A 72089-nucleotide genomic window follows, 5' to 3' on the forward strand; every position below is an offset into this window, starting at 1 on the left:
TGGGGCAAAACGCCCATGTTAAAAACATCGCTTATGTATACGATTTCCAAAAGAAAGGAAATGACTGCCATCTGTGCGTATACAAGAGATTAATTTAAAAAAGAATAATAATAATAATACGTCAGAAATTAATCATTTCAGCATGGTTAAACTGTGCCTTGCCCAGTCCTACCCTGTTATTTCCATTATGTACCATTTTTTAAAAACTATTAACTATTTTGAAAGCACGTAATAAACAATACATTCAGTTGTATACAGTTGCAGGCAAAACAAACTACTGGGTAACAAGAAGCTAGTATTGCATATGCCAATAATAATTTAAAAATATGCAGCCTAAAAGCCAAGACATGAAGAAGAAGACCACGGTATCAAGCATCCAGTAAATGGCACTGCTGGCAAAGCAACACTGATAACGGGACCAGTTCATCTTTCCTTGCGATGAACAGTAGTTCTGAGTTAATCGTAAAATAAGTTATAGGAACTCTGGAAGCCACGCTCTCCAGTATTGCTTTTCTGGTCAACTGTGAATTGGACCATGTTTAATATAATGCTCTTGAATGAGGTGATCTTTTGGCACTGCATCACATTAAAACAATTCTAAACACGCACATTTAACCTCATCATACTGTACTTTGTGTAAAGATGTTTTAAACTGTGTGGAGTCAGCGGGTTAACGTATATATTCCAGCCAATCAGAATAGCTTAATAGGCAAGCGGCTGGAACTTGCGTTAAGAAACTGTATTTTCAAGAGTATGGTTTCCCTGGCTGAGACGGGGATATCCAGCCAATCACTGCTATCCTGACACCTCCCCAGAAAAAAAAAAATCTTACCGGCCCCTGGCAAAAGTAAATAAATATATAAATACTTATAATAATAATAATAATAATAATAATAATAATAATAATAATAATAATAATAATAATAATAATAATAATCCCCCCCATTATGTCACCCCTGTAGCATTGAACATGCAAAACTCTAAACATAATAATTTACATTTTTAATCGCGATTCATTTTTTTAAATCACTTGACAGCCCTACTAATCGTTTGCTAGCCTGGGATTCGAAGATTGTTTTAAACCTTCGAGGGTTCGTCAGATGGCATTCACGCACTGTATGTTTTTTTTTTTTTTTCTTCCTGTCACTCACATGCAAAATTTGATCTTTTGATTTGTATAATGCATATTACGTGAACGAAATTTGTTATTAAAATCCGCTAGGAGCGTATAGTATCCAAAGCAGTGGGCGGGTACCTCTAGTGGCTGTATTGCATCAGTAAAATATGTGCTGAGTACCTAGTGTACAAGACAGTGTAAGAGAAGTGCTGTGGTAAAATATTGTAGCGTTCTGTGCTATGGGGATGAGACAGACTCGGGAGAGACCAGATGAGGTTCCACGTACTTTTATTTTTTTAATTTCTTTAATAACACAACGAAACCCTGTTTGGGCCGGGGTTCACGCCAAAATAACAAATAGCTGTCTCTCTCTCTTTTACACCGCAGACTCACCGACAAGCACTCTCTCAGCCGGTACTCTGTCTCTCGTAATCGCTCTCCAGTCAGACATTCACACGCATTCTCCCGCTCGCGGCTTCCCCCCCCTCCTACTTATATCCTCTGGGGGAACCGCCCACTGCACACACACGCATGCACTCACGCAGACACACACCAACGGCGTGCCCCGTACCCTCACAATACATGGAACCTTAAACAGGACGTAACAAACAAGACAAACACAATGTCCAGGATGCTGCCATCGCCAGGGTCGTTACACAGCCCCCCCCTTAGTCCCTCATCCCCGAGGGAAGAACAAAGTCTCGAAAACGACCCGGGAGGCGATGCTGTCTTTGCGGGCGGGAGCCCTGCGTGGAGGACGGGCTCCTGTCAGCCACAGGGGACAGGGAAACTGAACCGTCGGGGGAGGAACCCTCAGCCCTGGGGGTGGGGGGACTGTTAGGGCGGGGTGGATCAGGAGGGGGCAGGAGAGGACTGTCAGAAGCTGCTGGGTCGGATGGTGCTGGGTGTTGTCCCAGGTAGGGGGCCAGCCGATCCCGGTGCAGCACTACCTTGCGTCCTCTGTGAGGTAGCTGCACCCGGTAGGCCACGTCCCCGATCCTCTCCAGGACATGGCAAGGACCAAGCCAGTGGCTGTCCAATTTGGGGCAACGGCCCCGCTGTCTCTTGGGGCTGAAGACCCACACGAGCTCCCCGGCGGTGAAGTGGCGCCCCCGTACTCGGAGGTCATAGTTCCGCTTCTGCCGTACCCCAGCAGCCTGCAACTGGTCCCTGGCGAAGCTGTGCGCTGATTCCAGTCGGTCCTGTAGTCTCCTGGCATACTCAGGGCCCGGGGGTACACTGGGGGCATCTGGGGGACGACCAAAAGCTAGCTCCGCAGGAGTGCGCAGCTCACGCCCCAGCATGAGCAGGGCAGGGGTGCAGGCGGTGGAATCCTGGACAGCAGAGCGGCAGGCCAACAGCACGACAGGCAGGTGGGTGTCCCAGTCCCGCTGGTGGGTGGCGGTGGTGACAGCCAGCTGTACGGCCAGCGTGCGGTTGAACCTCTCCACCAGTCCGTCGCTCTGAGGGTGCAGAGGGGTGGTCCGCGTCTTCTTGATGCCCAGGCGCCGGCACATCCCGGCAAAGACCCGGGACTCAAAGTTGCGCCCTTGGTCGGAATGCAACTCTTGAGGGACCCCGAACCGGCTGAAGAACCCCTCCAGCAGTGCTTCAGCGACCGTCTCTGCCTCCTGGTCTGGCAAAGCGTACGCCTCTGGCCACTTAGTGAAGTAATCGAGGGCCACCAGAACGAACCGGTTCCCCCTCTCGGAGCGTGGAAAAGGGCCTAGTACGTCCACGGCAACCCTCTCCATAGGCCCCCCGACCTGGTACTGCTGGAGTGGGGCGTGCGACCGGCCCTGGGGTCCTTTCCGGGCAGTGCAGATGTCACAGCGTCGGCAGTGGTCCTCCACGTCTCGCCTGCACTGCCCCCAGTAGAACGACTGGCGGAGCCGCCTCAGGGTCTTCGTCACTCCAAAATGACCAGTGCCTGGGGTCCCATGATGGGCCTCTAGCACCTCCTGGCGCATCGCCCCCGGGACAACCACCTGCCACCTCACCTCCCCCGTGGCGGGCACCTTCCACTGCCGCTGAAGGACTCTGTCACGCAAGGCCAACCCGCTCCACTGAGCCCACAGCCCCCGAGTGGCGGTGGAAAAAGGGGCCACCTCCTCCCAGGGAGGCCTTCGCTGCTCCTCTAGCCAATGTAGTATGGGGCGGAGGTCCGGGTCTCGGTCCTGATGGGCTCTCCAATCCACCCTCTCAGCCGATACTGCCACCCGGCATTGCTCTTCCCCCCGGCGGGACAGCTCTGCTTCCCTCTCCTCCTTTCTGCTGCAATGGGCGCATCCCTCCCGGGCACAGGGACGACGGGACAGCGCGTCCGCATTGGCGTGCTTCTCAGTCTGTCTGTCTCCCAGCTCCGCCATCTTGATCCCTCTTTCCTCTTTCGCCCAAGGGTTCTTGCTCCTCCCTCGCTCCATGTTCTCTCCTCCCCATGCAGCGCCCATTCTCGGGTAGCTCCTGACCCTCAGCTCAGCGACCAGCTCCTCCAGTCTGGCTCGCAGCTCGTCTTCTCTCATCTCTCTCGCGTCCGCCATCTTCTCCCTCTTGCTTCTGTTTCACCCCTCGTGACAGGCGCTGTACAAATCCCACTTCTGAAACACCAATGTAGCGTTCTGTGCTATGGGGATGAGACAGACTCGGGAGAGACCAGATGAGGTTCCACGTACTTTTATTTTTTTAATTTCTTTAATAACACAACGAAACCCTGTTTGGGCCGGGGTTCACGCCAAAATAACAAATAGCTGTCTCTCTCTCTTTTACACCGCAGACTCACCGACAAGCACTCTCTCAGCCGGTACTCTGTCTCTCGTAATCGCTCTCCAGTCAGACATTCACACGCATTCTCCCGCTCGCGGCTTCCCCCCCCTCCTACTTATATCCTCTGGGGGAACCGCCCACTGCACACACACGCATGCACTCACGCAGACACACACCAACGGCGTGCCCCGTACCCTCACAATACATGGAACCTTAAACAGGACGTAACAAACAAGACAAACACAATGTCCAGGATGCTGCCATCGCCAGGGTCGTTACAATATGTTTGAAACATACAAAATAAACGCTAACACTAATGCTTTTAATTCCGAAAACTGAGCACCGTCTGCCCCTCCCCCCTCCAGCTTGTGTTATCCAGAGGCAAACCTTTAATTTCTTCATTCGCCATCTTTACAGCAAAGCGTTGTAATATAGCGTAAACTGTATTGAAAGAAATATCTCCTCTGCTGTGTGGGATTTTTTTGTTAAATGCCCAGATGACCCCCCAAAAAGTTAAATGCAAACTGTGCAAGCGACTCGTGTCATGGCGGTATAACGAATCTCTGTGGTCACTTGACAAGCGTAAATTCATATTATTATTAGTATTATTAATATTTTTAGTAGTAGTAAAATGTGACTGATAAGCTGCTTGGAACGGTGACTGTTAAATAATGCATTGTTTTGCATATGTATTTTTATTTAAATTATAAAAACATGATTACTGTTCTATATAACATATTTTTAAACTACATGTGGATGTTTTATTCCATTTATATGGATTACCTTTAAAATAATAGGATTTTCAATCAAATATAAACAAGTAGCTACAGTGACGTCACCAGTAAATTATGCAAATGACCACCATCGAAGGTTGGAAACTTCCTTCTGTATTGTGTTCCAAACCTTCGAAGGTCAAAATGTACCCTTCGTTGCAGCCCTAATATTTTCTATTGTTATTTTCTGGAATTTATCAGAGTGTGACAGTGTTTAATCACACTGAAGCAGTCACCTAGTTGGGATCCTTTACCAAGTAAAATATTTAATGAATATAAGCCCATAAAACTATACTTATTTTGGTGCTTTGCAACATGTTGGAGATTGGAGATGTGTTTTGCAAATTAAAACACATGAAAATTGTAGTTGAAGACAAAATATTATTCTGTCTACTTATGCAAATGTGATATGTTTGCTTAAAACGTAAACAGTGTACAGTGCTTTTTAAAGTTTTAGAAACAGAAGCTATAGAGGTAACAATGTAACAATGTTTGATTTTTTTGTTTGTCTAAAAGAATACTGTTTTTCACCCCAATGTTCTCCCCAGTTTGAATGTCACTATATGTAACTCACATATTGACTCAAGAAGACTGGAGATCTGTGTCCAACCTCAGTTTCCACTGTCAAGCTGGTGGATGTTGTCAAGCTATACTGACCCCTGGAGGCGTGTATTCAGCTTGACTGGTCTCAGCATGGCATCACCTGCGCCTCACCAGCAGGGGACAATGTGGCACAGTGAGGCAAACCAAACCCGGCAACTTGGTTTGACTAGGATTTGAACCAGCTGCTCCCAATCTCATGAATCAAACTGCATATATTAAATATACAACAATGCTCAATACCCAAGATGTACACCCCAAAAACCACTAAATAAATGATAGTCAAGTACAATTACATTGGCTAATGTCTTCTTCAGAGCTTGTGACTGTGTTTGCCCAGTTACGTGCTCTGAAATGTAAATGGTTAAAAGGAGCTCCTTGTAGATGTCAGTTAGTGAACATGTACATAATATAATTGACACAACCCTGAAGCAGTTTAGATGTTTGTACTGTTGCCTTTTGGAAATATTTTAAACCATCTAATTCTAGAATGAGGGACCTGTTATTTCAGCTGGCGTGATGCAGCTGAAGGGTTACCCTTTAAGACCTTTCCAGTGTGCTTCCCAATCTGCACTTGATGTAATCATAGTATTCAATGTACTCACGATTTGCACTCTTCTAATCCTGTATGCATTTCAGCTATGCTATCTAATACCACATGATAAATAAACCCTCTGAAGAGACCTTTGCCAGACTATTCACTAGATTTCTCCTGGTTGCCTGCATGTAGTCTGCATGTCCTCTAAGTCTCTTGGTACCCAGATAGTTGTGGAGACCCACTTAGCCATTACAGTAGGCTATGTCCCTAGTGTTTCAACTGCTTTCAACACCCCTGTTCAGCTGTTTCCTCTTTCAAGCCAAGGCTGATGTCTTTTTCACTAGAAGACAAAGCAAACCCAGCAATCAGAATTAAATATTCTTATTACCACTGCTCATTGATAATAAGATTTCAGGTCTATCTGATAATACAGTCAGCACTCACATATCCGACCCTATAAAATTTTGACTTCAGCAACAGTTAAAAGAGTGTGACACATATCTGATTATTTCATTTTGGCCCATTCCAACCCTAGTCCGTTTCTTCAGGGAACACAAAAAAGATACAATGTCAAAAATACACAGCTGAAAGGACTGTCTTTTAAAATAAATAGTTGGTTTTGTTTGTATAGTAATATATTTTCAACAGAATAAGTATTTTAATTCAGAACAATATGATTCTGAAAATATCAACTGCCAAAAGAGATGACACGTAAACTGTAATACAGTGCCTACTTTTAAATCTAGTACATATTGTAGCAATATGTAAAATTCCCCATTAATGACCCAACAGCAAAATTAAATTAAAATGTTACCCATGCACAGAACTGCATAAAACATAAAAGGTAATGCAATTTAGCAAAACATTTATATAAAAAAGCAACAACACAGTTTCCAGAATTATAACAGTATCCAAAGTCAGTATTCAAAAATTTTAAAATATAGTGCTCGATAAGGCCCTAATATCACAGTTCACTTGCAAATGAAAATGCACAAAAGCAACTAAAGAGCATAGATTTAAAAAAAATACATCAAACTGTCTAAAACTGTTTAATGATTAACTGTTTTACATTACAGTAGCTGGTCTTGTTCACTTTGTTTTTGCTGCATTTTCGTTATGTGAAATTGGAGGAGGCTCTGTGTAACTGCACAATAAAGCAGACTGATTTGGCATGCGAAAAAAAAAACTCGAGCTGTGACAGATAATCAAATAAATTGTAACATCGAAAAGGTGGGCTTTGTATCAGAAAACTGGTGACAGAGTAGGAAATTGCGTGTGATGGGTAAGTGCATTAATTTGTTACATATATATAGTGGGAATTGATTTGTTTCTTAACACATGGACGGTAAAACGCGACAACACTGACTTGTAATCTCAGTGTCGTATATCCGAGTGCTGACTGTATAATTTTTAGACAGTTCAATTCTAATATTGTCTGATTTTCACGAAAAGGAAACAAAACTGTTTAATATAAAGTTGCTCACATTTTCAGGAATATTTTATTCTATGACCAGATATTTAAACAAATGAAAAACACCACGGTGCATTTAAAGTAAGGTGACCAGACGGCATGTTTTGGACGGGACAGTCCCACTTTTGGAACACTGGTCCCAGTATAGTGACACTTGATGTGACTAAAGGGAAGGTTGAACAACCAGTAGCATTAAAAAGCAGCTGTACAGCGCCGTGCAAATCTGGAGAATTACTGAACAATCAACGTTCATATTTGCAACCAATCACAGAGAATTGCGGGTGGGTTTATCCAATGACCGTTGCTAAAATGAACTGGTGGCTATCCTCGTCTGAAGAGGTTAGACTACTATAGTCTAACAATAACGGCTCATACAGGTAGCATAGTATTGTGTTGGAATTATCCTCTTCATCCCATGATATTTGTATATCTGCATGCAAACGATTTTACTTCATGTACAGCTATAGACGACACTTGCAGAAATCAACGCTGTCATATCACATCACCATGCCATGTTTACAATGCAGTGCACTGAAGCTTGTCTGGTTTGAACACTTTGTGCATCAACTATAACCATCACAACAATAGGAAACGTATGTTAATGAATAATACAAAATAATTTATGAACTAGTTATTTTCACATTTGTGAAATTCATGTTGTAAAAATATTTTTAAAGTTTCAGAACATTTTTCATTTTTCACATTTCTTTAAGAATACATTTTATGTTGTTTTTAGCAATAATGAAATACAACAGTTTCAGGTCTCCAGGTGCCCATTTCATTTCTTTAAAAAAAATATTTACATTGATAGTTGAGTACTCTATATGATACAAATAGTTTAAAACAATTACAAAAAAAGAATCACGTCTTCATTTCATTTTACCTTCTCTAAAAAATATCTAAATAAGCTGCCTTAAAGGCAGGATAAATCTCTTTTTAATTTGGTGACCCCTTTTTTTTATTTCTGAGTTAAATGTATTATAGAATAATTATATTTTATCCTGCAAAGTATAAGAATAAAATAGAGACAATGGAGTAGTCATATTTAAGATTAGTGCTATTTGTATACGTGTGATAGCTATATAAGGTATTTTACTTTATCACAGCTATTAGTTTAATAGAAGAAAAAGAACACATTGATAAAAACATGTTTTTCCTTCAGCAAATGAGGCAAATGTCAATTTGAACATTTCTCTGTGCATTTTACCTAGGCTAATGCTTATGCTTATATTAAGGAAGATTACATAGTATTCCCTTCGTAAGTAAAGAAATTATATTTAATTTTAAATGAATATGATTTAATCTTATTACACCTTGATCCATGTCTCAGCCTATACTAAACTCCAGCCAAGATCAGCAAAGAAATTAGCCTTCATAAAATGCATAGTTATCTAATTTAGATGGCCAGAAGACGCTTTCTCATGATCATAGATTGGTACTGAAAAATGGAATAAGGAGGAAATTTCATCATACAATTAACACGTTTTTAACAGGTTCCTTACTGTTTTAAGTGATGCCCGTCAGGTTACAGCATGTTAAAGGTGGGCATTGTAAATACAACTATTCAGAGAAACTTAAAGGGTTTGCCTGCGTGGATTACTATTTACCATACTTAATAACTACTTCAGAAGGAAATTCCTGTTTCTGCAAGCAGGGCAGCTTCTAAACAAAACTGAGAAAAGCTGATTAGTGGGCTTCATATAATGCACACAGTCAAAAGATATTTAACACATTTCATCACCTTTAATAGTAATAGTTTAATAGCTGAAAAAAAATCCAAGTATCTATTAATCACGGCACACTAATGATCCAAGCAGAAACTGTAATAGAAACAAAAACCATGTCATATTAAATAGTAAGAAATTAAATATTTTGAAAAGATATTGATTCTATGAAGTAAGCATTTAATAAATAGAAATATTGAGATATGTAATGTTTTCATACAGGAAGGGCCTGGTTTGCAGATTGGACACTGGATACTAGCATAGATAGAGATGGAAGATGGAAAGTGGAAATCAAAGAGAGAAGATGCTGTTTCTTAGGCAGAAAAGAGACTAGATTTGCAGCGTTAGTCAGCAATAAAATATAATCTCAGAATTTTGTATTATTGAATTGCTACTGTGTCATGTAATAACTATACTTGTTGTGTATTAATGCAATTACTTTTTGAAAGTAAAAGATTCCGCTCTGAATATCACCAAGTCTCTGCATTCACTTTCAATATGATGTTAGATCAAACATAAAAATAAAAACCCTAGAGCTTCCCTGTAGCTTGGAAGTTGGAAGCTATTCACAATATTTCCATAACATCCCAGTTTAAGGACTTAAAAATCTGGTCTTTAAGGTGATAATGCAATCATGGGGTTCTGGTGATATTGTTAAACCACTCAAGCTTCACTCATACAGAATTACAACTTTACGTGGCAGGAGTTGGCACAACATTGATACCTGTGGTGTAAACGAGGTAATACATGCAAAAGGAAATATTCCTGGTCTATAACAGCCTCGCTGTTTCGGACAATGGATACGATCTATAGCTGAAGACCATGTGGCACCTTACAAATTTTCTATGAAAGCAGTTTCATGTATACATACAATAATACACAATTACAGTACATTGATATAATTGTAGTTGCAGCTATAAATCCAGAATATGAAAACTATAACCAGAAATAGTTAAAACATGACAGGTTTTTTGTAAGGAAGTGCTACAAGCAAAATGTGAATTTTTAGCCGCACTGGTTGTGTGGATAGTTTGCAATATTTCTGCTTTGATACTGTGATAACCACATCACAACATATGTTATATATGATAGAATAATAATGTACAGTCCCAGGCTACAAAGTTAACCACTTGTCAATTTTGGACAATTTTGAAATTAAGTTATTATCCTGAAAATCCAACATTCACTGCTGGTTGCTTGCCTTTTATTTTTTTCCCCTCTGTGGTGGATTCAAATCTTGAAATCTATTTTAAAAATCTATTAAAAGTAACCAGGTTATAATAAACCATCTGGGTACTCAGCGAAAAAACAGTTCATTTCAGTTTTAACCATTTCTAGTCATAACTTTTATTTGCGGCTTATTTATTTATTTTTCAATTTTGAAAATATACATCAAGAGAAAACATTTGCTGTGCTCCATTGCAAAAGCCATGGATGCTGACAATGATGTGAATGTGAGTGGGTGTCAGTTACTTACTTTGGACTAGCCTGTTAGGTGTAGTTTGCACAATTTACTGTACAGTATATGTTTTTTAGGCTAGCTTTATAATTGGTGCCATCTTTCACATTTCATGCTAGCAGTTCCAACATTTTGTTGATAACTCTCTTGCTGAAAACAATATAAAAATAGAGCAGCATTGTCACTTGCTAATTGCCTGAAAACTATGGCCATCAATAGTTAAAACATGGATCACTGCTAACTTACCCATCTTGTCTATTAAATATGGGCCATTACTGACATTTCTAAAAGGGGTTAGAATCCACAAAAAAAAGTCAGAAAGTTAGACCATTTTAAAGGACAAGGAACCAATAATGTTGTTACCATTAAGATAAACTGAGCAGTTTTTAGGAATTAAATGCTTCTAGCAAATTGTGAATTGTTTCCCTTTAATTGGAAATGAATGCTTTTCAAAAAAGGTTTTAGCTACACTAAATGGACAGAAAATTGTATTTAGACAAATATTTTACTTTATGTATAGTACATCGTGTAATGTGTATATCTCTAAAATGTATTATAAACAAGGTGACTTTACTAGTTAATACAATCCTTAATTAATATTACTGACAATAACATATTTCCATGCACATGAATGGGTCAAGACTTCTGGAATAGAGATGCATTTCTTGAATTATATTACCAAACAACAGGATTCAGAAACAGACTGAGATTTTCTGCTTCATCACTTCTCGATTTTTTCCACAGAGGGGCAGCGTTTCCTCTTGCCTCAAATGATATATTTTATCACTTGCTTGGAAACAGCTGAAGTTAAAGCTGGATGTCACATACCAACAAAGTGATGGGCAGACACGAAGCTATAAAAGTGTAGACGCTTTACACATGTGCACTTGGACAAAAAAGTTAGCAGACAAACACGGCACTTTATTTGCATCATGGCTTCAGGGACAGAACAGAATAGCATCTTTCTGTCTTGATTTAAAACAATTACAGGATTACATACAGACCATTACATTGTGATTTATTCTGTAGAGTAAATAAGTAACGGGAAAAGGTAAAATGAGAATTAATGGGAGTCATCTGAACAGTACATCATCGATCCCACAGGAGCTCACTTTGGATCGAGCTCCCTGGGTAGCCACAACATTGGGCAGCTTTTTGATCTTTACAATTGTGGTAGATATTCTGGGCAATCTTTTGGTCATTTTTTCAGTTTACAAGAACAAGAAATTAAGGAATGCAGGTAAGAACACATTGAAAATAATTTCAAGTACGCATCAAAAATATCACTGCTGTTGTGTATGCATTAAAGCTTTACGTAAATATCGAATGACACTCATACTGTGTGTTACATATTTAAGTTTTACTAGATTTGGACAAAGAAAAGAGCGCTTTCTTGAGTTAAAAGTATTATTCGAAATAACTTGCTGTTAACCTTGTACAACGCACCTTTGAGGGTAATGTACTGTTTAATTTACGGAACTGCATATATAACATTGGGCACTTCAGTCTTCTATTCTGAAAGCAAATAAAAGAAACAAATAATAGCATTTTTTCTTGATCTATATCTCGATCTATTTTATTTATTTATTTATTTATTTATTTATTTATTTATTTTTACACTTTGTACCCCATGCAATGTTTTTTTTTTTAATTATTTCAAGATCGATACCGGTACCCTCATACAAATATTTTAAGAATTTACTGGTTTTCAATACCACTTTGAAAAATGCACAAAATGCAGTTCACTAGGCGAAAACAACAAAAGGCTGCGAAATGTCAAGATTCATTATGTAGGCTGCTCTCTAATAACACAGCGTGGTTTCCATGTCCGAGGTGGCACATCAATGTGCTCTCCACTTGCATAGCAGATAAGATTTACATGATATTGCACTTCGATCAAATGCTTATCTGATATTTCCCCTAATTGCACGAAAGAGAGCCTATGAATTCTGGTGATTGCGTTGGTTGAGGAGTTGACAGCGTGAACATTAATAACATAATTTGCAGTTAAGGCAACTTCAACTAGTTGAAGTTTTAAAAAAAGTTAGAAAATAAACAGTCAGAAGTCAATTGCAATTGTTGGATGTTGATCAAGCGTAATTTTCTGAATTCAAAAGAACAGGGAGAAAATTATTGACAAATGACAGAACAGCAAGGCAGAAAACGACACAGATTTGGGAAAGTGGGAGAAGTTAAGGCACTTATTGACACCATTATGCTTTATTCAGTCCTAAAGTAATACATATATACTGTTCGTACTCTGTTAATACTTTATGCAGTCCATGTATACAGTATATATATATATATATATATATATATATATATATATATATATATATATATATATATATATATATATTCAAATATATCTCTAAACCGCTTAAAAATATCTAAAATACATTTAGAGATATATGGATTTCCAGATATCTTTAAATTGAGCTTTAACTGAGATGTCCAAAACTGCATTTTTAGATATCACAATAGGAAATTAAGATAGCTTCCAAATGGTTTATTTACATATATTTCAAATTAATTTAAAGATATCTGACTGCAAACGATTTACAGATATCTCTAACTATTTCAAGATATGCAATTTGAGATACATCTGAATGATCATTTGGCTTGCAATAGTCCTGAAGTAATAAATATATACTGTTTGTATATAATGTGCTTTATGTAGTCCTGAAGTAATAAGAATATACTGTTAGTTTGTTATAAATATAGTTAGAACTAACATCCATATATCTTCGTGTATTTGCATACTCCATATTATTGCTTGGCGTTTGTCCACCCCCGATTCCACACAATTAGTGCACTGTATTTTATACAGTATACAAAACTAAAGTGCAGAGGGTGAGATATATATTCAGTAACCATGAAGATTAAATGTATTATTCTCCTTTCTGTTGATATTGTACTGTTCCATAATATTTTGTTAACTTATTAAACATTTGATTTGTGTATTATGTTTTCAAAAAAAAAAAAAAAGTTTCTGAACCATTTAAAATGTCTTTGTAATGTGTGAATGCTTTCCTAGGATTCATCTTATTATTAATGTATTCAGTTAAATTGGTTCAAAAATCATGATCATATCGTTTTGGCCTTTCTTTTAAATTTGACAAATACACCCTAAACTTAGAGTATCCTTTTATTCCACTGGGGATTAGTAGTGCTGAGTTGTTACAAAATACCCCAAGCTATTTTTGGCAGGGCTAAAGTGGAGCTGGTTTAACATGTACAGTGCAGTGTTTAATTTTGTATATGACACATACTGTCCTGTTTTTCCATTAAAATATTTAAATTTGTATTTTTTATTGTATAGTTTAGGCATAGTTAAAATCACGGAAAAAATATTAACTTTTTCTGCAGTTCAACTACTAAAAATATAAATAAAAAAATATTTGAAATGTACAGTATGCATTTATTAAAGCATCAATATCCAACAGGCATACCCTGCTAGACACATGTTTTATTGTGTATTAAAGGCAAGAGCTGGTCAGTTTACACTCCCAAACAAGTATTGTGTCATTGGGCCAAGCCAATTAGTGGTCAGAATGTTTTTATTTGTACAGACCCCCCTTTTGCGTTTAAATTCGGTTCAAGTCAGGGCTTTCTGACAGCTATGATTGTCATTAGTTTCTTGAAGCAAGTCACTTTCAGAGCATGCAGTGTGAGAATATTAGAATACAAACTTCTGGGTAATATCTGTCTCAAGAAGTCAACACAGGGTTTATCTGGACATATTTTTTTTCTTTGATTCAATGACTCCATGAAGCAGTTAAAATAACTGTATATAAGCTAATCATAATTTAAAAGTTAAACATCAGGTGTAATTATTGGAGATCGTAACAATTCATTGCTTTCTTTTTATTGTCATCTGACTAAAATAGTCATATAATTTTGTACGGTACAGTATAGTAGCAAAACCGGGAACATTTTACAATTTTAATGTTTCCGACCAGGGGGCCGTTTCCCAAAAGCTACTTGAACCAAACCAGCATGAACATTTTGAAACTGCAGTGTTTCTCGAACATCATCTAACTCGAGTAGGTTTCACTCTATGTGATATCGGATGCAGATCCAATGTAGCAAAATATTGCTGGATGAAGTGATATTTTGCCTCGGAGGTGTTTTTACGCTATTTTATCTTGACTGTGTTAACTCATAGGAATACATGGGTAGCCATATGCAGGGAAAAGTGCCATCCAGGACCGCGTGGTACCGCTCCTGTCATGTGTGTCCAGGCCTTAAGTGTTCTCGGGGAATATTAGAAAAAAAAATGGAATTTTGAAAATAATAATACCTCAAGAACATCTCAGTTAACACATTCATTATTGTAAATTATTGAACAGTCAATGTTCATATTTGCAACCAATCACAGAGAATTGCGGGTGAGTTTATCCATTTTGCTAAAATGAACTGGCGGCTATCCTCGTCTGAATCATCACTCTCGCTGCCTGAAGAGGTTAGACTAAGGTAGTCTAACATTATCAGCTCATACAGGTACTATTATATTGTGCTGGAATTTTTCTCTTCATCCATGATATTTGTATATCTGCATGAAAAAGACTTTGCTTCATGTGTAGCTATGGGCGACAATTGCCGTAATCAGCGCTGTCATGTCACATCGCCGTGCCATGTTGATACAACACAGTCCACTGAAGCTTGTCCTGGTTTGAACACTTTGTGCATTAAGATAGCCCTTCACAACAATAGGGGCTGTAAAATGTGACACAAGTATTCAGAAACATATTTTCTATTGAAATAAGTCTATATTGACTTTTACCCTCTAAGAAACGGATGTTTGTGAATAATACAACATTATTTGTCAACTAGTTATTTTTACATTTGTGAAACTCATGTTGTAAAATATTTTAAAAGTTTCAGAACATGTTTTTATTTCTTTAAATATATATATTTATGTTGTTTTAAGCAATAATGAAATACAACAGTTTCAGGTCTCCATGTGCCCATTTAATTTATTTAAAAATTGTATTTACATTGATAGTTAAGTAGGCCTACTGTATATGATATAAATAGTTTCAAACAGTAGAAAAAGAATCCTGTCCTCATTTAATTTAAAAAAAAATATCTAAATAGGCTGCCTTAGAGGCAGGATACAGCTTTATTTAATTTGGTGACCCCTTATTTGTATTTATGTGTTAAATGTATTATAGAAGAAGTATATTTTATCCTGCAAAGTTTAAGACAATGGACTACTCATATTTAAGATTAATGCTATCAGTTGCACAAGCGTGACAGCTATATAAGGTATTGTATAATTATTTTACTTTATCACTGCTAATAGTTTAATAGAAGTAAAACAACACATTGATAAAAAAAAAACAACAAAAAAAAACAACAGCAAAAGAGGCAAATGTCAAGGCTCGAATTACTGGGGAGCTGGGGGTGGGGTCGATCCCTTTAAGTTTCTCCAAATAGTTTTATTTCCAAAGTTCCTTTTTAACATGTTTTAAGCCGACAGGTATCACTTAAAACAGAAAGGAACTTTTTAATTGTATGATGACATTTCCTGCCATGTCTATGCAGTTTTCCAGTACCAATCAGTTATATGTTTTTCAGTACCAATCAGTGATAATTGATTGGTACTGAAAACTTATCTGCACATTTTACATAGGCTAATACTTATATTAAGGAATATTAATATTTAATTTGATCACAAAAGGAATACAATTTCATCTTGTTACAGCTTCAGCCATGTCTCAGCCTATGCTGTTAACTCAAAAAAATAAACTCCAGCCAAGATCAGCAAAGAAAAATAAAATCTGTAGTTATCCAATTCAGATTATCAGAAGACGCTTTCTCATAATCATTGATTGGTACCGAAAAACATAAATGAAAATAATGGAATATGCAGGCAATTTCATCATGTAAGTAACACATTTTTAACAGGTTCCTTGCCGCTGTGTTACTACAGTATAATGACACTTGATGTAACTAAAGGGAAGGTGGAACGACCAGTAGCATTAAAAAGCGGTTCTACAACGTCGTGCAAATCTGGAGAATTACTGAACAGTCAATGTTCATATTTGCAACCAATCACAGTGAAATGCAGGCTAAAACGAACTGGCGGCTATCCTTGTCTTAAATTTAGCCCCATAAGAAAACCACACTAGGAACTTGTTCAGCTGATAATACTAGTTTACGAGGAGCTGTGGAGTTAAGAGATTAAACAAATGGCTATTACCTGTTTGTAAGAACACATTTGAACTGAGATTTCACCAGTTGTAACTTTCAGTTTGCTATGCTGACAGGAGCATGCCAAGCATCAAGGGGCTGCTATGCTAGTACGTTGTGGAATTAAAAAATGTACGCATGTTTTTCTTCACTTTTTTTACATGTTCACTGCCTTGAATTTAAGGCACAGTACGTGATATCCAGCAAAAATCTGCCAGAAAAATGGTAGGGTGTAATTTGGATGATTTTGGAATGTAGCTGGCTAATCCTATATTTTTGAAGGCAAGGTCTGAACTAATTTACTTTAGCTTTATTTTCTTAATATGTAGGACAGAAATATGTTTTCAGAGTCACTTTCAAACTTCAATCTAAAGGACAGCTTTGTTTTGTGTTTTTTTTTTTTTTTAATGGGCTGTTTTACTGATTACTTTAATCATCACCGTGTGTTTGATTGGGTTGGAGAAGGGAAGACAGTAAGCCTGTGCCACCACATTATGGAGTAAACAATCAGGCTTGTGCTGTGGACCTGGTTTGCTGTCTCATGCACATTATTTAGGTTCTAATAAAGTGGGATACTCATAAGCCGGGTTTCCATGCAGCTTAGAAAGTCGTAACTCTCTCTCTTCACAGTCATTGTTTATGTAGCATGCAACACCACGCACATTCCACGTTCTATAGGAAGTGTGCGTCTAAAACACTGTATGACTTTAAAGGGTGGGTAAATCACCTTCTTGTGCTTAAAAGCTGTACAATTAACCAAAACCGTTTATTTTTTTTTACGTTATTCAACATTTCAAATTATTGCCATTTGACTACAAATAAAAAAGTGCCCTTTGCAATAAATACATAAATAAATAACAATAAATACATAAATAAATAAGTTTTCCCATAGTTATACATAATTATGTATGCAATTTACACAGGCTAATATTTGTGCACATCTATATATATATATATATATACTGTATATATATATACTAACTAAACTTACATTTTATTATTATTATTATTATTATTATTATTATTATTATTATTATTATTATTATTATTATTATTATTATCATAATTGATTTCTTAGCAGACGCCCTTATCCAGGGCGACTTACAATTGGTACAAGATATCACATTATTTTTTTTACATACAATTAACCATTTATACAGTTGGGTTTTTACTGGAGCAATCTAGGTAAAGTACCTTGCTCACAGGTACAGCAGCAGTGTCCCCCACCTGGGATTGAACCCACGACCCTCTGGTCAAGAGTCCAGAGCCCAAACCTACATTTTGTCATCTTACATAATCATTATAATGCATTGACAATACAGCTGATGCTCTTGACTTGTTGATTTGTTTATATAGAAACCTCTTATAAAAGGGTACAGGGTTAAAGGGTACACAAATGGCAAATTAAATGGATAGTTAAAAAAATTAAATAAAACAGAAGCTAATACACGTAATAATAAACAGCACTTCTGAGTCCTGAAGGAAAAATTATTGGGATCCTTCCAAAAACAGTTTAGTCTTGTGGGAATTGAGATGCTAAAATGGCAAGAACCTTGACAGGCCAATTTGGCTGTTGGGAATATAAACTAAAAACATAAATGTCATAATCAGTTCACATGCTCCTTAGTCCTTATCTGTAATGTTCAGAAAAAAACAACAACAAAAAAAAAAAAAACATAATTGCAATTAGAAAATGGATCAGGGATTTCCTTTAACCTGATTGGTCAATATGAGGTCCTGAATCTGGTAAAGGACCTCACATGTTATCTTTCAAACTGTTTATTTGCTGTTCCAAATCAATCCACTGGAAAACATGTACAGTGCATACAGTATTTTAGAAATTAAAAAACTGGATGCAGACTGATTACTTTCAACAATGTTATTCAGCATGTTATAATAACACAGGTAAGGTGCTCTCTTCTCTAACAAAGCCAGGAGGCTTGGAATAAACTTCATGAACACGCTGTGAACCAGTTATTGATCAGCACAATCAGCATTAAGACATGTAGGCTACTAGATATTTTTAATTATAAACTTTTTTTGTATTTGTTTATTTCACTAATACATTTTAGGACCTAATGGTAACTTAAATACTGAAATGTGCACAAATACATGGACCTGCACTCAAATCATAGTTAAAAAATAAAGATCAGGATTTTTATTTTTTTACATGTTCAGAAACCCTATTCGCAAGTAGTTTTTTTTTTTTTTTTAGTATTGAGGTATTATTTAGGCTATTAGAAATACCCATGATGCAATACAGTCCACCGCTAGGATAATGAAGCCCAGTGCTTAATTTGTACATAGAGAGGTGCTGGGGCGCAAGCAGTGACAATACTGTTCTTAAAAACCACCCAAAATAATAACAAGTTTATTTGAAAGGGTACACTGTAGTGATACAAAAGCAACCGCAGGACAACAAAAATGAAATAAAAATATGACAGTAATTTCAGAGACTTCACGTTTATAGACCCATACACCTTTACATGGGCATGCTTGCTAGTCTTTGCCTGTGTTGAGAGACACGTCTCCTGTTACAGCCGGCAGTACAAGCAGCCGCAGAGCAACACCATCGCTTCCACGGCACTTGGCTGCCTACCAAAAATGGTACATGAACATCCCTGGCATCGGACTATCTCTATCGATAGTGCATGTCTTTATGCCTGACTGAAAAGTCTAAATTCTCAGACAGCATGCACCTGCCTACAGGTACCGTCAAGCCCTGGCATAAATTAAGCACTGATAAAGCCTAAAGGCTACGCACCACACAAGGAATTCTGAGCAAACCGCTTTACTCATTGAATATTGAGGGAAATGTTTGTATTTATTAGCAACAAAAAATCACGAACAAACTAACTTTAAATGTGTTTTTGTTTGTTTAACACAGCCATTTTCTAACAGCAGTAGAACCCTCAGAAGAGGGCTTTACCATCTGGTAAGGGCCTTTTCATTAAATTAAATGCCCTCGCTGTCATCTTGGGCATTTAAAGGCATGAGGCGAGCCTCACTTGATAGCAAAGCTCTCTTCGCGTTCTAGTGCTTAATGACTCATTATGTCACACGTTGGTAATATTATCACTTTAAAGAGTATTAGGGTTCCAAAAAATATAGTGTTACATCATGCCCCACATGTTGCTACAACTAACATAAATAACATACCTGTTGTTTTTCTTTTCATTGTTAACATCCTGGCGACCTGGTATGTTCTAACCGTGTACTTTTAATATATTTACATTAAGTACTTTTACATTTTTCATTTACTGCACATTACATTTTATTTACTAAAATGTTACTGTTAAAACTTATTCTATGAATGAACTATATAGTACCTGCATTTCAATTGACTTACTAATAGTGTACTTTTAATATACTTACATTAAGTACGTTGACTACTATTTTTTAAATATTTGATTATACTTAAATCATTCTTTACCTTGTTTTATTTTAAAATAATTTCAGTATATAAGTTTCTAATGTGAAACCAACTCATTTTTTTCTAAAGGAATTACATAAAGCTGTACTAAAAGTATCTTATTTAAGTTTCATTTGTAATAAATAATTTATTAGAACAAAATAGATAAAAGGGTAAACATTTTTTTTTTTACTGTAAAACCACAAAATGGTAAGAATTGTATTTTTGCACTTCTTAAAGTAATCTAGTCCTCTTGAGAATGCTGGGATTACTCGTGGTTTACTGAAACAAAACAACTTTAAATGGTTTAGTCTTCTAATTCTAATTACTTTTTTCTTAATTTCTTTCAAAATAGTAGTTTTATAACTCTTCAAGATTACGTAATAAAACCAACCCATATCATGAGAAAACCCATAATTTTACTTTGCAATGTTTGTGACAAAATATTAGTTATACAGATTTGCTCACTAAAATACAAAACATTAATGTCTTAATTTAACAAAATAACAATATTTAAATATATTTTTTAAAGTATATTTATATTTTTTTAAATTATATGTTTAAAAATTATGATTGAGTGAAAAAGATTGGTAACATACTGTAAATCATGTGGCTGAAATTATTTTGTATTTTAAATGAACACTGAATGATATAAGAACTAGCTATGTTGCTATTTGTAGCTGATCTTTAGATTCTCACTTTTATTTAATTTCAAATGTGGTATTTTAACTTGTACAGAAATACATTTGACAGTCATAACATGCTTCATATGTGAAACAGATACAAATCAGTGACATACAGCATATGACAGCAACTAAGTCATTTTTTTAAAAGCTATTAATTACTATTTGCTAATTTGTTAAAATACATCTTTTTACAAAAAAAAATAATTGTATCTATTTTTAATGTTTCCAAAAGTTAAAAACATACTCATCTAACAGTTCAGCTCAACACTTGCAAATGAGCTGCAAAAAATGTTATACAGCTGTTCACAAAACTAAATACACTACGGCACATTACATTACAAAAACAAACACATCGGTTATAAGCAATAAATGGATAATGCAGCAGGCCATAATTATAAAAAATAAAATAAAATAAAGTAGTTGTGTAATACTGGTAGTTACCCAAGTTGCTTCAGTTATTCTGTTAATACACATTATTTTCCATGACTTTATTGGAGCTGGATATTTAATTTGCATTTTTTTTCAGCATGCATGGGAACCCTGACAAATTAATCCCTTTCAAATGGATTTGGAAGTGGAATTACACAAGTATTATCACTTTAATTTGTATGCATTTAGTCTTAAACGATTCTGGATATACTGCAATTATGTTTTCTGATTCTGTGACTTCATGACCAAATGTGGTAGATATATTTAACTGTGAATCTCTGCACATTTGCCTTCTTGATTTCCGAAGTTCCTGTACTAACACACAACACATTCTCCAACAGTCACATTCTCTGCTGAATTATCATGCATACAGGGAGGGTTGAAAGCTACAAGGCCTTTCATTTTGCAAATCATTCCATCATTTAACTCCAGAATCAAGTTGTTTTTTTTGTTGATCCTCTGGTAGGAGCTAGAATGAAACAGCATGCCATTCACAATGAAGTGATTGTAATACCAATAACTGTTTAACTTTACACTCAGTGATTGCTCTACTGCAAGTTTATGCAGGACAGAGATATCATGTTGTGCTGCAGAATGACCAAAGACTTACATTTTCATTTAAACATTCAGAATTTGCAGTTGTTCTGTAGTTCACAGTAGAACTGTTGCATTTTTTAGCCTTCTGTAGTAAACTTCTCTACATTAAGAATCACTTAATAATCTGCACTGGTACATGCATAGTACCACTGAAGTACTTCAAAAGCGTTCCGTTAAATGATTCAAATGAAAATGTTGAGGTTGCCCAAGGAGGGCCCCAGTTTCTAACATTTGACGGAATGTGTGTTAACAAGTGAACATTAAATGTCAAATGTTCAGTTCCATACACTCTCTGGAATTCAGTCACAAACTTTTTTAGTGCTAATTCTGCAAAGTCCACACAGTTTTACATTTTCTTGAAGAAGAACATAGATATAATAAACTAAAAGGAAAAGATGATTCCATATTTTTTTTTTTTGGCAAAACACCATCTAACACAGGCAATGCATAAAACAAAAGGAAAGCTCTCATTCAGAGGCCTTCCAGAATTTTCGATCCAGTAATGATCGTGTTGTTCTAGTCACCTCTACAGGGGGTTGAATCTCTGCCAACTTCTTGTTAATCAGTTCAGTTTTAGTTCCTGTGTACCACTTATTTTCATTACCTCAAAAATTAAACCATAAACCAGCTAATTGTCTAGTTACACCTAGACAGACACTGTGCTGATACTCTGGTACAAAGCCATTAATCATCTTGAACTTGTCAAGCTTCATTAATGGAGATGGACCCTTAACCCCAAACACTGCCTCTTTTGGTTTAGCTGACATTGAATGGTTATAATGCTCTTCCTCTGTTCTATGGGCAGGCTCTGGTCTGCTATAAGGATATAGACCTCCTTCTTTGTCATAACAAAAATCACAGCCGTACACGCCATTAAACTGTTTTGTATTTCTGAGAAGAGACTGGGCAACAGAATCAGAACTACAAAGCAGCAAATACACTTTTTAAAGATGTTCCCTACTTTGTGTGTCTTTCCACTTGATGCCATTTGTTTCCAGTGACAAAGCCTCAGTCACAAAGGGAGACAGAAGTGTAAACATATTTGTTTTTTTTGGTCCAAACCATAAACATGTCACAAAAATGAACCTCTTGTGCTCATATGGCTCTAGCTCAATCACCTGACACTGTATTGGCCAAATCTGGTATTTTGAACTTCTGAAAAATGGAATTCCATCACAGTTCCAGAGCAAGGTCAGATCACCCTCCTCCAACTCTCCACTTTGAACTAACTTCTGGTACTCTTCTCCATATTGTATATCACTAAGTACACCCTCCACTCTCACTTTTTTGGACAGATTGAAATTGTGATACTCCAGAAGCTCTTTAATCTGAGAAGATAAACTCAACACAAGATAAAAACAGCCACTATTCAAATTTAAATTCAGATCTACCTGCACTACATTGTGTTGGACAATATTTCTTGGTTCCCAAGTATTTTGAATAAAATGAACAGTAAAAATGTGGTTCATAATGTCCAAACTCTCCATAGGCTTTTTGAAAAATATACTTTGTTGTCGGAGCTAATCCTGGGAAATGCTTGTTGAACAATTTAAGTAGATGTTCGAGATCTTTTCCAGTCAGATTGTGTCTGTGAATGTATGACATCAGCAGAAGCAGACTCTGTTCTTTTGTAAGAGGTGCTCCAGGGTAGAGAAGCTCATCACCATCATTTTGTTTATTTTTAACATTTGGTTCCTCCTATAAAAAGAAAGACAGTAACAACATGACTGTTATTAGTCCGTTTACATTACAACTGTAAACGGTACCACTTAAATTAGGAATTTTCCCTTCTGTAGCATTATTGGATATAATTAAATCATTTATATGATTTTTTTATAACTCTTGCCACAGAAACATGTTTTATTATTATTATTATTATTATTATTATTATTATTATTATTATTTATCATGGATCCTACAAAATGTTAGTGTGCAGCCCTGAAATTGAGGGTTTCTGTCAGCTAAGCAAATGGGATATGTTGCCACAATATTCTTTAGACATCAACGTCACTCATAATCTCTAAGTCATATTGTGGTGGACACAATTTATATTTTTACTTTTAGTCTTGAAAAAAGTCTCTTCCTCAGAGAGGATTTTTTTATTGAAGAAAAATACCAATTGGGGGGAAAAAAAAGGACCAGAACTATAGACACTGGTTTCTAGGTAGATAGCTGCTGTACTATACATTTGAACGTACATTTGAGAAATTATTGAGGGGAAAAAAAAAGCAATGGTAAAACACACCTCCTTTTCTCTCAGATTACACCTGTATTTACTTTTCCTTGGAACTGGACAGTCGTCCTCGATATATGTCTTGTAGTTCCCTTTTCCCTTTGAAATCTTAAAAAAATATCATATTGTTAAATTAAATTATGCCTTTTGTTTAAAAAGGTTATTAAAGACTGTGCAATTTCATGTAAAAACAACAGATTGATTATCTGTATTTACCATTTTAAATAAATGTTTATTTAGAACAACAGTTCAACATACCTCTTCAAATCTTTCCCTCTAAATTCAGAAGAAAACTTGCTGATGTTATTTGGCATATGCTGCCTTAACTCAATTAAGTTTAAACTTGGTTTATCTTATGTTGCATAAAACTAACAGCAGTTGCAGAGCAATCGAAAATGGAAGCCTATAACATCATACCTCATGGCAGATGCAACAAAGGTTCCTGTGAGTGTTAAGTCTCAGTTGGTAGACAAGTGTGTAGATGTGTGCTGTATGGACCTTCGACCTTTTGATATTGTGTCAGGGGAGGAAAACATATAAAGGGTTGTCTTGCTCGATGAGGTGCGATGTGGTCTCCAAGACTGTGCACAGCATCCTTCGAGGGTGGAATAGGTAGCGGATGCAAACCTGAATCCCTCGAGGATGGAATAGGTAGTGGATGCAAACCTGAAAATGAAAGGACAAGAAGAGCAGTTAACCTGGCTATTGGAGAGCTGCTTGCGGTGGAAGCAGAGAGCCTGCCTCAGGGAATCTGAAAAAGGTGGAAAATAGAACAGTTAGTTAGGACATTGAACACTAAGCACATAGCAGGCTAAGTCCTGAGCAGATGGAACTGAGCCTCTGTTTTCGAGGTAAAGAATAGGGCATGAGGGCACAAGGATGAGAATGATGAGAACCCCCCTTATCAGAAGCGGCATAGCCTGACCCGAGGTCAGGGCAGTGAGATCACTTGCCCCCCAAAAGAAGGACCCCTGGCTCCATAGATGTTCCCCAAAACTGTGTGACAAACAAGAAAAAAGACCACGTGTCAATGCATAGGAAAAAACAAGAGACAACAATAAAAAGGGGGTTAGATAGATGTATTGATTATGTGTATGTAAAGCTATACCTATATCTCTCGCTCAGTGGAGAGGAAAAAAACCCTCATGGGAGGAAACCTCTGGTCCCAGCGAAGAGATAGCCCCCACTCCGGGCAAGCTAGCAATACTTTGTTGAGCTGTGGAAATATCAGAAATAGAACAGCAAATGTACAAGTCAACTGCTGAAGAAGACTAGCGCCCCAGACTCTTAATGAGATGTTGGTTGAATCTCGCCTTGGCTGCCGATGTTTCTGCCCCAATCCTGAAGGAGTGAGGGGTATATAACTGGGGTGGGAGGCCTGCCTTGGAGATCAGGGAGGCCAGGTGTGAAGAGAACCAATGTCTCGATACAACTGAATGGGAACAGCAGGTCTGATGGGAGGAGGGGTTTCCTTCATGCGGGGTATCTAGACATGGAGCTTTAAGAGCAGAGAGGAGAGTTCATCTTTGACAGCTGAATGAACTGGCTTTGGAAGCGCATAGCAGGAGGATGAAGTGGGATCCGGGAACCAGTGAGAGATCACAGGAATGGATGCCGATGGAGGGTAAACTGCCGACTGATAAAATTGTGAACTCTGCACAGCTGAGGAATCTGAAGAAAGCGGTTAAACACATTGTCTCCATGTGCAGGTCGCTGAAAGGTGAAGCAGCCATTTTGAAGGATTTGTATTAAAGTGAATAAAACTCCAGAGCGTGTACTGGTTTCTCCTCCGAGAGGGGGACACTGAGTGCAGAGAATAGTGATTGCTTCTACTGGGGGATCAGAGGAAGGGGAGATCAGGAGAAAGTCGTCAAGCAGGTGAAGCAAAAATGGAACACGGCAGGAGTTGAGTAGTAACGAGCAGAAGGCTTCAGAAAGGGAGTTGAGTGGCAAAATAGAAGTTTCCATTCCAGCATCGGATATATCAGCTTTAGCCAACCAGGACCCATGACCTGCTGCTTTGATTGGTCTGATGGCGTCTGCAATCTTTATGTACTGCAAGGAAAACTGGTCATGAGGTATGAGTGAATTTATTCCTCAAAAGCAGGGAAGGGGGGGGGCTATGAATGGACCTGCCACGAACCCTTTATGTGTCTCAGATTGAATGAGAGTGCTGACTGATTGAGGGTCCGAGGTTGCTGAGTGTATGTTATTGCAAATATGCGATGATACTGGGATTCTTGACAGGCCGGTAGAAAATCCGTGCTGCAGACCGTTTCTGAGGTAGGTTGTGAAAAGCTGGTCTGGGTGATGTTCTATGCCATGTGTTTCATAATTTAGGGTAAGCAAGTTCAACTACATTTCATATAACGTTCTTCGCTGGTGAAGTGAACGTTTAATCAATGCATTTTTAAATGTTAAAAATAGTATTCTTTCAAAAATTGAGATTTTCAGAGAATTGGATATTATTATTACACGGCATTGGTTCTAATTCGTGGAAATTGTGAAATCCGCGCTCACCATGAAAATACAGCCTTAGTGATACAACAGCACAAATAACCAATGTCAGTGAAGTCAAAATTAAAGATAGATTGTCAGGCAAACTGGCTGAAGATTTACCCATAACTGGAGTGTAATAACGATAGTGGTCAAATGAGTCGTTCAGTCTGCAGTGTGTCTGTGCAACTGTAGTTTGCTAACCGCTGTAACCTGTACAACCTGTACAAACAGCGCGGCTTTGAAAAGAAAAAGAAACTCGAAATAGAAACTTTGTCAGTTCTTGGAATTTACAGTTGAAAAGGATTTACAGGTTTTTTTTTTTATGGTGCATTGCTAGACACTCGATTCAGGAAAAAAAGGTATGCTGTTTTAAAGCATACACATTCTAACCCCTTTCGTGAAAGCACACGTTTTACTAGTTAAAAAGCAGAACTACGTAAGGTAGTGAGAATGTATTACATAAAAATAAATGAAAACAGAGATCGATCCAATTCTGTCTATCGTGTTTCGTTCACTTTTTTTTTTGTTTAATTTTTTTTTTGGTTTAAGGATTTGAGCAAAACTAATAATTATCTACTGTGTGTTCATTTTTAGCGTTGATGTTTTGGGGGGTATAACACCGAATTACAAAACAGCACTGGTCATTGAAATGTCTATATAAATTAGCAATGTATATTCACTGAATGTCAGAATGTGTATTGCACCGTTGCATTTTAAAAGTATTGCAATTTTAAGCATAGTATCAGATCTTCTTCTATAATATATGATCATAGAATATGTGATTATGTGTAATGTGGTATATGTTATATATATATATATTTTTTTTTACTAAGTGTAAATTAAAAAAGGAAATTTAAATATAGGTCTACATTATTTGAAGGATATTCACGTGTATATGAAATAGCAGACAGCGAAGCATCAAAAACAAATTAAATTGCAGCTGCTAAAGAAATGGCCTGAAACCCCTCTGCTGTATCATATTTTTTTGTGAAATGCCTAAATGATCCAAACACAGTGGAATGCAAACTGTACAAGTCGCTCTTAACATATGAAGGCACAACCAGTTTCTCCAGTACTTGATGTAAGCTCACATTATTATTATTATTATTATTATTATTATTATTATTATTATTATTATTATTATTATTATTATTATTATTATTATTGTCAGGGATGATGCACAGTAAAAAGAATGGCAACAATAATACATTATGATAATGAGTCATTTTCTCACAGGACGACATTTGACAGAATTCAACTGAATTGTGACAGAATGGGCCAACTGACGCTGAGCAAGTTTGAATGGGTTGTATATCAGATGTCTTGGTGTTGACAGACACCGGCAGCAATGACAGGCGGGCATATAGACAACTTTTGCCATAAGTTTTTTTTTAATTTGAGAGGCGTTGCATAAGTGGCTTGGGCACTGCGTCAATTGCCACCTGTGCCGTCGGTTATTTCGCGCCCTGTATAATTTATAAATGCAATATACAGGTTGATATACATACTTCTAGTCTGGTAAGTCACTGACATTTTAGTAGTGAGCTGAGCTCTCCATTTTGATCAAGCAATAAATCCATAGCTTCCTGTCCTTAAGATCCTAGCATCAAAGTGCGCTGATGAAAAAAATAGACTTTCTTTCAAAATTCATTGATTTGAGGAATCATACATCTTTTAAGGACACATTTTTCATGAAGGTCATGTTACATTGAATAACCATTTGCCTTGGCTTATGCCCCAGGCCTTATCACCACCCCAGGTGTGGTATATATCATGGGAACCGCACGGCCTGTTGTGGTTTATACCTTATATATATATATATATATATATATATATATATATATATATATATATATATATATATAAACATGACTTGGAAAAATAACAACCTCTGATTGGTTAGTTAGCATGCAATGACCATACGTATATAGATCGTATACCATGGCTTGCATACTAATGAGCCGCTTCACACTGAATAAATCACTACGCACCACTATACTCTACATTCCATGACCAACTGCCATTTTATTTGTTATTAGTTACAAAACCACTGCCAAAAATGAGTGACATTCCACCTATTTCCTTTAATGTATTTTGGGATGAAACTCTGAGTGAAGACAGCAGTCCACCTAAAAAAATAAAATAACTGCACCAGCAACTGTCAAGAGTAGACACATAACAGAAGATGAGGAACAGCTAAATGAAACAGAAGGAAACAAAGATTTAAAAAAACAGCATGGGCTGTTAATGTACTTAAAGACTGGCTTAAAGAAAACAACATGGACATTAATTTTAAGGAAATAAGTCAAAAAAATCTCAACAACATTAAAGTTCAACCGGCAACCAGCATTCAGTATTCAGTTTTATAATGCTGAGAGCTGGACAAAATAGGTATTTTAACATTTTAATTTAAACAGGTTTTAACATCTCTGCTGACAGCGAGTTTAAAACCAGCAATAATGTATTCCTATCAGTCATTAAAACTTTTAGCAAAACACGTAAAGACAAGGACAGACACCACCCCCTGAATTACCGGCCTGGATCTGAAGCATTTGCGGGCAACTGAGGCACTGTTCCCTGACACAGCGGTCCAATTGGTGCGTAAAGTCTGGTTCGATCTTAAACTTAATCTGGCACGACTTAGACACGAGGGTGTCTGACAACTAGTAAAAACATCTTTTGAGATCAAAAAGGATGAAAATGGACTTGAATATGTGTGCCTCGCATATAACAAGGACACAAACTCACCTCAAGATCTGGCTTCAGCATCCATTGCAGCTGCTCCCCTGCCTTCCTCAGTGTTATTTGAAACTCCGACCCAGACCATCCACATCATTAGCTTGTGCTCAGTCATCTAGTTTCGAGATGTCACTTTCGATGCAGAAATTCACAATAAACGGAAGTGTGCAATTTATTTTTAATGTGAACAATAAATTAAATTAAATTTAATTTAATTTAGGACTATATTACACTGAGAATGTATACACAATAAAAGTTTCTGGTTTTGTCTTAATTTAAAATGTGTTTTAATTATTTTAATTATTTTTCATCCCCCAAATGACAGGTTATAAGTGGAATAAACCACTTCGGGCTGCATGCTTCTGATGATATATACCACTTATGGGGTATTGTAAAGGCCCTTTGCTTACGCCTCTGGCCTGGTATATATCATGGGAACTGCACGGCCCGTCATGGTTTATACCATATATATATAGAGAGAGAGAGAGAGAAAGAGAGAGAGATTGTGTTGATCAGTATTTGCTGCTGCTGTCACTTAATAAAGGTGTAACTGTAACAAACTGCAACAAAAACATTTAAGATGTAAAAGGAATGCTTTCCCACAACAGTATGGATCCTTACACTAGACAGGTTCACCCTGGAACATCACCCCCTTCCTCCAAAAATGGTTTGCCACTGATGGATCAGTGTGACTGCAATTAAAATACTGAGGCATTTGACAAACTCTCAGCATCACAATGCTTGAGGTTTTATTCTTCTGACAGGCTGGTTATTTCAGTATTCAATTAAACAAAACCAGAAAACTTAAATATCCTCATAAAAACTAGACTTCCCAAACATGAGTACCACAGAGCATTCTACCACTTAGTTCTCATTCTAATTGTATTCAGAATTGTAATTATAATTTAAGGAATATCAACATTGTGAAATTAATATGTTGCTATGGTGGTTTCAGATCCCTCAACTGAGTAAATTATTTCAGGGGAATGTTTAAGGAATTGTGATTCTTAATCTGGTGCTCTGAGTGATTTTGTTTTTAGTTGGGGTCTTTTCAGGACAAGCAGATGATTATTTATGATCTCTTTGCAGTTGACTGCTAAATATTGCAGAGCGTATTAGATTTTTTCAACTCATGAGATATTCATTACAAATTCCTTTTAAAATGAAAATATAATGAAAAAGAAAGCCCTCTCCTTGAAGCCTGACTGCTATGTAAAATGGTTTTGAAAAAAACTTTAAGGAACAACAGTTATAACGTTAATGGATTTCAGCTTTGTTCTGGTTGGCTTGATTTACATGCAAAAATAAAAATAAGTCTCACTTTTTTGCCAGGCTATTTTGGTAATACATTTTTGTCAATTTCTGTTTTCTTTTTAGGGAGAGAAATTCTCCTTTAAAATTAAAATTACCTCATTAATATTAAAATATGGGAGGGGATATTTAAATGTTTCTGTCAACATTTTAGATTTATATTCTGGTAATTTGGTATTTTCACTGTAGATTATTTGTGATAGATTTAGGGATCAATTTATTGAATACAAGCATAACCATTTCCCTACCATTTATTGTTGGCCTTAGTATTACAATTTTTACCCAATGAACGTAATTTTGTCTCTTGCAGTATTCTTGGGATTTTTGATCCATTGAGCTGCAAAATGTTGGGAGAGATTGATGCATTTGGCAGTCGAGATTTTCCACTGGAAAATGATCACATGCTGCAATGTTGCTAGACCCCAGCAAACATGCTCAATTTTCCACACCATGGTGGCAATCAGTGTTTCTCCAATGGGAATGAACTTTAAAGGAACACTTTACACCATCTGAGTTTCCATGATACTGTATTTGTTATTTGTTTATAATCTCAGTCATTATTTGTTTTGGTTTAAACAGTAATTTCCTGTGATGAGACCCATATAAAAATAAGAACAGCTATGTGATGGGGGGGGGGGGGGGGTTATTTACACGTCAAAAGCCCACCTGATGCTCCCAACAATGTGACTTTTTTTTCATAAGCGATCTCTTCGTTAAGATCCATTGCAACCGTTCTCCACCCCGATTTCATATCCTGCAGTTTGGCTGAATTTGGTACTTCAACCTGTGGCTTTTCAGGCAGTATCACACTGGAAGAAGAGATATTTAGAGATTTTAATAAAAAGAAATCCAAGGAAATTAATTATCTTTAAAATTTATACAATTCTATTTAATTTCCGATATTGTTTGACAAATGAAAATTATTTAAAAAAATCAAAGTTGCCTTTGTCTTTCATTGCCAGTATGGTGGTGTGGCAAAGTGGCTTGCAGTGTGCAGGTGTAGAGGTGATGCAGTGCTCAACAACGACAACAAACAGTGTTCACAGTCCAAACAGTTTCTTTCATTTGTTATCACAGTTTGGCACTGTTAAATAATAATGCTGGCAACTACACAGCAATGTGTAATTGCACAGCCAAACAATACAGGGTTTCAGTCTCAAAATAATAATACACAAAGGCAATGTACAGGCACGGCTCCACATCCTTTCACGGTGCTCCCGTGCTGGTGGTGAATACACAGTTAAGTCTGACTGGTGCAGTGTTTGTAGTCTGGGTTGGATGCTGTCTTAACAGCGATAGCTCCCGGTTTGCTTAGCCGTCCAATAATTACAAATAAACAGTTAATAACAAACACAAATACAAAACACTCACAGTTACTTTCAGTTTTGTCCGTCCTTTACAGGTCTTTCCATAACCATAACAAAGGAACAGATCGCTTGGCTACATCCTCTGAAATACTCTTAGTCACACCCCCTTTGGTGGCGACTCCAATCACATATCCTCCAATCCGTGACTGACACATCGCCTACCGCATTAAGGAGATGACTTCTGGTATTGTAGCTCTGCCCCCTTTCTGGATGACTGACTTCTAACTGACCCTGGAATGAACTGTCAAACCATCCAGTCCGGGGCACACTGTTCCTGTTATACAGTGCCCTAGGTTTCATTCGCTCTCTGTCACAGGTGGCGATAAGTTTTTTTAAGATGTTGACCCAGGTACAGGAAAAAAAGTTTTAATTGAGAAAAAATAATATATTAAAAATACAAAACACACCTAGATTTGGCAATATTTGACCATTCTTTACAAAACTGTTCAAGCTCTGTCAAGTTCCTTGGGGAGCGTTGATGGACAGCAATCTTCAAGTCATGCCACAAATTTTCAATTGGATTCGGGGCTCTGACTGGGCCACTCAAGGACATTTACCTTTTTGTTCCTTAGCCACTCCAGTGTAGCTTTGGCTGTGTGCTTAGGTCGTTGTCACGCTGAAAGGTGAACTTCCATCCCAGTTTCAGCTTTCTTGCAGAGTGCAGCAGGTTTTCCTCAAGGACTTCTCTGCACTTTGCTCCATTCATTTTCCCTTCTATCCCTTCTAACACCAAGTCTTATTTTATTTTATTTTTGTACAAATTTAGAAATAGGTTAATGTATAATAACTAGCACAAAATGAACCACATTTGTTAACAGGTAATTAGCCCGTTTTTAACAATTAGCAAACTAAAAAAAGAACCAATTAAAATAAAGTGTGACCCGGAAGTGAAAAAATAAATGCTGCTCTCTTGACTTCTAATGAAGATTGGGTGCCTGTCTTAAGTTTTGGAATTGCCTATGCACTACCTGGTTCTCTTCTCTGGTAACACACATGCTCCCCATGGCCCCACTTCTTTCCTCAGCCAGACAGTGACTCTCAGAAGCCAAAATATATTCAGTTCTCATTAGGCTTCACAGCTATGACTTACATGGTCTACCATGTAACTGTATACATTTTTTCATTTTTGAAAAAAATCTGTATTTCCACCCATTTGACTACAGTCAGCACTCGAGATATCCGTTGCCCAGATATACGACAGTCAAGGTTTTATTAAGAATAAAATCAATCCCCATTATATATACTGTATATATATGTAACAAATTAATGCACTTACCCGTCACACAGGATTTCCGACAGTTTTCTGATACAAAGACCATCTCTTCGCATGCCAAATCAGTCTGTTTTTATTGTGCAGTTACACAGCGCTTCCTCCAATTTCACATGACGAAATTCCAGCAAAAACAAAGCGAACGAGACAAGCTACGGTAATGTAAAAGTTAATCATTAAACAGTTTTAGATACTCTGATGCATGTTTTTAAATCTGTGATCTTTAGTTGCTTTTGTGCATTTTCATTTGCAAGTGAACTATGACATTAGGCCTTATCGAGCACTATATTCTGCAATTTTGAATACTGACTTTGGATGCTGTTTTAATTCTGGGAACTGTTGTTTTTTTAATCTTTTGCTAAATTGCATTACCTTTTAAGTTTTACGCAGTTCTGTGCATGGGTAACATTTTAATTTAATTTTGCTGCTGGGTCGTTAATGAGGAATTTTCCATACTGCTACAATACGTACCGAATTTAAAAGTATGTACTCTATTAAAGTCCATGTTACAGAACCACTCTGCAGCGTCCCCCACAATATTTTCAGAATCATAGCGATCTGAATTAAGATACTGTTGAAAATATAGTACTATACCAACAAAACCAAGTACACTACATCTAAATGGAAGCCTACTTATTTTAAAACACAGTCCTTTCAGCTATGTATTTTTGACATTGTATCTTTTTTGTGTTCCCTGAAAAAATGGACAAGGGATGGAACAGTCCAAAATGAAATAATCAGATATGTGTCACACTCGTCTAACCGTTTAAAGTCCAAATTTTATAGGGTTGGATATGTGAGTGCTGACTGTATATCAATATGTTCTTTAATGTTAAATTGTGTTAACATTTTTCATTTCAATTGCAAACTAGTGCTTTTGTATGCTCCAGGCTGTCACATCTGTTAAATAGTTTGCAGAACTTATGGGATAGAGAGCTCAACCTAGAAATCCATGTGTAAAGCCCAGCATATGTGAAGAAATCATTTTCAAGAATGCAGAGCTATGCAAAGTTTCAGACAGGAAATACACCTGAAAATAGCATTTCAGCTTGGTAAATGTAAACCTACCTTTCAAACTGGCTGGCTTTTAAGTTTACAGTACCTCCTCCTGCCAAACCCATTCTTGGTCTTGCCATGGAGGGCTAGCACTTAACTTGCCTAATACCACTTGTGACAGGGTAGCCATGTGGTGACGTCAGGCCAGATGCAGGAACAACAACAAAGAGACACTGCAGGTACGGTGCAATGGCGCTTGCACGGTTTTATTTTTAAATAACAAAAATAAATAAAATATTCAAAGAAAAACACTTGCTCACAGAGCAAAATAAAGGTTTTAAATAAAACAAAATAACAATAACAAAATAACACAAAATACTGTGATCAGGCTGGATAGTACTTATTCTTTTTTTTATTTTTACACGCCTCTCTCGCTCTCGCTCGCTCCTCCGAACACCCACCCTCAACTGAGAGCGCTGCAGGTTTATATATCGTGGCCGAGGGGTTTAACTAGCTAGTAATTATTCTGTTACCCCTCGCCACAATCTGCACAAGTTTATTAATTACGTGTGACTGCCGACTAGTTTAACAACACACTATCCGACAGCCACACATTACCACAAGGTTTTTAATGTGGATGGGGCTTCCCATTAACGCTGCAAAACAATACAAAATATACACCTCCGGCGTCACATTTATAAATAATAATAATAATAATAATAATAATAATAATAATAATAATAATAATAATAATAATAATAATAATAACACAACGAATACAAAATAATAAATTGCACAGGGGTGGAGGGGTACCCCCGTTTTAAAATAAACAAATACAAAAAAAACACATTTTATGGCAGGGTTTCATGTACAGGGCTTCTGGCCCTGTTACACCCCTACTTTAAACTACTGTGATGCATTCACTGTGAAGGACATCCCGTGACTTTTGAAAAACAACAGGTGTGTACCCTTTTAGTATTTGCACACAACTTAATTAAAACCAGTCAAGGTCACTCTGCACAAACTGACAGACTGGTGGTGTTAATTGATTTATTGGTCTGGTGTTAATTGATTTATTGATCATCTATCAGCCCTGGCCACGTGCTATAAAAGGAGCTGGAAAGCCAGTGCCTTTGTTCTCTTCAAGGGCTGTGAATTGGTTGTGAATTCACACGGCTGAATGTTTAACCAGGGTGAGCTACGCGTTATCACCGTGTGGACCAGGATAATTGCAACTTTAGAAACAGAATCAGTTTAGGGTATTTTAAGTCCCACCTAGTTACTCGAGCATGTGTCAGGGAGAAGGTTCCTGCAGCACAACCTCCCTTTCAGTGGGAGCAGTGCTAAGCCACTTTTTGTCACTTTTATTTTTAGCAGGTTTACACACTGTGTTTTGTTTTGCCTTTTTGTGTTTTCTGTTACACTTGATGTATGTCTGCCCGTGCTCTACCCTCGCTGGTACTGTCACGTGATTGTTTTGTTGGTGAGTGGCGAGTCAACGTCAACCTCCGTGTCTCTCCCCTGTCTCTCACAACAGATTTCCACACCCCTATTACAATTACTGCAATTAGATTGGTGGGAAAAAAAGTAATAGCTAAAAAATGATAGAGGATACAGCAAAAATGTGCTCAATCAAATCATAAACATATGTAAAGTGTGATGTAATGTGTTGCACACTGAGAGCAAGAATGGTATGACTTACAAAAATCATAGTTTTGTCATATCAATCAGGTTTTCATAGCAAAACATCAGTTGTTTGGCGAGTCACTGGCCAGTGACCAAGGAAACGGCCAATATTTGGAGAATATTAAATCTAACCTACTTCAAATGGGAATTAGATTCATATTCCCTATTCAATGTTTTTTATTTAGTGACACCTGGTGGTCAAATTTTATCTATTGTGTTACCATATATGAGAGCTTCACATGTGACACATACCTGGTCATTGAAAATCTAACTATTAGTGCCCTTTCAGCCCACCAATCTAATGTTGTCTAAAAGTTGAAACAAAGAGAAAACGTCACCTGGACATATGGTAAGAATGGTATTGACCTTTGGGTCATTAATTGGTGTAAAGACAACAACAGATTGGAAGCATCTAAAGTTTATGGAAATATGTCTGTTACTGGCAGATGCTCGGAGTGTATTTTTTCTTAATCTGGCAAATCTCAAATTGAGACCCTGGGATAAAATCCCCAGGCTCTGTGACAGACATTGCCTGATGCCCAAGCATGGCTTTACAGGGTTATTATTAGTTCATTCTTTCAGAACACATTTCTGCAAAGAGTAAACAGTCCTACACAATGTGGACATTATTGCTGAATATTAATAAAAAGGACATCCAGAGGATACAAGGGCATAGCTATTCCTTCAGTAACAAATATAATAATTAGGAAAGTGTATCTGACATTCACAATAATATGACTAAGGAGGAATAGTCTAATGTTGATAATAATGTTTTGTGCTGTAAGGAGAGCCTTAGATGTTTATATATATATATATAGCCTTAGATGTTTATATATATTTCAATTATATTTAAAGAAAACCATAAATAGTATGTGAAGACTGTTTTTGTGCATATTATTGTGCATTTCAGTGTTTTCTTTTATGTTTTAGTAAACTCTACCAGGTGGGTGAGTGCTAATTATTTGTAGATTTCTCTTACAAATACTGTTAGGACAGTTCTGAAATTACCACACGTAGGACCAGGGGAGTACAAGTTATTTGCTGTTTGTTTTTATGTGTTGGAAATAAATAAATAAAATAAAATAAAAAGGTAAATTGAATAGTACAGTTCTTTAATTAAATTAAAGTTTATTTTCTTTTTGTTTACAGGAAACCTATTTGTTGTTAGTCTGGCTGTAGCAGACCTTGTGGTGGCAATCTATCCTTATCCTTTAGTGCTTACGTCAATTTTTCACAATAGCTGGAATCTCGGATATATGCACTGCCAAATCAGTGGATTTCTAATGGGACTCAGCGTGATTGGATCTATCTTTAACATAACAGGTATTGCAATAAACCGCTACTGCTACATCTGTCACAGTCTAAAGTATGATAAGCTATATAGTGACAAAAACTCACTCTGCTATGTTATTCTGATTTGGGTTCTGACAGTCATTGCCATTGTGCCCAACTTATTTGTGGGATCGCTGCAGTATGACCCCAGAGTGTACTCTTGCACATTTGTGCAGTCAGTCAACTCAGCCTATACTATTGCTGTGGTTTTCTTTCACTTCTTACTCCCCATAATGATTGTCACCTACTGCTATCTGAGAATATGGATTTTGGTTATCCAAGTGAGAAGACGGGTGAAGCCTGACACCAGACCCAAGCTGACTCCCCATGACGTTAGGAATTTTGTCACCATGTTTGTGGTGTTTGTCCTTTTTGCAGTTTGCTGGGCACCGCTAAATTTCATAGGCCTTGCAGTTGCAGTAAATCCAGAGACTGTGATACCCAGAATTCCAGAGTGGCTTTTCGTTGCCAGTTATTTCATGGCCTATTTCAACAGCTGCCTTAATGCTATTGTCTATGGACTGTTGAACCAGAATTTCAGAAGAGAGTACAAAAGAATAATTGTCTCTGTTTGCACGGCAAGGATTTTCTTTCCTGATAGCTCCAATGATGCAGCTGAAAGAATCAAAAGTAAGCCATCTCCTTTAATGACCAACAACAATCAAGTGAAGGTGGATTCAGTCTGAACAATAGCGAAAGGGATCATTGTGAAGAAAATGCCAAAAGTCCATAAAAGCTTTCAGTACAAAAAACGTCTATCAACTATTTTAAATAACGTTTTTCCATCTGCAAAGTTGAAAAGACCGAGTTTGCTTTTCTACATTAGCGTTATTATGCAAGTACAGTACATTATCATGATGATGTTTGTCATGATTTTTGCAGTGATATCCTTATTTGACCTTTGTAAAGTATGTATGAAACACAGAGTTACATTTTTTTGTAATACAAAACTTTCAGACCTAAACCATTGTATCCTGTTTTAATCGAGTGTTCATGGTCTGAATACATGAATGTTATGTCACAGCTGTACCCTTTTTGGGGTCAATTGTAGAGAGATAAACCCCTTAAGGCCAAATCTGAAAATCCAGTACTATCTGTTGTATGATAGTAAATGCCCCAACTGAGATACAATAGAAATGATGACAACCACCATCATGGACCAGAGTTTTCCACGTTTAATTTTTGTCAACAATAATAATAATAATTCAAAATAAACAAAAATAAACAATGCAGGACTATGGGGAATACTTAGGAATGCTAACTTTATGAATATTTGATTCCATGAAATTGTTGACAACCTCTGGTTATGCTTATATATCCACACTTGCTGATTGTATATTAACTTTGCATACCTGTATTATTTTGAATAGGAGAGCAGACATAAAGCATTCTATTTTAGGTATCCGCATACATCATATCATATTATTTCATAATACTATATCTCTCACTTATTAAATATACTAGGTGTTAAATATTCACAACTATACCAGTGATTGTGTTAACTTTTTATTATTTTTAAAAGACCCAAAAATTTAAGTGCAATAACTGTGCTATATTTAAACTACCCAATTTCCTAAAATGAGACCCACCAAACATGATGTCTCAGGGATGCTAAATTGTGTCCACATCAGCATATATCAACACACATACCTGACCCATGCATTGTTTTATCATGTGGAATATGGTTGATTAAATATAATTCTTTAATTTATTGTAAAACTATAATTTACGGTAGACGTTCTAAAACATATTGTATTCTTTATGTTTTAAGAAAGCAAATGTGTACATGCTTTGTTGTTATGGAATGTTAGCATTATTATTATTATTATTATTATTATTATTATTATTATTATTATTATTATTATTATTATTATTATTATTATTATTTATTTCTTAGCAGACACCCTTATCCAGGGTGACTTACAATTGTTACAAGATATCACATTATTTTTTACATACAATTACATTATTTTTTTTACATACAATTACCCATTTATACAGTTGGGTTTTTACTGGAGCAATCTAGGTAAAGTACCTTGCTCTAGGGTACAGCAGCAGTGTCCCCCACCTGGGATTGAACCCATGTTAAAGGTATGCATATATTTCACTACAAAAGCTCTCTATTACACGTTGCAGGTTACCACAAAAATAATACCAAAAACTGCATAATAATATGAGGGTGACTTTCTTGAATACATTTTTTTATTATTATTTTATATATTTCAACGATAAATAAATATAACAGTGAAATACAAGAACAACAACGAACAAAGGAGGACAAACAGTATTTCTCAAACTAAGGATACTTTATGTTTTTTTTTTTTTAAATCTAAAATTAAACATTTTTAAGCCTATAAGGGAGGGAAAAGGGAGAACATTAATAATAATAATAATAATAATAATAATAATAATAATAATAATAATAATAATAATAATAATAATAAAATATGCTACCCAACAAACAAACTGTTGTAACAGAAGTTATATGCGGAAAAAGAAACAGCAACGGATTGACTGGTTTAATAAAGATTTGGGTAGGTAAACGCATTAGAGACCCTGAATCCAACCTAATGTGTATTAAATTATACCAACAGTAGCGCATCCTTATACTACAGTAAGTGAATGAATCAGCCTTGTTACAAACACGAGGGCATCCCTTTTCAGTATACTGCTGTAATATGATTATTTTCTCTTTTCTCGTTTGAATTTGTGAAAAAAAAAAAGATAAATGTATTAGCATGCACAGTTTAAAGCTAAGATCAGAACAAGAAAGGAGAGGTGCAGCTATGGCCAAAAGTTTTGCATCAACTAGAATTTTAGGATTGAGACATCATTTAAAAAAAAAACAACAACTAGGTGTGAGATAGCGGGTTGTGTGAGACAGCAGGGAGGGGGTTAAAACCTCCCTGCGAGAGAAACATGTGTGGAATGCACCTTTTTGTTTGATTGTATTGCTTTATTGTTTCATTTAATTTGCTAATTGATTTGTTTAATTGTTTAGTTTAATTGTTTTATTGCTTAATTATTCCCTGCACCTGGAGATCATTATTAAAGTAGAACCAGGTGCAGGGTATAAAAGAGGAGCAGTCAGAATGCTCAGGGCTGCTGAGTAGAAGGAGGCAGAAGAGGTGCTCTGTCTCCGAGTAGCCAGGAAAAAATAAATAAATAAAAAAAAATAAAAAAAATAAAAAATAAAAAAATAAAAGGAAGTAGTAAGTGCGGTGTCAGACCTGTGTTTTTGTAAGGACGGGAAAACAGCTCAGCTGTCCCGTGTTAAACAGTGTGTTCCTGAAAGTTGAGTTAGTGCTCCAAGAGGAGTTAGGTGTTTATTTTGTATTTGTTTGATTTTGTGTTTATTAAAAAATTAGCGCAAACGCGCTTTAAAAATCCACTTCTGTTGTGCCGGGTCGTATTTTAAAGGGGCACGAACCTGTGAGTGCTACAGATCTTTTACATAGGCTATGTTATAATTAAAAACACATAAGCAGTCTGGGAAGATTTCTTCCATCACATGTTTTCTTTTTATACTCGTTTCCTTTGAATTAATGCATCTTAATTCGCATGAACTAACAGATCAAATTTCCTAAATAAGAGTCCACAGTATTTTTTAAATCTAAAGCCAGCTCTAGGGGGCACTTCTAAAATCTAAAAATACCATCTTTCACTGAACGCTGTAAATTGTGTGGGAACAGGATATGTGATATGGGAATCCATTCTTTCTCAAACTCACTATACCCGTGCTTGTGTGTGGCATAGGCTAACTCAATAAAAAGTTTGGCACTGCACCCACTTATCAGTCAGAATGACCAATATTTACCTAACCTTAATCACACTTTGATGCAACAGGCCCTCTACCCCACATTCATGTATCTTATCCCAGTTTTGGGGGGGATTTCTCTATTTTGCTCTTTCAGTGTGATATTAAAGAAATCAAAACACACCTATTTATTAATGTGTTTATTTCACAGTAAGAAAAGCGGCCTGCCTTGTTCCATGTCTCACTTAACAATTTTGATTCTGTGTTCTTAATCTGTTCTGATTTGCATTGTGTTCGTATATATTGATTAATACATTTGTATTTCAGTAATTGTTTTATTATTATTTGCTACAGTACTTATTTTGTTATATTTTCTGATTGTATTTATAACTGGAAACTATAAATAAACACAGTTAAAAAAAAAAAAGAATCATAATCATTATATATATATATATAATCTTCTCTTTTACATTTGTATTCTTGATCGATGTACAAAGATGCAATAAGATACTCCTGTTGAGATTTATTAATCAAATTGCTGGGGCATTCTCACTATAATCATACAGAACACAGTATTACCTGTTTTTAAAACCTTCTCCCCCATATGCTATTTATTGTATGTTAAGATCAGTAAAACCACTGTATCACACTAACAGTCAATGAAAAACAAATTATACTAATGTGCAATATGACCCTTTGAAGAATAAATGACCTATGTCAGCATGCATTTGCATTATTTATATTCCTTATATAACTTGGGTTTTCTTTAGAGCCTTGTATTCAAATAATTAAGTGCAGCTTTTGGGATAAAATATGCATTAGTATATTTTTCTTTCGCTCTTTTCACTTCGCCCACGAGCACCAACCATATAGCAAATTAGTGGACAATGACACAGTGATAACCCACAAAACCATTGCTTACTGGTTTAAAACCATTAATGATCAAATGTTGTGTGATCACCATCCATTTGATAACTATTTCTAGATCCAAAGTTATCTGACCAATTAAATGCATTTTATTGTTATGTTGTACATATTATATTTTCATCATATTGATAGCTCTAATTTAGATTTTTTTAAAACTCTAAAAATTAGCTTATTATATGCATTTGGTGCACAGGTGTAATAGATGATGTCCTACTAAGATACATAATGTTCTTTGGCATGATATATTAAGGTTTTAGCTAAGGAAGTGATTTTACAATAATAATACAAATAAAACACTGTCATAAATTAACAAAGTTAATCTATTTTATGTAAACCATAATACTTATATATGCAGAAGCACAAACCTATTATTTGTCCCTTTAATTGTCAAAGACAGGCTAGCTCTATCTTGCAACCATTGACAAGAGGCCAGTAAAAATAAAATAAATAAAAAAAAACATCATAGTAACCTCTTTAAAAACATAAAGCACTATTTTATAGATATTTGGGAAAAGGGATTACATTGAAAAGTTATTACACTGAATTGTATTATGTATTATGATATTGCGTTTATTAATTTGTACTGTTTCAGTTCCTATGTTATATACTTTAATTGTAGCAGATCCATGTTTTTGGTAGTATGGGTGACATTAGTGCTTATGCAGAGTGGGTCTTTGTCGACTGAGGTAATATCGAAGTGTACCCTGTTTTAGAGAAAGCTACCATTTGGTACCTTGGCATGTTACAAATATACCCAGGTTTCAAGTCTCGTTTTGTGCTGCGACTTTTGTCTGTCCTACATAAGGAAGCTGTCATGCCATAGCAAGAGAGAATGTGCACACAGAAATTGTGTAATATATTTGTTTTTACTTTTGATCCCTGCATATTGCTATTTGGAACTGAAAGAAATTTTGCAGTCACAAAAGAACTGTATCCCTTTTGAATCCATTCACTTATTTTATTATAAATATATCAAGAATAAACACATGTATTTCTCTTAACATTGCAGTGAGGTTACATGAGCAATTAGTTGTTTTAATGTGTAAAATTTATCTTAATTGTATGTAGTTAATTGTTAACGGGAAATACAATGACATTATACAATGACATTAGAAATGCGTGTAGCAAAGGAGAAGCCATACTAATGGGGGATTTCAACTTCCCCTGTATAAAATGGGAGAACCCGGTGTGGAGCACGACGGACGAAATTGAAATGGTGGAAATGACAAATAACTGCTTCCTAACGCAATTTGTCAAGGCACCGACTAGAGGGGAGGCATGCCTTGATTTAGTCTTTTCAAATAACAAAGACAGAATAACTAAAAAAGAGGTCAGAGAGCCATTGGCAAACTCTGACCACAACATGGTCTCATTTGAAGTGATTTTTAAACCACCAAAAGTAATGACTAAAGCTAAGGTTTACAATTTTAGAAAAGTAAACTATGAAGGTATGAAACAGAGACTAACAGAAGTAGATTGGAGTAAAATAGAGAAAACATCCACAGAAAAAGGATGGCTGTTTTTTAAAAATGTAGTACTAGAGGCGCAAAACAATTACATCCCAAATCTAAATCTAAAACAAAATGGCCAAAATGGTTTAATAGATCAATTAAAAAAAATATTCAGCGAAAAAAGGCACTTTACAGAGCGTTTAAAAGGGACCAAAAACAAAGTACACAGAAAGAGTACTTGGAACTGCAAACACAAGTCAAAAAGGAAGTTAGAAAGGCCAAGAGAGAGATAGAAATCAATATTGCTAAGGGGGCTAAAAACAATTCCAAAATGCTTTTCCAATATTATAACAGCAAGAGAACATTCAAAAAGGAGGTTAAATGTCTAAGAGACACAAATTGCAAAATCATAGACGAAGAAAAAAAAATAGCAAATATATTAAATGATTACTTTTCACAGGTTTTTACAAAGGAGGACACGGACAACATGCCCCACATGTCGACCTGTTCCTATCCAATTTTAAATAACTTTAGCATAACACAGGCAGAAGTGTTAAAGGGACTAGGAGCTCTTAAAATAAACAAATCCCCTGGGCCGGATGAGATCCTCCCAATAGTACTCAAAGAAATGAAAGACGTTATTTACAAACCGCTAACCAAGATCATGCAACAGTCTCTTGACACAGGGGTTGTACCGACAGACTGGAAAATTGCAAACGTAATACCCATCCACAAAAAGGGAGACAAAACCGAACCAGGTAACTACAGACCAATAAGCCTGACTTCAATTATATGTAAACTTATGGAAACTATAATAAGATCTAAAATGGAAAATTACCTATATGGTAACAATATCCTGGGAGACAGTCAGCATGGTTTTAGGAAAGGGAGATTGTGTCTAACTAACCTGCTTGACTTTTTTGAGGATGCAACATTGACAATGGATAATTGCAAAGCATACGACATGGTTTATTTAGATTCCCAGAAAGTCCTGCATAAAAGATTAATTCTCAAACTGAACGCAGTAGGCATTCAAGGAAATGCATGCACATGGATTAGGGAGTGGTTAACATGTAGAAAACAGAAAGTACTGATTAGAGGAGAAACCTCAACATGGAGCGAGGTAACCAGTGGTGTACCACAGGGATCAGTATTAGGTCCTCTGCCATTCCTAATCTACATTAATGATTTAGATTCTGGTATAGTAAGCAAACTTGTTAAATTTGCAGACGACACAAAAATAGTAGGAGTGGCAAACACTGTTGCAGCTGCAAAGGTCATTCAAAATGATCTAGACAACATTCAGAACTGGGCAGACACATGGCAAATGACATTTAATAGAGAAAAGTGTGAAGTATTGCATGCAGGCAATAAAAATGTGCATTATAAATATCACATGGGAGATACTGAAATTGAAGAAGGGAATCTATGAAAAAGACCTAGGAGTTTATGTTGACTCAGAAATGTCTTCATCTAGACAATGTGGGGAAGCTATAAAAAAGGCCAATAAGATGCTCGGATATATTGTGAGAAGTGTTGAATTTAAATCAAGGGAAGTAATGTTAAAAGTTTACAATGCATTAGTAAGACCTCACTTAGAATATTGTGTTCCGTTCTGGTCACCTCGTTACAAAAAGGATATTGCTGCTCTAGAAAGAGTGCAAAGAAGAGCAACCAGAATTATCCCGGGTTTAAAAGGCATGTCATATGCAGACAGGCTAAAAGAATTGAATCTATTGAGTCTTGAACAAAGAAGAAAAAAAGGTATAGACAATGTCGACCCAGGGGACTATTTTGACCTGAAAAAAAGAAACAAGGACCAGGGGTCACAAATGGAGATTAGATAAAGGGGCGTTCAGAACAGAAAATAGGAGGCACTTTTTTACACAGAGAATTGTGAGGGTCTGGAACAGTAATGTTGTTGAAGGTGACACCCTGGGATCCTTCGAGAAGCTGCTTGATGAGATTCTGGGATCAATAAGCTACTAACAACCAAACGAGCAAGATGGGCTGAATGGCCTCCTCTCGTTTGTAAACTTTCTTATGTTCTTATGTTCTTAAATGAATGGTGTAGCGGAGAGTATGTTGGGATGCAGAGTATTAATGCTTAACGACAGGTCTACACCTGATATAACTCCCAATTTTCCTGTTTTAAAAATCTCCATGGGGTATAATTATACTCACCGTAGATGTACTTGCCATAGCCTCCACATTTACAGAGGCAGTTTCCTGCCCCGCTACACATCAGGGTATCGCAGGCTACCCACACGCTCTGTTTCCTGTTGGGGGCGTCATCCCAGCAGGTGAATACCTCATGTAGACCCAAGGTACCGTCTGGTATCTTTTCTACTGTGACGTATTCTGCCTTAATTTCACTCCCATTTTTCAACATATCGGCCAGCGCAAATGTCGGAATGCTCATGAGATAATCAAAAAATTCGCCCTGAGGTACAGTTTGATTGCGGAGGCCATGTTGTGATCTGTAATAAGAATGACATATGTGACCGGAAATTAGCGGTTTGCAGCAATGTCCCGTCCCCCATCAAGGAGGCTGTCTGAGAAAAGAAAATTGGGGTTGGGGAGTTGGAGGGGTGAAGTTGCAACTTGGATTGGTTCCCTTCAAGTTTATATTGGGGAGTAAAGATCGATAGAGGCAAGCCCCATTGATCCGTTCTCAGAATCTCAGCTAAGGATGATAATAATGCACCTTATCCGAATCAAAAATAACTACAATACTTCTTAAACTGAAACACCACGCAGTATATATGCAAAAGTGAAGCAGGTGGAGTCACAATATCACTTGACTTCTCAAGAACTGGGAACAAGAGAATGGCAAAACCACACAGGCCTGCAACCAAGATGGCAGCCAGTTAAATTGACCAATAGAGACTGTTGTAAGATTATTTCTCAATTTTTGAGCAACATAACTCAGAACCATTCAGAGTAATCACAGTGATATAAGGGGTAAATTTCATATATATATATATATATATATATATATAATATATATATATATATTACAGGTTTCTCTCTGGCCTTGTTCAGGATTTATTTGTCATTTTTGTTTTGTAATTCATGCCTAAAAATATATCAATGCATTCAGCTCAGTTAGATAGCACAAAATAAATTATGTGAAAATGGGCACTGTGGCTTTAAACATATCCCTTTCATTTGATCCCTTTATTTTAAATTATCAGATGAATTAAAACAAACTCATTAGACATATAAGATAATGCAAAAGCATTTTTTAAATTGTTTTTAGAATAAAATTCCTCAAAATTCAAATTAACTTTGCACATATTCAAGGACCTTTAATCATGCAAGAATGATTTTTTATCCTATAATAAATGCATGCTTTATAACCCACATTCTTACAGCATATACTGTAAGGCAAAAAGAAAGCTGTTGGGGGGAAAGGTCATATCCTTTAGCTGTGGCTGGCTGGGGATAATTCAGTATAAACAGATCAGAAATTAATTTAAAATTATTTTGTGATTTCGAGTGACAACCCTTGGCATGGCATTTCATCTGTATTTAAGGGGTCAACGAGTAGATTTGAAGAAATGACTATGCACTATTTTTGAAGCTTTTGCCCAGAATAAAAAAAAGATGCTTCTTTAGGGATTTGGCTACTGAGTTCATTTCTTTGCCTTCAGTATGAACATTGTTATATAATCGACAGCCTTTGCATTCCAGTGCTTGCTTTCATAGAACCCCTCCTTTCTAAGAGTTAGGCAGCTGGAATTATTAGTGGGGTGGCCAGTATTCTGAATCTTTTTAATGAGACAAAAGTATCCTTAGTAGAATGTTTGTGCTTGGGGTAATTTTTCTGCTTCAAGCAAACTTCCTTCTGATGGGAGCTATAACGGGACAATATGGGGTTAATATACCATAACCCTTCACCTGCCCTCAAGGACATGGAACAAGATGACAGTTTAGAACATAGGAACATAAGAAAGGTTACAAACAAAAGAAGGCCATTTGGCCCTTCTTGCTCGTTTCATTGTTTGTAGCTTATCGATCCCAGAATCTCATTCTCTGTGTAAAAAAGTGCCTCCTATGCTTGAATCAGATTGTTTCTTTTTTCAGGTCGAAAAAGTCCCTGTCAATGCCTTTTAGAATTTTGAATGCTTGAGTCAGATCGCTGCGTAGTCTTCTTTGTTCAATAGATTCAGTTATTTTAGCCTGTCTGCATATGACATGCCTTAAACCAGGAATAATTCTGGTCGCTCTTCTTTGCACTCTTTCTAGACCAGCAATATCCTTTTTGTAGATGTTCTAGATAAGGTCTTACTAATGCATTGTAAACTTTTAACATTACTTCCCTTGATTTAAATTCAACACTTTTCACTATATATCCGAGCATTTTGTTGGCCTTTTTTATAGCTTCCCCGCATTGTCTAAATGAAGACATTTCTGAGTCATCATAAACGCCTAGATGTTTTTCATAGATTCCTTCTTCAATTACAGTATCTCCCATATGGTATTTATAATGGTCATTTTTATTGCCTGTGTGCAGTACCTTACACGTTTCTATATTAAATGTCATTTGCCATGTGTCTGCCCAGTTCTGAATGCTGTCTAGATCATTTTGAATGACCTTTGCTGATGCAACAGTGTTTGCCACTCCTCCTATTTTTGTGTCATCTGCAAATTTAACAAGTTTGCTTACTATACCAGAATCTAAATCATTAATGTAGATTAGGAATAGCAGAGGACCTAATACTGATCCCTGTGGTACACCACTGGTTACCTCGCTCCATTTTGAGGTTTCTCCTCTAATCATTACTTTCTGTTTTCTACATGTTAACCTCTCCCTTGTGCATGCATTTCTTTTAATCCCTACTGCATTCAGTTTGAGAATTAATATTTTATGTGTGACTTTGTCAAAAGCTTTCTGGAAATCTAAATAAAACATGTCATATGCTTTGCAATTATCCATTGTCAATGTTGCATCCTCAAAAAAATCAAGCAGATTAGTTAGACACGATCTCCCGTTCCTAAAACCATGCTGTCTCCCAGGATACTGTTACCATATAGCTAATTCTCCATTTTTGATCTTATTATAGTTTCCATAAGTTTACATATAATAGAAGTCAGGTTTATTGTTCGGTAGTTACCTGGTTCGGTTTTGTCTCCCTTTTTGTGGATCGGTATTGCGTTTGCTATTCTCCAGTCTGACGGTACAACCCCTGTCTCAAGAGACTGTTGCATGATCTTGGTTAGCGGTTTGTAAATAACTTCTTTCATTTCTTTGAGTACTATTGGGAGGCTCTCATCCGGCCCAGGGGATTTGTTTATTTTAAGAGCTCCTAGTCCCTTTAACACTTCTGCCTCTGTTATTAGTTATTTAAAACTGGATAGGAACAGGTCAACATGTGGGGCATGCTGTCCGTATCCTCCTTTGTAAAAAACTTGTGAAAAGTAATCATTTAATATATTTGCTGTTTTTTTTCTCTTCATCTATGATATTGCCATGTGTATCTCTTAGACATTTTACTTCCTCCTTGAATGTTCTTTTGCTGTTATAATATTAGGAACACTTTTTGGAATTGGTTTTAGCCTCCTTGGCAATGTTCATTTTTATATTTCTAGAGGCCTTTCTAACTTCCTTTTGACATGTGCTTGCAGTTTCAAGTACTCTTTCTGTGCACTTTGTTCTTGGTCAATTTTAAACATTCTGTAAAGTGCCTTTTTTAAAAATTGAACTATTGAACCATTTTGGCCATTTTGTTTTAAATTTTTCTACTTTTGGGATGTATTTGTTTTGCGCTACTAGTACTACATTTCTGAAAAATAGCCATCCTTTCTCTGTGGATGTTTTCTCTATTTTACTCCAATCTAGTTCTGTTAGTCTCTGTTTCATTCCATCATAGTTTGCCTTTTTAAAATTGTAAACCTTAGCTTTAGTCATTACTTTTTAGGTTTTAAAAAGCACTTCAAATGAGACCATGTTGTGATCTGAGTTTGCCAATGGTTCTCTGACCTGTTTTAGTTATGCTGTCTTCGTTATTTGAAAAGACTAAATCAAGGCATGACCCCCTCTAGTTGGTCCCTTGACAAATTGTGTTAGGAAGCAGTCACTTGTCATTTCTGTTGAAATCCCCCATTAGTATGGCTTCTCCTTTGCTACACGCATTTCTAATGTCATTGTAGAACAAATTATTTTGATCGGTATCTGAATTTGGCGGTCTATAGCATGCCCCTATTATTATGCCCTTTGAATTTTTGTCTGACCAATATTGATTCTGCGTTGTTTTTTTTCTTCTAGATTTAACACCTGGGCTTCAAGACTATTTCTTATGCATAGCGCTACCCCTCCGCCTCTTCTGTCCTGCCTGTCTTTCCTATACAGTGTATACCCACTAATATTATATTTGTCTCTTTCAGATAACCAAGTTTCTGTAACACCTATCACATCGTAGTTACTTGTTAGTGCAGCGTGTGCCTCATGACTAATTCCTCTTATTTAAATGTGTAATTGTTTTTTGTCTGCGGTTACAGTAGGAGGTCACATTAATTGTGTGGATAAAGGACGTTGCCTTGGCAACTGATGACATTACTTTGGCAAATGTGACATCAGTATAAATACAGGCTTGTTTTGTGAGCTAATTCCGAACTTACTTGGTGGGGTGCTGTCCTTGGTCATCTTGCTCCAGGATACTTGGGTGAGGATTTTGAATTCTTTCTTATATATAATCTGTAATTGCTGCCTGCTTTAACACTAGAAGGACTGGAGATATACTCATACCTAGAAGACCCATAGCAGTCGTTCTGACGGCTGTATTCAAAACACTGTAAATAGTATAACGAAAGGAGAAACAGTCGGATGTAAGTTTTTTTTGTTTTTTATTGAGTACATTATATAAACATGTGAACAATATATATAATAATAATAATAATAATAGTGTTAATAAACAAGCCTTAATTAGATTAATTGTCTCAGAGACCTTTCCTACTAAATACATTACTGTTTAAATTGAAGCTGACCTAATGGATGAACCCTGGTAAGTGTAACTGGTATACACATGTGTCACAAGGCTGGCTGAGTGGTGACACGTCAGACCCGGAAGAAACAGACAGACACAGTGAGGTTGGTGAAGCTGAGCACTTGGTTGTGCTCAGCATTTAATAAACAAAATAAGCGAACACAAAAACAGGACACGGCACTTCACGCCAAAATAAAGAGACAAACAAAACGGACTATACAGTAAACAGACAGTGCACGGACAGACACACAAAGAAACACGGTGAGTTTTAAATAAACAAGTATCGTGCTGGTCCTACCAGCACGTAATAGCAATTGTTATCTTTTTATTTAACTAGTTCTCCTCCTCTCTCTCCCGTTCACTACTCACCGAACACCCAACCCCGAGTGAATGAAATGTGCATCTATTTATACTGTTGTGCTGGGATTCAATTACTAATTAATTATTCACTTGAATCCCAGCATGTGAATTAATTATGTGCAACCTCGTGCGCGCATATTACTTTAAATGCATTTGCAGTGATGTGCAATCCCGTGCCTAAATACAATTATACATTTTTAAATACACGTGAAACACAGACCCGTTTATATCCCGTGTACCAATGACTATACACCAACATTAACACATGCAACATATAACACACAAATGCACACAGGGGCGGGGCACATTGCCACAACATGGCAATTAATTGGAAAGGTAAAGTATATTTAAGTAACAGAACCACGCAGCAGAAAGACGGATACATTTGTTTCATATGACTGAACTGACATGGACGTCAATGTAATTTGTATTGCCTCTCGGGCCTTTTTCAGTTCCAGTGTTGAGGGTCAACAAGCAATTAACACACTTGAGAGACCTTGTTCAGCACATACAAACAAGAAAAAAATATATAAAGCTTGAATTTACTCCAGCTTTTCATTAACTGTTTCAGCGTGTACTCCTTTAAAAAAATAGAAGGTATTTAAAGATTGAACTAAACACGTTGAAAAAACTGTAATCACAGTCAATAGTAATGTACACTGGAGCACAGTGTTACCAGATATTTGTTTATGTACAGTACATGGAAAAACACAATCTGCAGCAGGTATTACTGGCTAGATCATTGCTTTTTTAATAAATGCCCTTGCTATTGACATCGGATTCTTAATTGTCTTTGTTGCTGTCAATTATCTAACTGGTACTGTCAACTGTGTTGGCTATTAATACTTAAATGCACTGCCAGCAATTTCCAGAGGTCTCACCACCTCGAGTGTTTCTGGGAGCAGGCAGGATTTGTTGATCTATGGGGAGAGATTTGGTTGTTTTGAAGAATTTGGGGAAATGAATCACCAAATAGATGAGTACGATTAGTACTTGCCAGCTTTGCATACAATGTGGTCGTTCAATAAATGGAAATATTTATACCTTTTGTTGGTTGATTCCTGTTTTTCTTTCACTGAATCAATCAATTTATTTAATAGTTTGGATTTTAGGTGGGTCATAAGAAAGCAGAGAATAGGACACGTGGGAGGTAGTATACAAGTTTGTTATATATATATATATATATATATATATATATATATATATATATATATATATATATGTATATATATATATATAAAAATAATCTGAAGCTCAAAACAAAAGCCCTACAATTTTTCCTTGGCACAAACATGGCCCCTCTTACATGGTATATGTAATAATTGTAATACCTGAACATTATTACTGTAGATAAGTTTCCTTACAAAATGTCACTATAATCAAAGGATGATTTATACATTTTTATAAATGCATATGCTATATATGAGTGCACAAGGAAGTACAAAACGTACTGAAGAATAAACTTTCAACACGTTTTCAGCTTCATATTTCAAGAGAAAAATAATAATTTATACGATAATTCATATAGAATATCACCAGGGAACAATAAAAATAAGGATGAATCATATCTGACATAGTAAAAGTTACTTGATTTGAAAGCATTACCGTCCAGCAGTTGACTGATTGCTTTGGGAATGTACGTGCTTCCAAGGTAATGCCCTGTGATAAGGAAAGAAAGAATCAAAGCTGCAAATCTCCCTCCCGACCAGAAGGGGCGCTGTGTAAGGTTGGTAGTACACTTCCCCATAGCGGGTCGACTCGATGGTGGGCGGAAACAGGAAGTTGGACATCTTGGAGGGGAGCGTAGCTGCACGTACTCGAAACGATTCCCATGCAAGAGGAGTTGGGTAGTACAAAGGGGACGCAGCTACATGAGTACGGCCCCTTGCACTGAAAACGTAATTGACGGTCGGAACTTTGTTTGTTTGTTTTTGTATTACGTGTCTGTTTGTTGTGTTACAGAGGAGGAGTAAGGAGCCAGGGGCTGCAGCTATGGAGTCTGTCCACATCACTGAGCACCAACTTCACCTCACAGCACCAACACTCACCAAGGACCCCTTTTTGAAGAGCACACTTTCGTGCACGGGACGTGGATTGTGGATATTGTAATTGTTTTGGTTTTGGTTTTGCAAGTCTGCCGTGTACTCCCCCATACCATCGTTGGTAGAGGGGTGGCTCTTTTTGCTAATTATTAAAATAAAGCATGGACATTTTGATTGGACATTGCCTTTGTTCACCACACCACTCGCACCAGATCACATGCCGTCTAATTTTATGAAACTGGAGAACAAGGTATTTTATGTTTTAAACATGTAGATCTATACATTACATATTTGATTGTCTTTTCAGTGTTGCAATTCAAGGTCCTCCCCTTCGGTTTTTGCAACGTGCCGGCTACCTTAGAGCATGTCCTGACCGTTTTTTACAAAAAAGAAGTTCCTTTTGTGGGACACAGAGTGGGCCGAGATGGGATCCAAACCGATCCAGCTAAAGTGGAGGCCGTTCAGAAGTAGCCCACCCTGGCTAACCAACGTCAACTCAGGGGCTTCCTTGGCTTAGCCTTCTACTACGGCTGCTTCGTTCCCCAGTTCACCACTGTTGCTGCTCCCCTCCACTAGCTACTGAACAAGAACCAGCAGTACCAATGGAGTGAAGCCTGAACTGCCAGAGGCGCTCACTCAAGTTCCCATTCTAGCTGCCCCAGCTCCCGAGTTGCCCTTCATTGTGGACACAGATGCCAGCGACCACGGCTTGGGAGTGGTTCTGTCTCAACCCCTGGCTGGAGGTGAGAGAATCATCGCCTATTACAGCCGCGCCTTCAGCAAGCCGGTGCACCGCTATTGCGTAACCTGCAGGGAGCTGCTAGCCGTGGTTGCTGCCCCCAAACAATTCCGACCCCACCTCAGTGGACACAGCTTTTCACTCTGCACAGACCACGCTTCCCTGCAGTAGTTAGTAAACTTCAACAAACCAGAGGGGAAACTCACACACCAGCTGGATCAGCTTCAAGAAGTGAGACAGATTAGCCATACAGCAGGGAGTATTACAGCGCCGCTGGAGGAAGCCTGCTTCAGGCTGTGACGTTGAGGACCACTGCTGCTGCTGTGATATCTGCACTGCCCACAAAGGACCCCCAGGTCAGTCACACACACCCCTGCAAACCATGTCAGATGGCGCCCCCATGGAGCAGGTCGGCGTGGACATCCTGAGCCCCGTCCCAGTATATGCCTGTGGCAGCCGCTTTGTGAGCTGCTGTTTGGCCACCCCCTGATGCAGATAATCTCCCCCCAGTCTCAGAGTATGAGCACTGCATATAAGATTGCCTTGCTCTTGATCAAGGCAACCAAGCCACAGCCAGCACTCCTCACTCCCTCTCTTCTCCTGTTTCTTCCCCTGCCCCTCTTTTTTCATCATTTGTTTCAAGGTTGGCCCAGGAGACAGTGCTGCCACGGCAGCTGAGCTCAAAGTCCCAACTCTCCAGTCCCAGCCTCCCGCTGGCATCTCAGCCTGGATCTCCAGATCCCAGTTCAGCCCACACCTACCGCAGCTCTTTAAGCCTGTGCTCCACTTGTGTGACTGCATGCGGTCCAGGTCAGGCTATCTCCCGCGCTGCATCCTGGTGCAGCACCGTGTTCTTCTCTCTGTACTGCTCTCCTTTTGCCTATCTGCAGTCACTGGAGCCTTTGGCCAGGCAGCAGGCCCAACCCCTTGCTCCGGCCCCGGCTCCACTGCTGCACCTGTCCCGGAACTGACCACGCCCTTACTGGTGGTCGCCCTGGGACGTTTCAGAGCCAGACTTGGTTGTGGCTGAGGAGGACCAGGACGCAATCTCAATCGGGACAGTGGCTCCTTACCTTAGGATGAGGATGAAGGACATGTCCAGGAGCTGACCTTCAGTCGGAGCCCCTCCCTGAACCGGTGACTTTGGAGCTGCACCTAGTATCAGGCATGCTGCTCTAGATTTCCGGCTTCCAAGGACAGGCCCTGGGCCGGAGCCTGGCAAACCTTGTAGTGGCTCGCAAGCAGCTTTCGATGTCCCAGGCGAGGGTCCATGATGTGGACAACGGGTTCTTGAGGGAGAGGAGGTTCCAGATGGTCACACGCCGTCACATCCTCCAGTCTGTCCGGTCGGGCGACTGGTTTGCCACCGTGGACTTAAAGGACACGTATTTTCACATCCCTTTTCATCCCGCGTACAGGAAGTATCTCCACTTTACCTTTCAGGGAAGCATCTTTGAGTTTTCTGTGCTGCCATTCGGCCTCTCCTTAGCCCCCCGCACGTTCTCAAAGTGTGTGGATGCCATCCTGGCCCCCTTGCGACTACAAGGGATCAGGGTGTTGAACTACCTCGATGATTGGGTGATCTGTTCCCAGTCGCAGGAAGGAGCAGTGGCCCACACGGCGATCGTGACAGAGCATCTGTCGAGGCTCGGTCTCACCCTCAACGATGTCAAAAGTCAATTAGTGCCAGTGCAAAGTACGGTTTACTTGGGACTCCGGCTGGACTCTCTTGCAATGCGAGCCTATCTGTCAGACGACAGAGTGGCCGCCATACAGAATTGTCTATCCCTGTTTTAACAGGGATCGATAGTGCCTCTGATGTTGTGTCAGAAGTTGCTAGGTCTGATGGCTGCAGCTTCATCAGCCCTTCAGCTGAGATTACTCCATATGCACCCGCTTCAGGCATAGCTCATTGCCTGCTGGCTACATCCCAAATGCGACAGACACTGTCGACTGACCATGTCTCGTGCCTGTTGGGAAGCCCTGCGCTGGTGGAGGCAAGCCTCTCACCTGCGCAAAGGTGTAAGGATGGGGTTGATCCACAGCCATCAGGTGGTGATGACAGACGCAACGAACTTAGGTTGGGGAGCAGTCTGGGACAGCAGAGGAGTCCACAGGTCCTTGTCGGGCCATTGGACATCCCTGTATATAAATGTGCTGGAACTGTGAGCAGTTCACCTTGCTCTTTCTCCTAGTGCTCCAAGGGAGACATGTCCTTGTCCGGACAGACAACATGTCGGTAGTGGCGTATGTCAACTGCCACGGAGGACTTTGGTCCCCGGGGTTACATCGCATAGCCTTCCGTCTATTGACTTAGGCACAACAGAACCTGCTGAATTGGGCACAGGACCTCCTCGAGAGAGAGGGTCTTCACCTGTCAGAATGGCGAATGGGAGCGTTTTTGGAAGGCCGGAGTTGATCTCTTCGCCACAGCGGAAATGACTCACTGCCCCCTATAGTTCTCCCTCCACTGCTTTGGCGGTCCACTAGGTGTCAATGCCCTAGCCCACGAGTGGCCCAGGACGGTCTTGTACGCATTCCCGCCAATACCGTTGATCCCGGCCTTCCTAGAGAATGTACAGAGAGAGAAGGCAACAGTTCTCCTGGTGGCCCCCCGATAGCCCAGGAGAATCTGATTTTCGATCCTCTGCCAGCTACTACAAGGTCAGCCCTGGGAGGTCCCACTACGCCTGGAAGCAGGTAAATCCCCCTCTACACTGAAACTGTACCTGGCGCCATATCTGCATGCCATGTTCCCATTGACTCCATTTTGTTGGTGGTTTGCATGGGTGTCCTGTTTTTGAAGTGCTTTGAATGCGAGTGCCCACCCCTTTCTCCCCTGCAAAAGACTGTGTTGTGCCATTGAACATCTGCAATTCCACACAACACTGTTATGTTAGGACATCTCATAGATCTGTATTACAGCACTGTTGGTAGTCCTCCTGTCATGCACCTGTGTCTCACAATCGGCCATATATATCCACATATCCCAACAAACTGTGGATGCTACACTAGACACTGACCATGGCAGTGGAATTCTTACAGGTACAGTGTGTTGTTGGTGCCACTATTATGCAGCTGTCTCCTACTAGACCTGCCTAAGCAGTGCCCAGATATAAATGCAGCCCCCCCCCCCCCTTAATTGATTATGTTGTCTGTGGTTGCTTGAAAACCCTAACATCGCATTTCCATACTTTTGTATTTTAATATAAACCTCAACTGATTTTTTTTGCAAATAATGTCCTTCCTTTTTGAGAATTTGAAAGGAGGTTAACTGCAGTGTACAAAAATGAAACAACAGATTTTTTTATTTTTCTTTGCATGTACACAAAAGGTTTAAATAGATTAAAAAATTGTCTATTTCAGGATGTTTCGGACAAAAGCGGTGTAGAAAGAAAAGTAAACACAGTGCAGTAAATAATAACTATAAAAATTATAACAGCATACTTCATTCGTGAGAAGAATGGTTTGTTTGTGAGAAGAATTGTTTGTTCCTGAGACGAGTGAAGAGTGACAAAAAATAGTTTGTTTACAATTAGGCATGCTTAGGTAGAGCACAGCACACAGTTTCGCTAAAGAATCAAGAAGTGCAGTTAACATATTGATTGACTGGTGAAATACAATTCAAAGTTGCTGCAGTATGTTCATTGTTGTGTCATTTCAAATAGTTTCACAAAACAAACATTAAACTTTAAAGCTACGGTGTGCAGTGCAAAAGCACATCATGAAAACCCACATTTGCAGGTGAAAAAACACTAGAATAAAAGTCACTACATTTAAAAAATGTATAAACATGTGACATTTTCGGTCCACTAAAATAAATGGCTTTACATAATCTGTAAGAAATTGCAGTGTACAGTGTGAAAACACAACACAAAATAATACATTAACATAGCATCCAAAGTAGCACTATAGCATTAAAATGGGGGGATTATTAAGAGGGAATATTACTGAACACATGAGCAGAAATGAAAATAGATACAAATGTTACCTTGATGAGGATTATAAAGAACACATTGAGAAAACGAAACTAAGCAGCGGTGGCAGAGAGACCTGGGCTACAGAGGCACAAGTTGCTGCTCTAGATATTATAAATAGACCAATACACATTTACTTAAACGTTGTAGGCCAGGAATGCTTCAAATATGAAGGAACAGAAACTTCAGTTCTGTGTAATGGAGAACCAATTAATCTGTTATTTAATAATCATTTTGAATTAATTATACTTAAATGTAATAGCAATAGATACAGATCAAGTATATCAACTGCAAGGAATCAGAATCAAAATAAAAAAAACAAATACATACACACAAAAAGAAAAGAATGTGGAGCAGGGATTCAGGAAAAGCATACAATAATATTAGAATTGAAGAAGTAACTAAAAATACATAAATAAGGATCAGTTAATAACATGATTTCCATTACACGAGAGTAGATGTTAAAACTTCATGCTGATCTGAGTGACAGCACATTCCTACATTTCTATTGGAGACTCTGCTTGCGAGATTTAAAACAAGATTACAATCAGGATGGAGGCTTGTTCGCAGGATTTAAAGCTGTATTACAGTTAAGATATAGAGGATTTAAAACAGAATTGTGGTGAAATGTACAAATGTGCAAGAACAGTCCAGTTACTACTATACATATTTTGACAGAAAAAAAAACACACAAAAAAAAAACGCTCAAGCATTTTGGAAAGTAACCGAAAACACTAATTTCATACAGCATTCGACAATGTTAATAAACACTAAATGAATTTAAGAATTAAGGTTACACTCAATGATGGGAGCTCTGAATTTGCTTTCTGAATATATTCCATGCTTGTGGGTTCCTTATTGTTATTATCCCTCAACTTCTCACTTCATGAAGTGCCCCCTCAGCTATAATTTAAGGGTGCTTTTTGAATACCATCTAAAGAAAACCATCATCTGTTTTCTTCTTCTGTGGTCCAATTAATCATTGAACAGTTTGACAGCAACTTACTACGGTGGCCCTGAAGTGCAAATCAATTAAAAACAAATACAAATCGGAAAACACAAATAAAAAATAAATAAACACAAATACAAATTGAAAAACAAATGCAAACTGAAAAACATAAATACAAATGCAAAAAGCTGAAAACACACAAGAAAAACACGAAATGCAAAAGCAAAAAATACAAAAACAGAAAACACAGATAGAAAAAGCCTGCAACACATTGGAAGTCATTTCACAATGGAAATACATAACGATGTAGGTCACTCTCCCACCTATTTGCAGAGAAGTGGAAGCTGTTTAGAAAGTGCAAGTTGTGTCTTTAGTAATTTAGTTGTCCGTGGTATATTTCTGTGTGTTATAATTGCTATTGCAATGGTAAGCCATGACCCACTAACTTTTTGACAAAAGAAACATGTGCACAGCGGGGGGAAAGGCGCTCGTATACCACAGAGAGTTTAGTTGCGGTCATAGACACCAGAACAACCAGTGTTACATAATAATGTTTATTCAGGTTTCAAAATGTGTCGATCAGGTTTTTTTTTCAGCGCGAGAAATAGATTACTTTTAAAATGGGAAATATACAGAGAAGTTGGACAATTAAAAAATGGAAAAATTAACGCTTTAGAACCATCATCTGTGAATGAGGCAGCGAGAATCTTAATTTCCCCACCACCAAAAAATTAAATAAAGCAAGGCAACATATAAAATTATTCCTGCAGGAGCCACTTTCCACAGCCAAGCAAAAACACTGACAACTTTAAACGCAGTGGGTTTGATAAGCATACACAAAGATAGAACTAACACTGTGAATGCTGGAAAAAAAGAAAACAAGCTCATTATTATTGTTAGTAGTCATATTAGTAATAGTTGTAGCAGTGTTGTTATTGTTGTTGCATACTTTCAATAACCAGTAGACCTGCCAGAATATATTTCTATATTATTATGCGTGTTCTACATAATCCTGGAGTGCATTCAATAAGCGGAGCGTTTTCTCGTGGTGCCCCGTAACATATGTTAACAGTTATTGAACGGTCTGTTAGTAGCGAGCAGTTTCACAACACATATATTAACATATATTATGAAACAAATGAGACAGAATAAATGTTCTAATATCATTATAAGTCAAATACATTGGATTTACAGCATTTTTCTGTGTCTTTCTTACACCTAAACAAGTTTCTCTGAAGCAGACTCTCTCCGCGATTCCAAAACTTTTTCCACCCTTTAGACACTAAATGCCCATCTCAGTGATGTCACACAAAAAAAATATCAAGGAAATGAAATGTAATCCCTCCCCTCAGTATGATCGTGTTAACACGATCATGGTCCTTAAAGGGTTAAAAAGCTAAAATGACAACAATAATATTACTTATCACACATGTGTTGGTCACACAAATCCATATTTGAAAAAATCAATTTCCAGCCACCGCATTGATAATGCAGGTCGGCCATTTTGAACCTCCAGCGAGGCAGCTCTGAGTTGAGTTAGGAAGTGCTTGTGGCGTGCGCATCGTTCAATAGGAAAAACCACATAACGTCCTGGGGCGCTGTGCTCATTGAACGCACCCCTGCTCTCCTACCTGCCTGCTTGCATGCTGCTTAAGATCAATAAACCGCTTTGGGCACCTCTGCTGTATTAAATTCTGGCACCAGTAGACAGGTTCATTTTTTTTTTTATTCCTTAGCAACCAAAGATTGTATTCCTTAGCAACCAAAGATAGTTTCTCATTGGGTCTGGACTACTCGCATGACCGACTCACACTCATCCACATACACAGCAGAGGTTTGTGTTGTGTGGGAAGTTTAACAGCAGAAACTGGTTGCAAACATGTGCATTTTTACCCAATTATCAAATAAATAGTTGTTCAGCATGTCAAAAAGGTATTTGGGCAATAGTAGACTCAAAAGGTAATTGTAGTGGGGTGACCCTGGTAGTGTCAGGCTGCTCTTATAAGGAAGGTGCTTTCCAGACAGTAATTTCAGTTATAAAATTTGTATTTACAAATATAATACAATTGAAAACACAAAAGAAAACCTAACTCCACATGGAGATCTAAACTAATTCTCTTGTCTTGTTTACCCTCTCTAACCAGGACGGCTAAGCCCTTTGCCTGTAATGTTTAGTTTTGTTTAGTTTTAGTTTCTCACCGACACTCATGTCCAACTCTCCTCACTTCTCCCCAACAGCAAACACACCTCAGAGTTCTTTTTATACCCACACGTGCAAATCAATTATCACATTACTATCTTTCTAACTAATAATATACCAGTACATCTAATTAACAACAGGTGTAGCATCCAGAACGTTCTCCATAAGGGAATAATACTCTGTTCAAACGAAGACTAACGTATCTGCCCTCTGTTACCTTACCACATAATGATAAATGCATTTTACATTTTTGAAATAACAGAGATCTAAATGCTTCTATGAGTCTTGCCGTGGATGAGAGGGATGTGGCATAATTTCCTTTTTACAAAATATAAAGCAGGTAAGCATGATTACAGATATGGGTGAGTACATTTTGTTAAGTATTTACTGTAACACAAACCCTAAAAATTAATTGAAGAGTGGGGGGAGAGAGCTTGGTAATGTAGCACAAATCGACTCTGGTGCTAAACTTTCAAAATAGTTTAACACTAATTTTCAAAACAATTTGCACACCTGACCATGCTATTTACTTTATTCTATACCTGTGAATCAGGTTTGCTTTATTTTGCCTCATACTCAAATCTTTTAAATTAACATACTGTACAATGTAAAACTCAGTTACTATAGCAAATACACTACTAAATCCAAATTCACATACAGGTACTGCAGGGCTTCTCCAAACACACAAAACAATTGTATTCATATTCATAGCGGTTGACACAGTACCACAGCCACTCCCAGGTATCTTTTCCTACTTGCTTATGTATTAATCCCTGAACACCAATGTCATATTTCTCCTTGCTTGAATTTCTGCTGCGTCGTATCTGTTAGATAGGGTATCAGGTTTATTTTTTTTACGTCCAGATTGCAAATGATTCCAGAAATAGATCTGTAATTTAAGAAGCAACACACTCATCTGACTCCCTACCTCTTCTGGTGCAATCCTCAGACCCTCCATCAGCTCCAGCCACATCACATAAAACGTTTTTCTCTCTTTCCTTGTTTCCAAGGGCGGCGACTTCAGCAACTCAACCACACACCAATCAACATCTCATCAAGAAACCTGGTTGCTCATTTCTTGCTGGCCTTTTTCCTTGCCCAACAGAACATTGATACTATTCCTGGAGTGGGGGATAGATCTCTGCTGGGATCACCAGAGTTTTCCTCCCAAAAGGGATCATTCCTCTTCACTGAGTGGTGAGATATAATCATTAAAAAATTAATAACAAAAATAAAGATCATTTGCATTTCTAACATTGGTGTGGGGGGGGGGGGGGGGGGGGAGGGGTGTTGGGGGAGCAAGGAGTCTTCTTTGGGGGCAAACCTGGTAAAAAATGTAAGAATCAGTAAACAAGCATAAACCTGTTCCTGCACAGACAGTGTTCCTGTCCAGTGAATGAGATTATATAATGGCTATAAATTTTTTAAATTATAAACAACTAAAAAAAATAGGTTTTCATTCCAAATGATATCATATTGCCTCTTGAAAATAATAGGAGGACAATCCTTGCCATTGTATATTTAAACCTGTCAACTCTCTGACAGGCATGTGCAATTTTTGAAAACAAACTTCTTGTCCATGGGAAAAAATGCTAGAAAAATCTACTTGTCCTTCTTAAAAATCTGCTTGCCCCCCTCATCGTCCCACAAAACACATACACAAACAGAATATAACTTTTAGAAGTTTGCTTTTATTAAACAATAAACAATCAATTCAAGATTAATAATAATTTTTACTTTGTGAAATCAAATAAAAATGTAATTCTAAACATATTTGCGAAAACTGAGCCCATCTAATTTTTGTGCATTATACATGGCAAGTCAGATTTCACACACCAGGTCAATAGAGACACCTTTTAATATGAGGTGCAGCATTTCACTATTTTAGGTTTCGGTTTTGATTACCGTATATACTAGGGTTGACCGTGCTCTGGCTCTGGAGCCTGGAGCCAGCACCGAGGCCCAGAGCCGGAGCGGAGCTGGAGCCAGGTTCACCGGAGCGATCCGGAGCCTGGAGCCGGAGCGGAGCTGGAGCCAGGTTCACTGGAGCCTGGAGCCGAAGTGGAGCTGGAGCCAGGTTCACTGGAGCCAGAGTGGAGCTGGAGCCAGGTTAACCGCAGCGATCCGGAGCCTGGAGCCGGACCGGAGCGGAGTTGGAGCCAGGTTCACCGGAGCGATCCGAAGCCTGGAGTCGGAGTGGAGCTGGAGCCAGGTTCACCGGAGCGATTCGGAGCCTGGAGCCAGAGTGGAGCTGGAGCCAGGTTCACCGGAGCCTGGAGCCGGAGTGGAGCTGGAGCCAGGTTCACCGGAACGATCCGGAGCCTGGAGCCGAAGTGGAGCTGGAGCCAGGTTCACCGGAGCACTCCGGAGTCTGGAGCCTGAGCGGAGCTGGAGCCAGGTTCACCGGAGCACTCCGGAGTCTGGAGCCTGAGCGGAGCTGGAGCCAGGTTCACCAGCGAGATCCGGAGCCTGGAGCCGGAGTGGAGCTGGAGCCAAGTTCACCGGAGCACTCCGGAGCCTGGAGCCGGAGCGGAGCTGGAGCCAGGTTCACCGGCGCGATCCGGAGCCTGGAGCCGGAGTGGAGCTGGAGCCAGGTTCACCGGAGCGATCCGAAGCCTGGATCCGGAGTGGAGCTGGAGCCAGGTTCACCGGAGCACTCCGGAGCCTGGAGCCGGAACTGAGCTTCCAGAGCGGCTCCACTTTCTCCGAATCGATGAGGTCGTTAATGAATGCATTTCTTATTAAAAAGCTTAATTGTCGCAGGTCACATGCATCACTGCCTATCTCAATATATTATATTTTCCCACCTAGTATGAATTAGTTGTTCAAAAATAATATTTTGAGGATTTTTTAACAGCTACATTTATTTTCAATTGTCTATTTTTACTTTACACATACTTAAAACCTTTTTAAAATATCTGTTTTTAGATTACTTTAAAATATATTAAAAGCTATTAGGTTTGACAACTTGGTATTGCAAAAAAGTAATCAAACTATTAAGGAATTGATTAATTTGTTCATCATAACTATTTATTTAAAATCACATGTACTGTAGTTTCATTTTCTAAAATGTACAAAGATTTTGAGCAATAACTATAATATTTTTAACCAAAGTTATAAAATAAAACAATTCTAAGCATCAATTTCATGATTATTTGTAATAGTAAAGGCATTGTTTGTCTAACAGTAATATTGCATAAAACATTTTTTAAACCTTTAATGGTTTAAGAAAGATCCTGAATCTGCTTTGTCCAAGCTACCCCTCTCAAGAAAGACAGTTTCAGGAAGACGGTTGAGCAATACATACTCAGGCATTGTAGCTACTTTAAAGCAATAACTAATGTCTGCATCACATGTTGCCATTACATTTGATCTGTAATGGGCAGCAGTGTGGAGTAGTGGTTAGGGCTCTGGACTCTTGACCAGAGGGTCGTGGGTTCAAACCCCGGTCGGGGACCCTGCTGTTGTACCCTTGGGCAAGGTACTTTACCTAGATTGCTCCAGTAAAAACCCAGCTGTATAAATGGGTAATTGTATGTAAAAAAAAAAATAATGTGATATCTTGTAACAATTGTAAGTCGCCCTGGATAAGGGCGTCTGCTAAGAAATAAATAATAATAATAATAATAATCTGTGGACCTGTACCAAAAAACTGAAGAAATTTCTATCCGTAACGTGCCACTTTGTTGACCAGAAGTAGAATTTGATTGCAAAATGCATTGTCTGCATTCCTGCTGATGAAGGCCATACTGGAGAGAACATTGCCTTCTCTTAAGTTGAAATGGCACTCTTATTTAGCTCATGCATTGCACCTCTGTCTGCAGGAGATTATGTTTCCCAGGCAAGGAAAGCAAGTGTTACTAGAAACTGTTCTCCAAAGCAGAGAGAACTTACTGACCGAAGAACGTGTCTAAGTTCCACAAATGTTGAACAAATAATATATCTGAATCAAAATGTATCTCTGAGCTGGGACTCTAAATAAATTCGATTTTGCAGGAATTTCCTTGGCATAACGCAAAATAAAAAAGGGGCAAAACTCAACAAAACCTGTTAAAAAAGACAAAGTGTGCCCCTGTGTTTTTCAGCTGAGATTTTACTTATTTTATTGAACCCTTAATTGAACTAATAATTTGCTAATCAAGGCTTTTATATTATTTTCAGCTCTTAAACAGTTTGAGATGCCAAGTTAGAACAAAAGTTTGAAACCTAAAAGTTGTTTTTAGTGAAAAGGGACAAAAAAGTGTCAGTAGGCCATGTTACATTGAGTTTCTTGTGAAATAAACGTGGACATGGTGCCTTTTTGTGTTTACATGTAAAGCCTCTCATTTTCCTTTGGAACGCCTACTTTTCCCCGAACGCTATACAAATGAAGGAGAGTGGGAGGGGCGGTCAGATTTTAATTAGCCATGCTGACGACCCGCTTAGACTCTCATGCTGTTAACCATGAAAGACCCCAAAATACTGTATACATGAGCAGAGAAATGTTTTACGAGAAAGAATCCACGTGTCATCATGTGTGACGTAAATGGTTATTAAAGATCTGATTTAGTTCTTAGTTAGTTCTTGTCAATGTAAAAAAACAAGTTAGAAAAACGCAACAGCCGTTTAAAGGGGTGATATCAAACACAAAAGCCCAAGTTAGGAGAAGCAATTAGGCCAATCTTGTCAAGCATCAAGCAAATAGGCACAATTGGAAAGGTGCTGGGGCCCGAGATTTTTGTTTGTTATAGATATCACTTCTTTTTTTACTTTATCAAATAATGAATAAAGCGAGGGAAAGATATTCGAGAATATGTATGGAAAATAGACAGACATTACAAGATAGTAATAAGTAGAGTAATATAAGAGAAATGAGAAAAGATTTGAAAGTAAAATAATGGTAGAAGGGACTTTTGGACAGTATTGAAAGTGTAAACATTGAATTCTTATAGTTGCATGAGTGGTGAAAACAATATTTTGGTAGGTATTGATATATTGATATTTACGTAGGTGCAAAACTACAATGTTATGAATGGTTCAAAAGGTACATATGCATGTCCGTGCTAAAGGGTAGTATACTAACACATTTTAATGCTGGAAAAAAACATTATTCTCCTTGATATAGTGGTGTAATGAACTTAGGCTAAGGCATTAGTAAAGCATTAGATATCCATATACATTTTGTTTGCATTTCTTGAGCATGGTTTGACTTCAATAAGTGCATCATTTGCATGCACCCATTTTCCAGTAGCACCCACAGCAAGAACAGACACATAGTGTCCTGAAGTAACACCCTGTCCTTGGTGTATGATAATGGAACATTGATACATAAAGAGTGAAGAAGCAGCTGAGGAATTGGCATATGTGCCATGTTTGCCCTCTGTTCTGCCCTAGTAAACCACATTGGGCCGGGCTAAATACAGGTGTAGCTTGCAGAGGGGTTGCCCCTCGCCAGGTACCTGCAGAGAAATCAGCAGCCCAATGTGATTTAACCCGTTAAATGCAAGGCTACTTATTCAACGTATATACATAAACAGCGAATAAGAAGCTGAGCAATTGGCATATGTGGCATATTTACCTGCTGTTCTTCCCCAGTAAACCACGTTGGGCCGGGCTAAATACAAGTGGGAATTGCAGGAGGGTTGCCCCTCGCCAGGTACCTGCAGAGAAATCTATGGCCCAACGTGATTTAACCAATTAAATCCAAGGCTACTTCTTCAACGTAGACAAATACATTTAAGCAATTAAAAGCTTGTGAATAAGAAGCTGGGTGAATAAGAAGCTGGCGAATAAGAAGCCAACTTCAGCCTCGTGTTTTACAGTGTAAATGTATGAAAAGAAGACAGACGTAGCCGTAATACAGTCAAATTTAATGTCACTTCTGTTAATGTCACACTCTGCTTATTCTCATCAAATTGAAATGTCCCGGCCCTAATATAATGCATGCTGTGACTGATGTTTTTAATTATTATTATTTATTTCTTCACAGACGCCCTTATCCAGGGCGACTTACAATTGTTACAATATATCACATTATTTTTACATACAATTACATTATTTTTTTTTACACACATTATTTTTACATACAATTACCCATTTATACAGTTGGGTTTTTACTAGAGCAATCTAGGTAAAGTACCTTGCTCAAGGGTACAGCAGCAGTGCTACCCACCTGGGATTGAACCCACGACCCTCCAGTCAAGAGTCCAGCGCCCTAACCACTACTCCACACTGCTGCCCTAAACCTGTTTTGTTTTTAAAATTTATTAATGATCAATGCATTGCTGAGTTTGTTGCGCTCATGTATCAGGTGGTGTCTGGAATAGTGCGTGAATTAGTGATTGTGGTACAAATACAGTTTATTGTGATATGAGTGAAGTGCTGTTCCGGGTTTGTGCAGGCCTCTGACGACAGCTCCGGAACATGTTAGCTGTCTAGTGATTACAAGCAACAAATAGGCAAAACAAAACAAACACTCACGATACTGAGTCACAAAAACCAAGGTACTTCCGGTTCACTTTTCATTAACCAAAACGAAGGAACAAATTACATCGCTTCAACCCCTATTCATACTGTCACCCTTGGTAAACGATTGCAGTCGCTCCTCCAATCCGCAACTGCCAGATCATTTCCCTTCCGGGTCGATGAGTTAGTGTACCGAAGCTCCGCCCCTTTTCTAAATGGCTGACTTCCCTTTAATCCTCGGAACGAAGTGTCGGGCCAAGCAGTCCAGGGTACTCTGTTACTTAGCGCCCTCACAGGTCGGGAGGGAGATTTACCACCAAGAATCATTGTTGTTCTGTCACAACAATAAACATGTTGTGCATTGTAGCAAGCTACCTCATCTTATCCTCTTCCCTTATTGATATTAACACCCAAGTCTCTTCATCGCTACAACGGACATAAGTGAAGGATGGACAAGGGTTTTGCAGAAATTGCATTGGAGTACAGTTATACACATTTAAACATAGTACTTAGTAGTACTTTATAATAAAGACGTTTTGATAGTTGTTTGGAAAGCTATTTGTAAGTGTATTCTGAAGTACTGTAGAGTAGCTGTAACCACCTGAATTCACAAACCCATGATGCAGTTTATCAAACATTTTTAGTAATAGTTTTAAATAGAATCTTGGTAAATACAATCTGTATTATACTTTACAAGCACATTTAGATCTGTGTATGATTAGCAGATGGAGAAAAAAGTGGGGTTATCGCAACATCAATCTGATAAGTGAAATACTGCAAACAAAACATTAATTTCCCTGGTACCATATTTGTACCATGGCAACTTATGTATTCTCCATTCATGTGAAACAAACCAACATGTAAACTGGCCTAATGTCGATGATACTGTTGATTTTGTTGAATATTAGTGTAAGAGAGAGCGAATGAATCCTAGTCAACAATCTCCCTCCTGACCTGTGAGGGCGCTGTATAATAGGAACAGTGTGCCCCGGATTGGATTGTTTTGCAGTTCATTCCAGGGTCAGTCGGAAGTCAGTCATCCAGAAAGGGGGCAGAGTCATAATACCATGAGCACCAGTGTGGAGCAGCACCGGAGTGGCTCTGGAGCTGGAGCAGAGGCTGCTGGAGCCAGCCTGGAGCTGGAGCTGAGGCTGCTGGAGCCAGCCTGGAGCTGGAGCTGAACCACTGGAGCCACTCTAGAGCCTGAGCCAGCAAACCCAGAGCACTGTCAACCCTAGTATATACCATGATTATAAAGCGCAGCATTACTGGACAGCATACTAAATTGCTTTACATAACCAAGAATGCTTACCGAGCATATATATTTTTTTCTTTTCAAAAGATGTTGATGAGTTTACAGATCTATCTGATAGCAACCTTTCATTCTGATCAGATTTCATTTTGGCATGAATCACAAATCTCTGCCCATTTCGCTTTGTGTCAGTGCTCATTCGTTGATCAACGAGAGAAGACCTTAGCAGTGCAACGTGAAAACAGCGGTGTGGAGTAATTATCATTATTATGAAGTAATAATTATTTTCTTTAGTGTGGCAGAGAAACTAGCTGAATATTCGAATGACAAAAAATCCCCGTCAGTGTTTGCCATAAATTACATAGTTGACAAATATTAGAAATAATTATCATAACGTGTTTTTACCACATTCCCAGAATTTGCAAAACAGGATCAACAAAGTGCTGCTTCAGATTTGGTAAGCGATCAGGATAGAGATGTAGGTGTGCTTCACGCTTTTCAAACACTGGCCCAACTTGCAAGGTACATGTTAAACACAGTGATCAACTTTTTGTTTGTTGTGATCCTAGTATTTTCTATTATGAGGACTATAATAAATGTAAACCAAAATGGTGAGGTGTTTTTTCTTTGTACAATGAAGTGTTTATTTAAGTTAAACGTGAGTTTTCAGACTTGCGTATACATCTAAAAAAAATAAGGCAGAAGTAAACCACAATAATTACATTACTTTATGAAAATTTGTCTTTTGCCACTTTGTTTCTTGTGCAGAAACCACAATACTAGGGATAAAAAAATAAAAAAATAAAAAAGTCTACCTAAAGAAGCAGGAGTCAGTTTTGCCCTATTAAACGTACAAGGCAAGATTTTCTTCAGCATTATTGCTCAGAGATTGTCAACATATCTATTAAAAGAACTGCTTCATTTCTCCACTGGCTTTTACCATGGCAATGGAAGTAATCATTAGGGCATCAAAATGGGTAGTGGGAGGAGAGTGCTTGGCTTCTGGAATGCGACTACCACCAATTCGAGCATACATGGATGACATGACAACCATGACTACAACAGTAGCTTGCACTAATTGGTTATTGGGCAAATTAACCAATAACATTGAATGGGCACGAAAGCAATTCAAGCCCACTAAATCAAGGAGCATCTCTATAATTAAAGGTAAAGTAGTAGATAAAATGTTCTACATTAATGGTGAGATAATACCAACAGTGTCTGAGAAGCCAGTGAAAAGTCTTAGGAGATGATACGACGGGGATCTAAAGGACACAGTTTGTGTATGAGAAGTTAGACGACAAGCAGTGGAAGGGTTGAAGAGCATAGACAGCAACACATTACTAGGCAAACTAAAACTCTGGAGCTTTCAGTTTGGTCTACTGCCAAGGCTGCTGTGGCCACTGACTGTGTACAAGATTTCTTTGACAACAGTAGAGAAGCTAGAAGCTTTAATCAGTTCATACATCAGGAAATGGTTGAGAGTTCCATGCTGCCTCAGCAGAGTGGGACTTTATGGTAAAGGAATACTGCAGCTACCAGTCTCCGCTCTAACCGAGGAGTTTAAGTGCACCAAGGTCCAACTGGAAATGACATTAGTGGAGTCACGCGACAAATACATAAGAGAGGCAGCACCTGTGTTGAAAACTGGAAGAAAGTGGGCGGCAAAGAAAGCTGTGGAAGATGCAAAGGCTGCCCTTCGAATCTGTGATATCATGGGGCAAGTGACTGCTACCACTAACCAGACCTTCAACCAGATATTGTCTTGTGGTCTGGATCAGCATGCCTTGTTCACCTGGTAGAGTTAACAGTGCCATGGGAGGATGCTGTAGATGAGGCGTATGAGAGGAAGAAACTGCGGTATGCTCAACTAGCTCCTGAAACGGAACAGCGAGGATGGAGAGTCCGGGTTTACCCAGTGGAGGTGAGTTGTCGAGGATTTGTGGCACACTCTACAATCCGGTTTCTCAGAGACGTCGGATTCAGTGGCCAAAAGTTGCGTCGCACAGTGAAGAACTTATCTGAAGCAGCAGAGAGGAGCAGCAACTGGCTGTGGTTGAGACATAAAGATTCTGGTTGGGGATCTCAAGCACAATAGAAAGAAAGATACGCTGATGTACAGGTAAGTAAGCTGGGCTGAGTTGAGTGGGGGACGGAGGGGGGTGATGTTGGGACGCCAGAATCACCGTCGAGCCCTCTTGAGGTGTCGTGGGCTAGTCGACAAAACACAGAGAATGGAAGGTGCCCACTTGAAGACCCCAGAGATGTGCCCTACTTAGCTCAATCCAGATGGTTGTCATGCTGATGCACTGGGGAGACAGCCATCAACACCAGGCAGAAGGATATCTACATCATTATATAGAAGGAAATGCAAATGGATGGAGACACAGATGGGTCACATTAGTTTACAATAAAGCTACGTCTTAGTTGGTGCTTATCTTGGCAAGAGCTGAGTTCAAATCAGCATGAAGTTTTAACATCTACTCTCATGTAATGGAAATCTTTATACTGTTTCTGCCTGAAAAATATTTTTGTGGAATAGATCATGGTAATTAATCTACACAGAAACACAAAAGAGAAGCACACAGAACATATTATTATAAGATAAGTAACAAGTACAAAATAAATAAAAGAAACTTGGATATATGTTATAATCCAAGGCTATTATTGTAGCATGGCCAGGTCCTGTTGTAGGTGAGTACCCAGGATCTGGAAAGTATGGGGATGATTTCAGAGAATACTGTGGAGATTAAAATGGCCAAGTACATCATTAGTAGTCGTAGTGCCTGTTACATAACAAATGTGACGGGTATTTTAGCCCCTATTGTACATTGTTTGACTTAGACCTTTTTGTATATATTTTTTCATAGCACTGTTGTTTTTTATACCATTTTTTATAACATCATCCCTTGAAACAAAACCCTCTCTACAGCATTTACTGCATAGTGTAATTTAAGGTTTAATTTAAGTGTTATATTACAGTACATGACTGAGCGATACATGCAGAGGATACAAAGCTTTCAGTATTTTCAGCTGCCTTGTTTATGGTATTTTGTATTTATAAATGTATCGTGTACCAATATGTATACATTTTAAAAGTATTTAATCACTGGCGCTCAAATTGCCTTTTAAATGTTTACACCCACCTATGCATATGAGTACCTGCACTTTTACAGGGTTCATACACTTTTCAACATCAAAATTTCATACTTTTTCCACTTCCATTTGTTTTTCCCAGACTTGTGTTTTAGTTAGTTTCTACTAGTTTTTTGATAGTTATCCACATAGGCGGCCTACCGCAGAGCATTATATCTTTTTGATCCAGAGCAGAAGTTGCACCTGGTTTTCTAAAAGTATTTGTCAGAATCTGGATGTGCACATCTAGCAAAAGACAATGCAGGTATGCAAAAGAGAAGATACAATCTAAGAAATGTCTAATATTTGAGAACTACATTGCATTATTTACAAAGAGAATATAAAAAGTTGTATACTGCAATATACTTGTGCCAAAATAGGATAGTATAATGGTACCAATAGTATACTAAAACCAGACCATTTTGGCACAAGTATACTTGCAGCATACTACAAAAATGAAATAACAAATGTGCACGCATTATATATTAAAATGTACAAGTGTCGTACATTCAACATACAAGTCAAATACTAAATACAGTACACCCTCGCCATAACAACCCTGTTTGGGTCCAGAGCCTTTTGTTCGCAATAGTAAAAGGGCAACCCAAAACGAACAAGCTGCTGGAGTAAGTTAGGGAAGTCACCATGGATAAAGGCATTAGCTAAA

General features: G+C 38.0%; 1 protein-coding gene across 1 annotated transcript; it reads left to right on the forward strand.

Annotated features, from left to right (window-relative positions):
* The first annotated feature begins 11345 nt into the window (after positions 1 to 11345).
* Positions 11346 to 41360, forward strand: LOC117421473 (melatonin receptor type 1A-A). Its single transcript, XM_034035938.3, has 2 exons — positions 11346 to 11685; positions 37018 to 41360. Exons 1-2 carry the CDS (start codon positions 11502 to 11504, stop codon positions 37884 to 37886), a joined length of 1053 nt encoding a protein of 350 aa, XP_033891829.2. The 5' UTR covers positions 11346 to 11501; the 3' UTR covers positions 37887 to 41360.
* The last annotated feature ends 30729 nt before the right edge of the window (positions 41361 to 72089 follow it).

Source organism: Acipenser ruthenus, chromosome 1, assembly GCF_902713425.1.
Source record: "Acipenser ruthenus chromosome 1, fAciRut3.2 maternal haplotype, whole genome shotgun sequence".
Classification (NCBI taxonomy): Eukaryota; Metazoa; Chordata; class Actinopteri; order Acipenseriformes; family Acipenseridae; genus Acipenser; species Acipenser ruthenus.

Coding starts and splice junctions, on each gene's coding strand:
- LOC117421473 (XM_034035938.3), top strand. CDS start 11,502: ATGAGAATTAATGGGAGTCATCTGAACAGTACATCATCGATCCCACAG. Junction 11,686..37,017: donor CAAGAAATTAAGGAATGCAG/GTAAGAACACAT, acceptor TTTTGTTTACAG/GAAACCTATTTGTTGTTAGT.